We start from the raw sequence: 66,589 nt of genomic DNA, 5'->3' as shown, positions 1-66,589 counted from the left end.
AGAACAGTGCTCAAAACATCTTTTTCACATCACCAGCCACACCACTGCTGCTGCTTTTTGGACAGAGAGCTGCAGGAAGCTAATGGATTACATGGAGCAAACCAGATAATCAACATGAGGAGAATGTATCTTCTGCCAGGAGTGAAAGAGTGTAGTTTGTTTTCCTTGGAAGCCAGGAGGGGAGGAATGAAAGCAGCTGGGTCTGTGGTTATGGTTCTCTCCCGAAGCTCCTCTCAGCGTGGCACAGCTGTGTGCTACTTTATGCACAGGATGGTGCTGGTGGAGACAATCTGTCCATTACTATTTAATTCAATCCTAAACACTGGTGTGTTCCAGCATATTGTCACTATTAATGTGTAGCAATGTTGTCCAGATTTGTTATGCCATTGAAGTTAATTGTCTGCATACTTTTCCTATAAATTATTTCCCTAACCAGTCTGTGCTGCAGTGTTCCATGTTGCAGTCAGGATCCATGCTGGCAAGAGTCTCTGTCAGGAATGAAGGAGAATCTAGAAATGGTTAAACCAGGTTAAATATTGTGAAATTAATAACAAGGATCCCGTGTGTGTTTGGGATTTTTACCACTGAGAATTTCCAAAGAACCTGTAAATGTAGCACCTGATCAGTCAAATTAGAACGGCTGTGACCAAAGTTTCATCCTAAAGATTAAAAGTTTCTGAGGTCAGGCAGAGAAGAGAGTATAATTGAAAGTTATCAAGGAAATCATGAGGCATATCATATAAAACTGGAGAAGTCAGTACTTGAGCCTTGCTGAATTGTCATGAGCATACAAATGAATGAAGAATAAATCCTCTCAGCCAAGATTAGAAGCTGTAAGAGTTAATTCTCCTACAAGCATTTGTATATTTAATTACCACAATATACTATAAAAGTTAAAAAAAAACATGAGCTGTGGACTTCTACTAATTTATTTAGGTAATGTATTTGGAACCATAATACAATAAAGAATGTAATGTTCTTTCTAGACACTATAATTGTCTGTATGACACCTTTGGTTGACTAGGTACCACAAGGTAGTATATTATATAAAATCCTAAGCTGGAACTAATCATGGCCTTTAGGAATTCAAAGAGTATAATTATTCCTTGTAGAAGATAGTATATATGCCAAAAAGCTCATGTATCTTTTGTGAATAAGTATATCTATGCTTTAAAGGCTGTTAAGAAAAAATATCTATTCAAGAATACAGCAAATACTATTTTAATACTGCCAGACTTCTCAAGGACTTTCCTTCTGGACATAGAGCTGGAGCAATAGCTCTTAGACATCTTTGTTTCTGATACCATTTGTGCAGTTTACCACTTAATTTTGCCTTTTCCAATAGATTTTTGCAGGGATTTTTAATTATATAAATCATTCATTTGTAGTCCTGATTGTTTTTATAACATCAGACCTTTAAAACAGCCCTGCTTTATTATTTAGTGTTATTTATATAGCAATATAGATATGCATAGCATCCTCCAGGCTAAAGAGCTGCTCCTAAAATGTAGCAATAATCTTCAGGCACTGCACCTCAATACAGCAAATTCTGGACCCCAGGTTAATTATATTTTCAATGACCACTTCCATTTGCTGAAGCAGTATTAGCTAAAGGTGGACCTGCTGTAATGCTGTAATTCTGTAGAGAAAGCAAGGGTCAATTTTCTTTTAGAGGGTGGAAGATGATACTTTTGACAGGTACTGTCAATTTCAGCTTTTTGCTATAAGATGGGAAGTGTGTGCAGCATTTTACATCTCCTAAATAGATTACCCAACACATCCACACACACGCACTTGTCAAACCTAATGGCATTCTTTCTGCTGAACCTGACAAATTCCAGTCCTCAATCTAAACAAGAATAAATCTTAACCAAATGTTGACATTTTACCCTCCTCCTGGGGCTCCTCTCCAGAGATCATAGAAATTTCTCTTCTCCAGCATCTTCAGTGGTAACAATTAGTTCTATCAACCCTGCAGAAAGCAATCAACCTAATTGTAGAGGAAAGTAGAGTACTCAGCCAGAAAAAACATTGGTAAAGTAAAATGCACCTCTAAAAATTCAATTCTTATTTTGCCATCATGGTATAACAACTAAATAAGCATTTCTAATTATAGATATTCTTCTGGGGATATTTGCCATCATTTGCCATTGCTCTAAAATATAGATATGTTCCCAATTATCAATTACTTAATACACTCTGTAGTATATTCAGCTGTGTGTCTTACCTACTTAGCTAAAATATCCAGGGAAAAAAAGCTTTGTATGTGAACCCTTGAGCATCATATTCAGCTGCAGGACTAAGTGTTTTAATGCTGATGACAAAGAAAGAAACATTTCTCCAGCAATCAAGGCCTTCTGATACCATTTCCTGGCTTCTGAGAAAAATAGAAAGTGGGTGGTATAAAAGCTCACCTGGCTGTCCATTCAAAGGTCTCCCTCATTTTAATGTTTTTCTTCAGGCTTTAGGCTTCTAGTATTCTTGGATTAAATAAAAATCTTAGTTTTTAATGAAATGTGGTTGTGGAAAAAAAACTCTTAAAAATTCAAAACCTTAAAATGCCATGAACCAACAGTAAAATAATGAAGAACAAACAGTTGTCTTCAGGGAAGGAAAGATAGGGAACATTACATTGTTTTAATTTTATGGGGGTTTTAATACTATTTCTTTCATAGAAGAGAGTTTTATCCTATCTAACATTCCCAAAGAAATGATGACTTGGCTGACCCAGATCCCTTATAGTGAGAAAAGGTCTCTGATACCTCTCATTTTTGGTATAGTTCATGATGCTGCAGAGTTGGAAATAAAGGTTCAGTAGAAAATGTTCCTCCAGAGAAGTTATTTTGTTTTATTATTGCAATTTCATGAGAAACACAGGTGAGGGAGGGAATATGACGATTCTTAATATTTCACATGTCCACTGAGGAATTTTCTCAGAGCAAAAGAAAGATCATTTTCTGTCTTTCTGTCTCCCAAAAAATAATTTTTTTTTTTTTTTTTTAACAGCTAGAGGCAACAGAGCTTTACAGACAAAAAAGCTTTATTTTGACGAACGGATTTTCTCACTCCTTCTCCTGTTTTCTCCCCTATCCTACTGGTAGGGAGGGAAGGAGCCGCCAACTGTGTGAGTGCTCACTTGATAGCAAGGGCCAGTGCATCACAGCCTCAGATCCAGTTAGAGATGTGCAGCAACTATAAATATAGCCCCTAGATAGAATTGGCAGTCAGTATTTGGTGGAAATATATAGAAAATATATAGAAAAATATAGGAAATATATAGAAAAATATAATTACTGAATTAAAATCCTCATGTAGGATTTGGGAAGGTTGAGATCTGGTGGTGTTTAAGGAGACTGAATGCATTGGCATTCTGATGTTTTAGCATCTATTTAACATCTATGACACTAAAAAAACCAGGGCTGGAGGCTGATCCTTTTTCCTAAACACAGCTAGTACAGACCCATATGCATGCTGCCCAAGACTAGCCTAGAAGGCTAGAAGTAGCTAAGTGGCTGGGTGGATCCTAGTGGAGGCAATATGCATGTCCTTACCAAACTCCAAACATCCTGAGAGCCTTAGGTGGTACTGCCATGATCCTGGAACTTGATTATTATTTTGGGGATATTTCAGCTCAATGCATCTGAAGCAGTGTAAGAGCTGGGTTGCAGCCTGTGAAATGTTGTGTTTTAGCAGCATGAAACTGAAGGGCTGATGAATGATACACTGGAGTAGCACACACAGGCTGTGGGGTGAGTCCGAGGTTGCTGGGATAGTGATGAAGAGATACTTAGGGTGAACAAGGTAAATCTGGTACACTAGTCAGTATTGACTTGCTGGGGGTCATGTCTGGCATGGACCAGCCTTAGAGCCAGACCTGGATGTTGTCCTGGATAGAGTTAGTTTGGATTGTCCACAACAGAGCTATGAAATAAATGAGCATGGAAGCAACAAAGTGATCAAGCTTCTAGCACTTAGGTTCATTTCACATCCCTCTTTTTTGAGCAATATAGATATAAATATTTAGATTCTACAGTTACTGTTTTCAACCAAAAGTTTCTAAATTTTAAAAGGAAAACGACACTAGATCTGAATTTTACATAACATTATAGGATTGAAGACACAGCAGCAGTGGCCACATTAATTATAATCAATTTTTGTAATTAAATATGGGTTATTAAGACATCAATCTGCGTGGATAAGAACACTCCAGATGTCAAAGCTGGATTTTTACCAGATAGGGTGTCTGTAGGCACAGCTGTTATCCCATAAATCTTTGCAGTCTTCAGACATTATTTTGGCTATAATTTCTGTGCTACTTCTAGTGCTCCTGCATCTCCTGTATCGACCCTCCAGTTCTATGGAAGGGAGTAAGCTTCGTGCTTGCTTTCATTTGCCACCACCTTGTACATTAAACACATATATATGTCTGTAAAGGGAAGTGGTGCAAGGGACTATGTACCAGTTCATCCCTTTACAACACACTGCCCTTGCACTCCAAAGTCTGCAGAATGGTTGGTATACAAATGAAGATCATCTCTGCTGCAGAGCATGTTAGCAGGGACAGGGGGAGGAGAGACCATTGGTGCTGCCTTCTTGGGGCAGCCCTAGGAGATGGGTTCCTGTGGATATGGAAGCTCTGGGAGGTGAGCTGCTGATGGCAGGGTCCCAAGGAGCATTAGGACCACCAGGCAGCCTGTGGCTCTCCATATGGCATTTTACTTTACTCCTTCCCCTGCATGTGTGCAGGGTGCTGTGAGACCTAGGTGGTCCAAGTACCTGGCCAGTGGTGTGTTTCTAGTGTAGCTTGATCAGCTGAGGACAAAGAGGGATGAGATCTGCATGAGTGAAGCTGGATCTCCTTAGTTCTGCTGCATTAACCTGGAGTAGCGTTGCTAGTGCTTTTTTGCTTGGGTTAGAAGTTGACAAACATCTTTTATTCACTAATGATATTAAAACTGTTGCTGGTGATCTCCAGCCCTGCAGATTCCATAGATACACCACCACTGGTTGCATGTGATCACTCAAAGGATCTCCATTTTCAGTAAGTGGATCATGTATTTGTCCTCTATTGAGGTAGAATTAGGAAAGTCAAAGAAGTTTTCTGAATGAGCAGAATTGAAAAGCAAAATTGGAATTTTTCAGGACCATTGCCTTAAGATTTATCAGAAGGTTAGTTTTTAGCTTCATCTTTCCTTGTACACTCATGCAAAACAGAAACCAAAAACCCCCTTGTGAGAGACTGGACTATGACTCAAAGTAATTGCCCATTTGTGAAGGCACCAGGGTGCTTTGCTGAGACCAGGTTTGTCACTCACCAAGAATGAGATGAGTTTTTGGGTGTGTAATGACAAACCTCTGGTCTGCAAAAGACAGAAGAGATGAACTTATAACTGCCAGAGTCTACAAGCTGGGCTTTGAGGCTGATAAGAGGCAGATCTTGCGGAAACAGGGTGGTGCTTTCCACCATGCCAAATTGCCTGCTCTTACACACATCCCCCCCACAGATAGATCAAGACCTTCAATCATCACTTCAACCAACAGCAACACTCAAGTCTCATTGTAAATCAAGGGGTGGTAGTTATGTATCTTCCTACTCTTATCCTTTCTTTCTCTTTCTTCCTTTTTTTCCCCTTGCACATTTTACGTGATACCTTTATGCTTTCATATTGGCATATTGCTATAGATAATAATAACCAAAATGGCTATATAGCTGCTTTCCATTGCAAACAAATTGTTCATATATATACATATATATATACACACATATTTGCAAACACTGATCATTCACTGTTTTTTCACTGTAATCCACCCCAAGGGACCCACACTACTTTCACCTTCATGGGTAGGTAATAACACCCCCAAGAGTTATTCCCTCTGTCATAGGGAAGTGCTGGGTTAAAAAAAAATGTCAGAAATATATGTCAGAAATTATCAGAAAAATGTAAGACCTCCCCAGACTTCTACACAAACTGTTGTCACCTGGTTTATTAGTGCAGATCAGCTTTGCTGTCACCCCGTGACCTCTGTCTGCCTGGGTACTGTGATTGAGATGATGAAACTTGAGCTTCAGCTGGTGGATGCCTCAGAAAGCAGAACATGTATTGGCATGCCTGCCAGCCCGAAGTTCAGGAAGGGGAGGAGTTTACCAGGAATTGAAACTGATTTCTGGCAGCTCCAAAGTTTTGAGTGTTCCCCTAGCTATAGGAGCAATACTGGTTTCTGTCAAGGCAAGGTACTTGCAAAAACCATGTCTGGGGCTGGAGGATGGAGTGAAGGCAGCAGGTACAGGACAGCTACTGCCTGGAATATGCCATCTTCCTCTCAGGATAACCCTCATGGCAACAAGGAAACAGAGAAGCGTGAAAACACCCAGAAGCTGACAGCACCTGAAGAGAAACCAGGAGGCCAAGCATCAGCGCACCAACAACAGCAAAAGCAGTAGTAAGTAACAAGGAGCCTGACTGAGATTACCAATGCAGATTACTACCTGCACTGGGTGCCTGTTCTCCAGCTTACTCGAGGTGCACACTTTTAAAGGTGAAAATACTTTACAGTGAGCCTGAATGTGGCTGAGCATACAAGCAGCATGCTGTCATCTCCTTGGAGATTCCTACATGGGACCCAAGTTGTTCGGGCAGGCTTCTTGACAGCATGGCTTACACCCTGTGCCATAGCAGTGGCCAGTTCTGTACCTTGGATACGTGGTGTCTGGCATCTTTTTTCAAAGTTTCTTGGCATCTTTTTTCAAAGTGAAATTTCAAATCTGGTTCTAGCTCCCTGTTTTCTGTGCCTCCTAATATTTCATCCTGGAAAGTCTAAAAATACTTACTTTGGCTTAAGAGATGGATATAGGCTGCATTCCAACACTGCTCTGAATGCAGTCAAGGACACAGAACAGCTTCCAGGAACTTCATGCTCACAAAACTAAAACCAAAGCTTCAGCATTTGGTGCTTTATTGGAATCTATGCTTAGTCCCTCTCTTGCTTTCCACTGACAATCCTGAGATAATTTATAGAAGCTCTGTCTTGCAGATATAATACAGAATAGAAACTGAAAGCTCTGTGTTTGTGTTTTATGCACGTATGTTTAATGTAAATATACTTAGATGACCATAGCTAAGTGTTTATTCCTTTTCACCATATGTGCTTTTTCTGAGTTCTTATAACAGTGCATGTAATGCTAAGATTATTATTATTATGTGCTGATTTTGCTTAGCTTGCTTCTTTTTCTTCCGTCTTTCAAAGGGCAGCTGGCAAAACTGCAAACTGTTTCAGTTTCCTTTCCCTTCTTTCTGAGTGAAGAAGATGGAGCCACCTCTGAAGGAGGTGGCAGGCAGCTGATGGTGAGCAGAGATCAGCAGATTTCCACTGAAACCCATGAATGCTTGTCTATTGGGTAGCAGTGATACAGGGACTATTAAAAGCTGAGTCCCTTTAAAATCCATCAGCGCTTTAATGATTGACTTTCAGGAGAGCAAACAACAATTCTTTAGTTGCTGTCTCTTTATTTTCTGCCACTTCCAAATATGAAAAATTCTCTGTCTTGCCTGCTCTCACAGTGCCACATATCCACAGTAGAGTAAGGACAGCCCCAGTTTGTTTATGTAGCTGTAATGTGTGTATTTTGTTGCTGTTTGGGTTTTTTTCAGGGGGAGGAGGGGGCAGCAGGGCCAGTGGGAGTTTTCCCATTGGCATGACCATGTTTACCCAGTTTGTCTGGCATACAAACTCCCTGGTAAAGGTTAGGTGAATAATTAATCAATTGGTTTGCCAGAGCTCCCTGCAGAATTTAAGGCCAGAGCACATATAATCACACAGATCCCTGTTCCCTCTTTCATCTTACATGATTCTTGCAGACATAAAGCTGTTGTGCATCCACTGCAAAGACCAAGCACTATTTTCTGCTATGTGAAAATATTCTCTCTGTCTTCATAAAGTACTCACAAAGAATTAGTTCCTAAATCTCAGATGTACAAATTAAACTCTGCATTAGTATTCAGTTAATGAGAAGAGGGATGAAGGAAAGGCAGTTTGGAATAGAAACCATGTAATATGAGTGGGAAACTCATACTCTAATAAAAAAATGAAGTGAATGAGAGGGGGGTTTGCATCCTTCCCTTTAGAAAGGGAATGCTACCTGGCAGTTTGAATGGGATGAAGCCACTTAAACTGCAATTCCCTTAACTAATACAGATTAAAGGAGAAGATTGCATCGGAAATACTGAAACAGAACAGTGGGGATCTTTATTCTTAAAGAAAAAACAAGTTTCATTAATTATTACTTTGTTCATTTTCCAAGCTACATTTCAAGAATGATTTCAGATTAAAATATCATTTTACCACTGATAAAGCTGACTTAGCTTTTTAGCCACCAACATCTTTTAATGTGACCTTTAAAACTAAAATACTGGAACACCCTCAGGTTCAGGTTTTCAGGTTCTGGGATAACAAGAGCAGCTGGAGAGCTGCAGTTACAGGGTGACAGAAAAAGCACAGACTAACATTACTAAAGGATTTCTGGAATATGCATAGCAGAGGGAACATGAGGGGCCCAAACAGGATACCTCTGTGCCAAGTAGTGTCTCTATTCCAGCTTCTGCTTGCTATTTTTTGAAAACAGACAGGGGTATGGTTTTGCTGCCAGCAAAGCAGGAGTTGGAGTCTCTTTTGAAGGTTCTGTGTGAATTGTTTCAATGCAAACTCTCTGTCTCAGGCTGTGAGAAAAATTGGGAGTGGGCAAACATCTCAGGAACATCTTAGGGTCAGATCAGGTGGCCTTTTGTTTAGATGGGACACAGGAAATATGTGTGGGATGTAGCATGTTGCAGTCCTGTTCAGCACTGAATATTCAAACTAGACTATTAAAAATACAAGGTGGGCAGCTGGTATTAGAGTTTAGATAGTTTTGGTTTGGAAAAGCCCTTATATGATATGTCAAGGGCAAGAAGTGACAATAAAATGGTCCTAATTAAGAAAAGTACTTGTTCAAATGCAAAATTGAAGTCACACTTTGTACATCCCCATCCAAGTTATACATAGAATGTGGTTTCAGGCCATGGAGAAAAAAGTCACCAGGATGACAAGAGCTTGAAACTGCTTATAATAACAAGCTCGCATTTAAGTGGCTTCACTTTGTCTGCTAAGTGCCATGAAATTAACTTGTAGAAAGCAAATTCCCAAATTGCCCCTGTTCATACCTATTCAGAAACAAAAGTCTGTACAGAAGAAAGGTGGAGGAAAGTGGGGAAATTAGAGGGTGAACTATAGCTAGTGCCTGAAAAAGAAACTGCTGCCCCCATTCAGCAGTCTGCCTTTAGCGCCTTTAAAGCTGCCAAGAATAATATTGGTTCTGGTAAAATTCATTAAAAACTGAAATTCAAAATAATAAAGCCTGAAGATATACTGCTGCAGAGCTGGTAACAGTTCCTCATAATTTTGTTTGAAAGGAGAGCAGACTTGCTAGAATGCTTGACTCAAGAAATTGTATTCTTTGACACTGGAGCCAAATCTATCAATCTATCAGAGCTTTCTTTCCTTTCTTTTCCAATCTTAATCCTGAATTTAAAAAAACAAAACAAGAAAAACCAAACCAAAATATCTATGGTGTTATAAGATCCCCCTCATCCTATTGCTGACAGGCTGTACTTAGCAGTGCTGATTTTTTTTTTCTTTCATGAACTAAAGTTTCTTTAAAATAAAAAAAAAAAAAAGTTACTCAATGTTCTGGTTTGAAAGCAAACCCAGTGAGAGACTCCAAGTCAGAAATACAACTTATTAGGAAAAGGAAAAAGAAAAAAAGAAACAAAATCAAAATACATGCAATGATACAAAAAGAAAAACCACTGACAGAGTCAGAATACAACCTAACACCCTTTTGGTCAGGGTGTTGGTAGCAGTCCAGTTGGATTGGTGGCTACAGTCCTCCTGGAGTAGCAAATATAGTTCTACTGGAGCAGTGATCCTGTAGAAAGGGTGTAGTCTTCCTCTGAAGATCCAGTAGAAAAGACTTGTCCCATCCCAACCCCAGATTATATCCAGGTGTGAATACTTAGCTCCTCCCCCCTGGGCGGAGCATCTCACCATGGGCCGATGTCATTCTGTGAGTCAGGTGGTGGGTCCATTAAAGAGAAATGGCCCTGGAGGGAGTTTTCTCTGAGTCATGCAGCAAGGCATTGATGGGCCCATTAACAGGAGATAAGGAAAAAGCAATGCCCCTCCTGGTTTCAGCAGCTATTGAGGATGGGAATGGAATGCATCTTTATATTATAGCCTAGGATACTCTTCAAAACTGTAGGCGGATTTTTAGCAAAATACTTGTTTTCCCCACTGCCCAGCCACTGGTGGGAATGCAAGACAGGTAATTTGAATTATGGAAAATCTGTTCAGAGGTTAGCTCTCCACATGCTGCACAGGAGTAGTCTCACAACTCTCTGTTTTTCAGGCTGAGGTACTGATGTTTACAGCCCAGTGGAGTGCTTCAGAGATGCCCAGTTTTGCCATGGTCCATAGCCAGCCTTTTCTCCAGGCACAGGATTGGTGACAGGGTCTCAGTAAGACAATAAGTGTACTCTCAGTCTGGATGGGGGGGTTGCTGTGCCATATAATGTTTGGGGCAGGGAAGGAAGTCTTTCCATATGCTATATTAGAAGGCTTTTTTGGAAGAGCTTGCTTTGCACAAGCTCTGACATGCTCTCTTGATGCATGGCTTGATGAGGAGCTGTGGCAAGGTGATGAATAAGGAATGTATGGGAGGATGCTGCATTTGGTCAGGGGCAATGAAAGGACAAATTCTCTGATGCAGAGACAGTGGAGGAGGAAATACATTGTTGAAAAGAAAAGAAGTGGGGAAGCAGAGATGAACATGGCACTAGCTCAAATCTCAGGCTTCATGTGGTACAGCATCTGACCTGCTGAGCTCTGCAGGCACGCTGGCAAGCCTGACATGCAGCACATGCATGGCCCTGCAGGGGAGAGCTCAGCTCAGCACTCGGTGCTGCCAAGCCTAGTGCCTGGCCTGCCCACGTATGATGCTCCCTGCTCCTCAGGGCCAGTGATTACCAGGTGCTCCAGCTGGCTCTGGCATGCTCCCTACATGCCTACATCCCTCTCCCTACATCCCTGATGCTGTACTGCATTGAGAGAACTGGGCTGCTCTAGCATTTGGGGACGGCACGAGCACAGCCATGTCTGACTTTTCTAGACTTTGCTGGGTGTGCTGCTGATCTACAGCCCTGCTACAGTGAGCCCTGCCCCTTTGGTGTAATCTGACTCATGGCATGTTAGTGTTTCCAGAGGAGAGAAAGCTGTGCTGTGAGCCAAGTTTGGGCTGAGAGCTACCCCTTGGCTCCCTGATTTGATCCCTCAGGGTGCCAGTTTCTTTGGATCTTCAGAAGTTGGTTGAGATTGTCCAAAACAGAGTACGGCTGAAGCACCTGCTCTTCTTTCTGATGTGCTAAGACCACAACAAGCTGCTGAGTCTGAGCCTCATCTGAACTGTTGGAAATTCAGTTCCATGTTTCAGTTTTAGTCTTTTGACCAAATTTTAACTTCAGGAATTTCTCTACAAGCATGTGGGTAAAAGCAGAACCTCAAGTCTGTTTCTTTCCTGTAGATTTCCGACTCTTTCTCTTGGGCTGTTCTCTGCTGCCCTCTCTCTTCTCACTCTTCCCCCTTGCAAGTTCACTTCTTCAGGATTTAACTCTTTGCTTTAATCCTCACAATGCCAAAAATGCTGCCTGATCTTAATGAAAGGGACCAGATACAGAAGTGAATTACCCTGGTTTAATAATCTTCCAGACATTTTTTGAACTGTGTTAATTAAGTGCATTCCTGGCCTGTGGCAAACACAGGACAAAATCTATGGAGGTAGATTTTTGGTGATGAACATTTCCTGCTGATGTAATTAATTTTCTGCCTCTTGTGTTAAAAGCACATGTGCAGTGAGGATAAATCAGACAGTGTGTAATGTTAAGCCCCAGTATATCACTTTTGTCTCTGAGCTGCAAACTGGTAAGATGATGCCACTGATAAAGATGGAAAGCCAGAGCCCCAGGCCTGCATGTAAGGTTTGTACACTCTCCTAGAGATCTGCTTATGGCACTGCTGGGACACAGAGCATATTGCTCAGCTGAGGTCTACAATTGTGGCTGTCAATTATCATTAGCATCTGGCTGTGTGCGCATTACAAAATAGGGATACCTACGGACAGTTATCTGCTTGCTGGGATTTGGCATCTTATAGCCCTTAACTTTGGCAGCTTCTGTGCTGCTCAGCAGCATGTGGCTGCTTCATCAGGCATGGGAGCTTTGGTGAAAACAATACTTTGTGATGGTGTGGACTTGACAGCTCTTAAAACAATTCCTGATAAATGAATGCAAAGTTCAGCTTAGTGTATCTTTGAAAGAAATTCAAGAGTTGGCTTTGGCAGTTTGATCTCTTTTAAATTCAGTCTTAACATACTATCTAATGCAGTATCTTACCCTAGGTCCCTCCTCTGGCTGAATCTGCCTGTGCCTCCTTCCCAAGCTTTAGTCATTTTTGTTGCTCTCCAACTTCATTCTCCTTATTTTCTGTCTGTTATGCAGAGTACTCTGCCCAGCAGGGCAAGATATTTGGCTTTCAGCTCTGTGACATTCATGTACCAATACACCCAGGGTATAAAACACAGGGGAATTGGACACAGTTTATAACACCCATTCCTTTTCTAACTCTTTAAACTATTTCACACTTCATTTGAATATCTCTCCTGTGGTACATGGCTGGAGTGGACCTGAGGAAAAACTGAAGAGCACAGCTCTGCAAAACCTATTACCAGTGAGCAGCAGTCCTCATGGGTTTTTCAATTTTAGAAATAAAATATTTTATACAAACCTGAACGAAAGTAGAACAAAAATTGATATCATCAATGCCTTTAAAGCACTGAAGAGGTATTCTTGAGCTAGTTAGAAAAGTAGACTTACACATATGATTCAAAATTTAAGTTTTTAGACATGGTGTTACTGATCACTCAAAGTGTAAACTATCATTAGAGATTATCTATGACATTATTTCATGTTTCTCCTTACTGAAATGTTTTATATCTCTCTCTGTATGTGCTGGTTTTGCCTAGAGTAGAGCTAATTTTCTTCATAGTAGCTGCTGTGGGGCTATGGTTTGGATTTGTGGCCAAAAGTGTGTTGATATCGCAGAGATGTTTTGTTCCAGCTGAGCAGGGCTGACACTGAGTCAGGGCCTTTTCTGCCTCTCACCCCACCAGAGAGAGGGCTGGGGGTGCACAGGGAGTTGTGAGAGCTGTGGGACAGCTGACCCCAGCTGGCAGAGGTGTATCCCATAACACATGGCATCAGGCTCAGCATACATAGCTGGGGGAAGGAAAAGGAGAAGGAGAGATGTACAAAGGGATGGTGTTTGTCTTCCCAAGTCACCATTACATGTGGTGGAGCCCTGCTTTCCTGGGGATGGCTGAACACCTGCCTGACCATGGGAAGTGGTGAATCCATTCCTGCTTTGCTTGTGTGTTCAGCTTTTGCTTTACCTGTTAAACTGTCTTTATCTCAACCCATGAGTTTTCTCATTTTAACCCTTCCAATTCTCCATCCCATGCCATGGGGGACCGAGTGAGCGAGCAGCCATGTGGTGCCTAGTTACTGACTGGGGTTAAACCACAGTGATATATTGTTGCATAGGCATTTATAATCCCACAAATGTGGTATATTATGTGTATCTGCTTGAAAAATCATAGGAGATTCCTTTTTTATTATTTCAATATAGACAGATACATTCTCATATTGGGTTACAACTTTCTTACTCTCATTAATATCTGTTCAGTCTGTGTAATGAGTCAATACATTCCCATTTTCTGCAGAGAAAATAAAACAAAAAACACTCATCAAGATTAATATGATCCATAAAGGCAGAAGATGATTTGTCTTTTTTGAAGAGCTGTAACTGGGGTAAGATGTTCTTTCTCCCCCTTCCAGTGACTTCTGTATTTGTATTTATAAAACACCCCTACCTCAAAGATAGGCTTAAGTCTTACAACAATTAGAATCATTATTAGGGAAACTCTAAAGTTAAATTCTTTATAATCTTTTCTGTCTGTGGATTTTGAAGCACTTCATATATTGGTATAAAGCACAAAATTCTGCAGACCACTGATAGCTTCAAATCTCCACATTTCCTTAATTGCTCCCCAGGTAAGTAGGATAATTTGCTCCAGACTTATGGCTACTGTGGCAACCCAGAAACTGACTGGAATATTAAATTGACAGGCTGTAGCAGGTATTATAGGCTTAACTGGATCAGAGGTTTTGCCTGAACAAAGAAATGACATAAAATATCCTGCAAACTGGATAACAACACAAGGTGGAAGCTGGTGGTGGGTTTTTGCATTAACTTTCTTTCCTTCAAAAAGAGACTCTCAAGAAAATAAGGAATATTAGGTGCAGATTTTAGAACTGGTAGGGCAGGTGGAGTTTCTCAGGCAACAGCTCATTTGGCTTCCACTCCTGTAGGGTTAAAAAGCAAGGAACCACTTTGGACCCTGACTTTCACTCCTCACATAAGAAATTTACCATGTACTTACTCCTCCTTCCCCCTGATCAGAGAGTCATGGAATGATTCTTTAGGAGACCTTAAAGGTCATCTAGTTCCAACACCCCTGCCATGGGCAGGAATCCTTCCACTAGACGAGGCTGTTCAGAGCCCCATCCAGCCTGCTCTTAAACAACTCAAGGATAGGGAATCCACAACATCTCTGGGCAACTTGTGCCAGTGCTTCACCACCCTCCCAGTAAAGAATTTCTTCCTAGTATCTAACCTAAACCTGTCCTCCTTCAGCTTAAGGCCATTCCTGATCCCAGTACCCAAACCCACACTCTGGCATATCTTTCCAGAGACCAAGGTGAATACTATAAATTTAGATAAACTCAATAATGCTCCCCCCTGCCTTTTTTTTTCTTATTATTTCTAATAATAAGTAAAACAAAGCATTAGATAAAAGACAAAGAAAAGGTGGTGTCCTGTTCTCCCCTTCCCACCCCCACTGAAGACTTGGCTTCCTCACTTTCTTTGCCTTTATTTCAATGAATTTTAAATGAACTTTGCTTTTAAATAAACACTGTTTTAAACACAACAACTCTTAATCTGCTGGAAACAGATGGTAAATGTACTGTCACCTCCACCTCTTTGGTAAACTGATTGATCTTTGCTGTATTTCATGTGCAGTCCTTCTGAGGTGCTGAAGATGAGGCTACCAGAAGAGTGGCCCCCACCTGGCTTCCTGGGGTGTGAGCCTTCCAGCCAAAAAGCGGAAGCAGATAAAGGAAATGATTCATGGCAAAAGGGCTAGATTTGATATTGTGATTTCTCATACATGTTCAGACAAGCCAAGGTCTTTTTTTTTAAAAAAAAAAAAAGATTATAACTTAAAACAAATCAACCAGACAAACGCTTTTTGAAGTCATCAAAGTACATGGTATAAAAACTCTTCTGCCCTCTAGTGCTGTGAAGCAGCGTGATATCTAGATGCATGATCGATTTTTGGGAGAGGAAGATATGTAGCATTGCAACCCATAATTTCAGCCACTTTTATCACTGCCAAAGGGAAAGGAGGGGAGTTTAAAGGTACTTAATAATTTTGGTGTATGAACTTGAGAGAAATATGATCTTAATATCTGAAACAAAAACAAAAGCTGTAAAAAAGTCTTGAAACAGATACATTGTGTAGCAGCTTGTTAAAGGCACTTTGGGATAAATTGGAAGTGCTAACACTCAATCAAATAGAGAAAAATCTGAAACAACATCATTGATTGGGAGTCTTATGCTATCAGCAAGATGTGTTGTCAAAGCTTCTTTTAAGTAATGTTTGCAGTTGTGTGGTGAACACCACTGGGGTGTTGCTGCACTCTTCACTCCAGCCTTGGAGGGTCTGGGGTTCGGTGGAGATGTGCAGAATGGTCTCACTGTCTCGGGGGCACCAGAGTATCCCGGCAGAAAGGGAAAAGATCATATTAAATGGCACCATTAAAGCTCACGGCTCTATCTTCACTAGTTTAATCTCATAAATTAATCCACATCCTCCTAGAATAAGTCTTCAAAGAGAAAGAGGTAATTGGATATAAATACTCTCTTACCAAATCCTGAATTACAGTGATACGGCAGCAGGCAGCTTTGGGCACTTTGATCTCTTTGCATGATTTTCATTCCCCTTTTAAGCCTTAGTCTTGGGCCTTATTGTTTCATTACTTTTCCACTGCCAACTTCTCTCTCTGCTTACTAGTTTGTCCTTTAGCCACTCCCTGTGGCCTTTCCTGAATCAGAGGCTCAGCCTTCACCCCTAATTATTCTTTGCTAGCTGTTCTTCTCCTTGTGCTTTCCCTGCAATGAAGCCAGATGAAATATTTGTGCCCACACATGCATATAAAACCCTGCCAAGACTCTGATGTGTGGGGCCAACTGCTGCTTAGTGCATTTCTGGTAAACCTGCACCCCCATAGCACAACTTCTGATAAGTGGGAGCCGTGTAAACTCCTGCTCATACAATACACCATGGAGATAAAGCCCTTTGTCTTCTCCAAGTGGAACTGACAAGTTTTCATCACTCTTTTGATCACCTCAAGTCTCTTAATACACTCTGAACCCTGGCTTGCCTCTTTGCTGTCACATTAGATTGATAGCTCCTTGAGACAGCAACTGCATTTTGAATTAAGTCTGGCAAAACAGGCCCCTTGTCCTGATTCAGTAAGTCGCACCTTAGGCATGACAGCAAGATGAATATGCCCAAGGAATTCCTGGTGCCTGAAAATGAAAGACTGACAAGGAAACTGAGGCTCAGGCTGAGAGTAAGTCACGTGGGTCCATCACAAACAGTGTGACTTTGCACACTCCTTGGACAACTTTTGGGCAGACTGCTTAAGTCCACAAGGTGCTTGGTGCCCACAGGGTAAGGGGTGGGACTGCCAGCACCAGTGCTCTTCCCAGCATACAGTCGTCTTCCACATGGAACATTGTGATTCAAGGACATGATTTGATTTGAAATGCATGAGATTTGATGTCAGCAGTCTAGAGTAAGACTTGAATAAGAACAGCAAAGGCTATGCTAAAAATTCCTGAAAATATTATCCTTGGTATCTGCTGCCAATTACAAATATAACAAGTACTCCTAGAGTACTTACCAAAAATTCCTAAAGAGCTGAATCAGAATAAATATTACTTTTTCTATGAAGTTGTTTGCTACAACAGCAGAAAACTGACTTTGGTGATGAAGGAACACTTTCTCGTTCTGATTTTGTGTGAACAGGGAAAATAAGAGTGTATTCTTTCATTTTAGTGTTGGCCCATATGTCTTGGTAACTCCAAATGAAACCAGAAGAAAACAGTTGCAGCAAAGTAAGTTGAGTTGTCTAATATAATACACACACTTGAATAACTTTGGGATTTTAGCATTTTATTGCTCTTGCAATTTTTATCCTCATTTTTACAATGCTTTTATATGTATAGATATAACAGTAATGTCAATGCTATGAGCATTCTCCATGATGATGTAGCTTTTCTTAAGAGTGACTCATCATCTGGCTTTACTTCATGCAGAATAAATCTTGTTGGAAGGGTTTTGGTAATTTCAGTGCAGGATTTGTTCAAGATGGCTTCAGCAAAACTATGCTGGAATTAGCTCTATCCAACTTTTACAGGATTGAATTCATATTGGGGAACCTTGAACAGTCTCAAGGTTAAGAGGAGGAAGAACAAAAATATAAATAAGAAATATTTTTGAAAATACTCCCATGTGGAAACAAAAGTGACTGCAGACACTGTTGGTTCTTGAACATGCATTTGAGTGTAGGTGGTTCTTCTACTGAAACTGATAAAAGTAATTTTAGGTGGAAAGTATTTGTGGATATAGGTTCACTTTTGCTTAGCTTTGAGTCTTGCTGGTGAAAGTAGCTAAGCAGGAGCACCCTGCTTAGCTAGAATCTCTACCAGAAAGATCAGGCATATGTTGAAGTCTTTTATTGGCAAAGTTACAGCCAGAGTCAGGTGTGAAATTAATTCTGTATACAGTGGTGACTGACTGGGCACAGCAGTTCTACACACCTGGGCATTGATTTATGCAAGGCATGAAAGCTGAAGGAGTGTGAGTCAGCACTTCTCATGTCTTGAGTCCTCGAGGAAACAGTGCAATCAAATCCTTTCTTCTCAAACATTGTGAATTTGGCTGAAATGCTTTACCAGCAGGCTGGTGTGGATTGGGTTTCCTTTGGATGCAAGAAAGAAAATGGACTTATCATGAACCAAACTATATATTTTTGAAGGAAGAATAGCAGCATATCATCTTAGACCTGACTATGATGTTAACAGCAAAGGTGCTACTGCTCTAATAAAGATCTGTTTGCATTTGCACTTTGTGGCGCCCCTGTGGAAGGTCTGAAGCATGTCAAGTATTTCTGTCCTGGACACTGGCAGAAATAGGACCTCACTGGATGCAGTCTCTACTTAAATGCTTGTTTTAAAGGTGAAATAAAAAGCTGTTCTCTGTCTTTTGGGTCTCTTTAGAGGTTTACCCAAATACTGGCTTTATCCTCTTAGAGGATGGCTGGTGTTAGCCTCCAATAGCCATAGCCAGCCGTTATGATGCACAGTTAGTAAGAGTAAAATAAGCTTCCAGAGCAACTGAAGTGCTAGTGTAAAACACAGCTCCTCTTTCCACAGGCTTTGTTGGCCTTGCTATTTAAAGGAATTGTTGTGCTTTTCTCTCTGTCAGTCAACAAAGAGAGAAGTTAAATCAGCCATCCTGGAGCATATGGCTGCACCCCAGCTGTATTGACTTGCACTGACTACGCTGGGAGCTTGCTACCCATCTCACATGTGGGTGCCTATGTTGAAGTGTCTTAATTTGAAGCTGATTCATGCATTCCTCCTGTTTTTATTTAGGGAGCATGTGGTTGGGAGGGAAAATTACTTTTCTTTTCCCTGCTGGAGGGCATTACACCACAAGGATTTCCCTCTATGCCGTAATAACATCTTCATCGTAAAAACTTCTGTTTTACCTGAAGGAATAAATACTGTGGCACTTACCTATAGGTTCCCAGGGATTAAAAAGCAGTCTATTAGCAGTCTCATAGCTGGTTTTGGCTTTACTTTTGGGGTTCAGTCCTAGGGTTGCTCACCATTACAGTCTCAAGTTAGGAAAAATGTTTGCCTTATTAGCTAATTATTGCAGTGACTGTGTAGCCTCTTGTGAGGGTGTCTGCATCTCTTGAGAAGCAAGCTGGTTCCTGGATGGTCTTCAGGATTACATGCAATTAGCAGTAATGGCTGCTTGTTAGTATTCCTCTAACTTACATATATTTATTTCTTTTTATACCTGCTCAGTTGCTAAGAAAGAGCTTGATGACCTGGAGCAATGGAAGAAAGAACACAGGCCAGGGCCAATTATGTTGGTGCCACAGAGACTGGGTAAGACATTTACATCAGCAATTGAGAATTGCAAAATTTAATTTTCCAAGGCATGAGACATTTTTAACTTTTTCTCTCTACTTAATAAAGAGATTCAGTCTCAATAAGGGCTGACCCTGAGCCTATTGTATGTGCTTTGTGCTTCTTGATGATCATGGCAAGGAAGATGTTTCTGAAACAAAACAGCACAGATTGTCACTCAAGAAATCTGTCAAGGGCAGGGTAGAAAATCTGTACTACCATTTGGGGAAAACAGGTGGATTAACCCTCCTGCTGTTTACACTGTCTGTGGTTGATGTCTCTGAGGGGGCACGCACTTGTCATTAGTGTGCAGATGGACAGCATGTTGGAGACCCTCCAGTTACCCATAAGAAAACTCTGTGTCTGCGTGTGCTTTCCTGGCTGTTGGCTCTTGAAGAGGCAAAAGTGATCCCTGCAGCCTCATCATTTGCAGGCTAAATGTGTGTGAAGCCCTGTATTACCAATTTTTTGAAGATAACAGACAAGTAAATGAAAAACAGGATAAAAAGCTGCAAGAACTTAAGACACCCTGAACATAACTGATGTGGTTGTTAAGATAAGCAAGATGTTTTCTAGATGGGTGAGAGGAAGTGTAGGAGGTATCTTAAATTGTAACCACTATAAGGTATTGAATTTAGTGATATTTCAGACTTAGTTTTAAAAAGTTTTAGAAAAGAAGAGCTGCCCTCCCTTACCTTGGCTTTTGTAGGAGAATTTGGGGTGCACAGTGCAGGATGTGGCTGCTTTGACCTGCAAATTAGGTTCTTTCTCTGCCAGGCTACACCAGATAAGTTTGTGGTGGTGTACAGTGTATAAAAATAGACAGCAGGTGGGAGATAGAGGAATTTGAACTGACTTCAACCCAGAGCTGATTTTTGGCTCAAGGTGATCCTGGTCCCACATGTTCTGCCCTGCAGCTGAGTCGCAGTTGTTTGCAGTGGTGGCAATGCCCTGTATGCAAATCGTGTGCAGTTGTGTGGCCAGACACAGCCTTTGTGAGTTCACGTGTAACATCTGCTTCTTGCTTGTGGGTAGTTTTTAGAAGACATACTTCTATCACAAAAAGACAATAGAGCTTTTTGCTGAAGAAAGTGAAATCTGGAAAAAGAAATTTGGCATATTTGGTGTGTGCAGGCTGACTGAGGGTGTCCTTAAAGCTGCAGGGACTGGGTGTCAGGAGTCTTAACTTCTGGCCCCACTGCATTTAAAATCCTTCTGGGCAAAGAAGAAACTTAAGAGGGAAAAAAAGAAAAGTAAGAAAATATGATATCATTAGTCACTCTCTAGCTGCCACTTAGACTCCTGGAGGCCGAGACACAGGTACTGTGTTCAGCACCTCTGAAAAGAACTGAGGTGCAAAGATTATTAGAACATATCACTCCCACAGGAACAAATTTGGAGCTGAAATGGCATCTCTAATTTCACCCCTGTAGGTACTCATTAGAGGAAAAAAGTATCATGTGTTATTTTCTCAGAGTGGTTTTAAGGGACTGCGCATCTAGTCCAAATCACTAAATAAAATCACTAAATAAGGTTGAAGTTTCTTAAAGTTTTTTAACAATTGTGGTTTCCACAGGGAAATAAGTATTCTGGCTTTCAATTCTGTAATATTTGACTGGCAAACTTTCAGGCATCATGGAGAGATGAGAGCAATGAAGGATGCAAGTTCTACTCTCCTCTGTAAGCAACAAGCGGAGCAAAAAATCATGCCTGATAAATGCAACAGTCTCTTTTCTGGTATTATTATATATGATCACAACACCCTCTGACTTCAGTGAAGCATTTGACACATTACAGCCAAGGCAAATTGAATGAATTAAACCTGGCTGAAAGGCTATAGGCAATTTCTAATAATTATCAGAAAAATGTTTGTTCCAAGGCAACATCCACTAGTACCATCAAAACAACTACAGTGTACAAAAGAAATTTTGCTATTAAAAGGATAAAAAAAGAGAAAAATTAGGCATTTAGTAGGTTTTAAAACCTGTTTAGCGATAGTTTTATTTTCTAGACCTGGGGAAGAAGCACTCTACAATGCCAGCTGTATGCTTATTGCTACTTTGAGCTTATTGCTTGTATACTCTATGGCCATTCTCTCTGGAGAACTTATCTTAGGGATTTATTTGTGTCCATAGAAATGTTGCCATGCTTAGGGTATTGATCTCCCATTCACTGAATGTCACAAAAGCTCCTAAAGATTAGTTACCTTCCATTAGTAAATGGAGAGAGCTACCTTTAGAAAAGAGTGATCCCTCCTAGTATTTCTTACATTTCTGAAAGGTCTTGCAATTCATACAATGGTTTGGGTCTGAAGGCAACTTAAATATCATTCAGTTTTAACTGCCCTGCCATGGGCAGGGATACCTTCCACTAGACCAGGTTGCTCAAGGCACAATCCAACATGGCCTTGAATACTTCCAGAGATGGGACATCCATGGCTTCTCTGGGCAATCTGTGCCAGTGCCTCAGCACCTCACAGTGAAACATGCCTTTATTATATTCAGTCTAAATCTCTCCTCTTTCAGTTTAAAGCCATTCCTCCTTGTCCTATCACTATACGTTCTTGCAAAAATTCCCTCTCCAGCTGTCTTCTAGGCCCTTTCAGGTACTGAAAGGCTGCTAGGAGGTCTCCCTGGAGCCTTTTCCTCTCCTGGGGAAACAATCCTGGCTCTCTCAGTCTTTCTTCACAGAGAGGTGCTCTAGCCCTCTGATCATTTTTGAGGCCTTCCCATGGACTCCATCCAGCAGATCCATGTCCTTCTTCTATTGGGGACTCCAGAGCTGGCTGCAGCACTGCAGGTGGGGTCTCACCAGAGCAGAGGGGCAGAATCACATTCCCTCAACTGGCTGCCCATGCTGCTTTTGATACAGCCCAGGATATCAGGCACCTAAAGTAGCACAGATTGGTCCAGCTGCTTCTATAGAATTAGGAGGCACATAGAGGGGAATTTCTCATGAAAACAGTAAATTGTGGAAATACAGCCCCCATTCTCAGAATGGAGTAAGGGCTGTCGTTATTTTTTGCAGCAACTGAAGGGAATAAATTATTTCCCTTCCTACAGCAAGAAAATACTTTGGAAAATAAAGCAGAATAATAGAATTAAAGTCACTCCCTCAATCCCTTGAGACCTAGTATCACTTTCTTTGTGTGGTTGGCTTCTTTGTTTGTGGGGATTTTGTTTCTTTTTACTGAAGTCTGAACATTATGGCCAGAGCTTTAGATGTTCACAAAAGAGAATCTATGGCTTTGGAAAAGGATGCTTTCTTCTAGCTGGATATAAATGTGAGGTCTGTGGGAAAGGCTTTTACTTCCATTTCAGAAAGGGGGTTCTTCCCTGAGCCCCAAGACATTACTTAGAAAATATTAAAATGATAGCATCCCATTGGAGCTGGCAGAGTCCAAGATCCTAAATTTGATAAAAGATAAACTGTTTAGCAATAGAATTTCTGACTGCATGTGTGTGACAAACTGAGCAAAGGTGGGGATAGCTGAATGTGAAAATGAAAACTCACCTGCAAAGCATGACTGATTTTCTGAAAATTGAATAGTTCCTCAGTAAACTGATCATATATTGTAGGGACATATTTGTTGGTAGAGTGGATGATACAGTGGGTGCTCTGTAAATAATAGACAAGTGCTTTTGATGGATGAAAAAATGATCAAAAAGGTCTCCTATCTGTTCTCTTTAATGTCAGACAGCCACTGTAATTATGAAAAATTTCCTGTATATGCATACATCCAGTCTGTTATATTGTTGTATTTTGAAATGACCGGCATTTGCAGTTAAAATGCTCATACAAAGTGCCATTTATATTTTTGGTTTTTTTAAAGGTGGAAACGAATCAGAGGCTCAAGTACGACAAAACCAACAAATGATTCTCATGCAATCTAGATACCAGAAAAAGGTCAGTAAGAATAAATGTGTTTATTTTTAGAACTCAAAAGAAAGCTTTTTCTGTAGTGTTTTGTATGACTATAAAATGAACTCACAGCTGCTTGACAGGAGAAAGTCATGAAACCTGAAGGAAGCAGCAGAAAATCAGAAACTAATGTTCTGCACCAAAGAAAATGAGAAATCTTTCCATAAATATGTAGCAATATGTATCACAGATGATATCTCAAAAAACAACCAGAACAGTTGTAGAGCCACTTAAATGCCATGCTGTATCTTCCAACATGCTGCTTTATGCTTGGACTAATTGATCAATGTACCACCCTGTCCCGTGCTTATGTGGAAATGTTGTTCCTGTTACAAGAGGTATAAATGCTTGCAAGTTATCAATCAGCTGTGTGAGTCCTTGCATGGATGCCCATTTATCAGTCCTAGATTTTTCAGTCTTCTTAAAGTCAATATTGCAGTAGCTGTTGCAGAGCCTCCATTATTCAGTGTCTTATTTTAAGTGAAAAAAAAATCCAGAAACTTTCCCCTAACACATTTTAGATTTGAAAGATGAGCACGATAGGAGTCAAGTTACCTTATGTGTTCCTTGTATACATAAATATGTAAAATAACTTCCTATGTTTATGTCATGCAGCACAAAAGAGAAGAGTATGTAAAAGCAAAAAAGGCAGCTGAAGAAGCTGAAATCCTGAAAAAGAAAGCAATTCAGAGAGAAAAGGTAAATCTGGTTACTGCAGACTTGAAGCCATATAACAGTTCATGTCTTGATGTTTGATTTTGCTGAGCTACATGGAGCCGGCTAATTAAATTAGTGGTAGCCCTGGATGGTATTGAGGAATTAGGAAATGTAGTTCTTCTCCTCTTCGTTGCTGACCGAAGGATGCCTGCCCAGGGTTTTTGGGGGCTTGAGTGTTCCTTTGGCTCATCAGAAACTCCAGCCTTTCAGTTGCCTCTATCTGGCAGAGTTAGCAGAAAAGGAGGTCAGGAGTAAATTGTGTGCAGGTTGTATGATTCACTTTGGCATGAGCTCCCTCTCTAAGATTGGATTGTAGCAGTTGGCACAAAGACCTTATAGAAATCCATAATTGCCTGTGCACATGGGAAGAATACTCGAAAATCCAGCCTGTCAGGTTGGAAAAGATATCCAAATCATGGAAAGGTCAGTGTAGTCTACCTGCATTGCGATGAGAGCACCCTGAAATTCAACTGCCCCTCCAGCCCTTCTACGGCCAACACACACAAGTGTCTTGCTAATAGGCCAGATCACTCTTCCTTCTAATATTCTCTGTATATTGACACCAATGATAGTTCACTCGAAGATTTTCTTTTATTATTTTTTCCTTTTATTAAATTTTCTTTTTATTATTATAATTGTTTTGCTTTCTCTAGTTATTCTCACAAAGCATCTCCTTCTTTGTGCTGCACAACCCTTTGTAAAAGTTCATTTCTGTCTCCTTGGTGGCAACCAAGTAGTACTTGCTTGAGAATGCAGTGTGGAATTTAAACGAAAAATGAAAGGAGAGGGAGCACGATACTGATATGCTCATTAACAAGGAGAGAAAGAGAGATTTCAGGTTTGCAACTTTTGTCTCCACAACAGTAAAAATGATTTTCAGTGCAGAAACTGAATGTTGAGAGTTAATTAAAAAGTCGTCGATACTGGTTGGCGTGCAAGGGCATGCATAAACAAAAATAACTGTATTTGCTTCTAGGTGAGGGTTAGTCTGTTCCTGGTCTCTCAGTGGATAGTATTATACTTTTGGCATAAGCCTATACACAATAGCTTACAGGGACAATAAATACTATCTCCTGAAATTGTTGTTAGCTGTTACCATCTCATGTACAGCTCCAGACACAGTGATGATAGCAGTGGAAGAGAGTAGATTAATTATTTAATATATGTTATTTGCCTGTGGGCATTGGACAAGAAAAATGTTACAAGACTGCTATAATTTCTAGTTACGCCTGGAAAATATATTGATGTATCAGGTTTGTTTTCATGCTCTTTAATTTCCTTACCTTCACTCCCACAGATTATAAAATCTTTATAGATGTTGTAGATAGTAAAACCATAAGTATCTGTTTTTGCTGAAGGAGGATGCAACATTGCAGCAAACATCTTTGCCAAACAGACTAATTTGACTAAATAAACATATACCCACAAAGCAATCACACAAAACAGAGGTGTGTGAAAGGGAAGTCTTAGTTTAAATTTGTTTATTCAGATTGTCTTCCACAATACTGATTGAGCCGATGGAGATTTCTTCTTGGAATATGATTAGGTATTAAATATTTAAACTTTTAAGAAGGGCATGCTGAAAAGCAACTGGAAAGTGCCAATTTGGCTATCTCACCCTGTCTACAGATTAAAGGCTCCCAAGATCCGAGAATGACACGGATCCTACTGGTGCTGTACAACCAGTGTTGGGCTCTGTTTACCAAAGGAAAGGAGCTTTTTATTTGAAGTGATAGATTTGTATTCAACTGCACCTGTAGGGCATTGGCTGAGAGCATGTCTTTCTGCAAGTTCACAGGCTGTCTTTTCTTGATGGCCAGCCCTTCTTTTGCTCAAGGTTATAATTCTTTCAATAAAAAACAAATTGTGTGACAGTCTGAGAGGAGATAATAGCTAGCCAGCTTTATCAGCAGGAGCCCTGGAACTTTCACAGCTGGAAAGCTTCTTTGCCAACAGACATGAATGGTGAAGCCCTACAGACTAATGTGCAATGACTAGAACGGGTGCTGATACTCAGCTCAGTTCTTTCTTGGTTGTAATGATGATGTACTGTAAGCCAGTGCTGCTTGTGAACTTAGGGTCTGTTTATGTTAGTGTTTTAATGCTGGTTTTGCAGAGAAAAGCAGCATTCATTTTCCCATTATCTTTGTGAACAAGTGAAAACTGTGAGTCTGCCAAAGCAGTACCCAAATACGAAGGTTGGCCTCACTATCTGTACGAGTCCACCTGCCTCTCTCTGTCATTCTTTAATTAACCATGGGGTTATTAGCTGCTGGAAGACCAGCTTGGCATCTACCTTGTCTCTCTCTAGCTTCCAGAGAGAGGAAAGAGTCTTCATTCTGTGCTCCAGAGGGCCACCTTGTGTGAGCAAATACTCAGATCTCCCGTGCACTTCAAGACAAGCGGCTTGTCCTGGGACTGTTGGGGTTTGTTCATGGGGTAACTGGGTTTGGGTATTCAAAGCTAATGATGAGTGCTCAGTGAAATAATTCAGAAAGACTTTGTAACATAAGAAGGGAATTCCCTTTTTCTCTATTTTTCGCAGATGCTGAGATGTGTGTCTCATCCACAGAAAGTGTTTAAGTAAATGAGAGGTAGTTTTTTTATTATTTTCTCCTTAGTAGTAGATGTCCAGAGATGGTATTTTTTGCGCAGCCCTTCACATCACAGCGTTTGACCAGACTGGATCATAATTTCCTTTGTGTCTATTGGGTGAAAGGACTGTCAAAATTACCCAAAAAATAAGTAAGCAGCTTATTTTAAGCAAGCTGATACTTGGCTTCTTGTTTTCTAAACTTTTCTCATTTGTGTTGCATATAAAATTGGATGACTTCAGTGCAATGGATGTTTCCTGTGACTGAATTTCTGTTGCTGTTATCCTGACTTTAACATTTCCTTTTATAGTTTAGGTCTTGACTGATTATTAGAAGATTCAAACGAATTGAAATGAAAAGGCTCACTGTAGTTACGCTGCATGCAACATTTTTTTCTCTTACATTAGGTAGTAAACAGTCCTGCCATCTTCAGAAAGTGTCTTATTTAGGATAAGCTGTAATTTTGTTTTATTCTTTATCAAATCATGTGCTCTTTAATTTGACTGTATTAATCAGCATGAGTGGCCTTTTTTTAGGAATTTGTTAAAACTGGGCACTTTACAGACCTTCTGCTAACATTTTTCAATGTGTTTACCTTCAATAACACAGCTGTTCCACTCTTGGCTTTTTGAACATGGTGCCAAATGTGGAGTGCTTTGGCAATGTCTATTGATAGATTGTCATTAGTTGGAGAATGTGCCCTGTCCTGTCGCCTGTCACTTGCATGCATCCTTAAGCAGGTGTCCTAGGGTAAACTTCCAGAGTAAAAAATAGTCACACCAGCCACAAGTGTGTAATTTCAAGATGCTGGAGTTTTCTTCAGGTACCAGTCTGGTGGTAGAATAGCTGTAGGATATTCCTTTATTTTTTCATCTAGTGGGAGACAGGGTTGGTACTGAAGGTTTGTATTCATCAAAGTTAATATCACTGTTCTCTAGATGTCACTAGCTGGGAGCTAGACCACAAGAAGTCCTCTGAGATTTGGATTTTTTTGGAACTTTTTGAACTTCTCTTTTTGAACTTTCAGGAGTGTTGCAATATGATGGTGGATCCCACATCCAATGCTTTTTGAGAGGTCAAGGCATCAGCTTGTGGTATTGGGCAGTGTTGAGGAAAAGCCTGGGAGCTTTGGCTGGTGTCTCAAGGGTATCAGCATCACCTTTGACAATAACACAAGCCATAGATTTCTTTTCTGCCTCTTTCCTTCTTTCCTGTAAACTGTGAAGCTGCACAAACGAGTGGGAGTTTTTTTGCCTAACATATCATCTGTGTCTAGGTTAGGAGCAAACAATATATCCCCTGAACACTAAAATCATCCATACTGTGTAGTGATGTTCCTTACTACGGTTTGGTTAAATTATTTCAATTGCATCAGTATGTCATACATTCTGTCACTGTCTCTGCATGTCAAATGAGTGAACAGGACATCTTATTCAGAGATTCCCCTTCCTCCTTTTGTTTATTTCTCACTGCCTTTTTCCAAATAACAGCTTCTAAGTCTTTTGCCTTCCAGCAGTTTTTATCATTACACAACATAGTGGCTCTTCTCCTATCTGCAGACATCTGAAAGGATTTTTTTTCTTAATCCTGTGCATGCAAAGGAGGAATTTGCACTTGTTTTGCAAATCTCTTTCAGACAGTCATTCTTTATCCAATTAAAAAATATGCATCCTGAAATTGCCAAAGGCAAAGTGATTGAGTAACTACCAGCAGAATTGTAATTTTTCTGAAATGCTTTTCATTGCAGGACAGGAAGAAGATTATGGAACTGGGGATTTCAGCCCTGTTCTCAACACCCCTTACCCACTTAGATGTTTCCCCTTCCTTGTTCTCCCTGTCCTCGCACAGTACCTGTGCTCAGGCACTGTTCTCTCCCTGATTTGGGGCTCAGGCCACAGGAGCCATTTTCACCTACACCCCCCTTCCCATCTCTGCAAGGTATTGTCTGAAATTTCCAGGGCACTTTGTTCAGAGCAATGCCTGGTTGCTGGGTTACTGAGCAATTACCTTTTTTCCTTTTCAGGGTGGGCAATGAGCAGAGTGACATCCGAGAATGTATTTTTCTCCACATGAGGGTTGTCGTGATCATTTCTTGGGAGCTCTTTCTGGAGCATCCCCCCACCAACTTCAGTGTGGGAGTTCAAAATACAGCAGGCTGAAATCTCAGGCTGGAACTTCAAATTAGAATCAGTTTCATACACTGAACTGCCTTTTAAGTGCTCTTCCTACTGGACCTAACTGCATCCTGTGAGCCAAAACAAAAATTTGGCTGGCCTCCTTTCCATTGGAATTTAGTTTGAATTGCATGTTGCTGCTGTTGCAGCAAGTTCTTTAGTTTTGCTTTATTTTACTGTATTATTCTACTTGAATTTGGGATTTGGGCAGCTTAGATGATACTACCACTGGAAATTATGTGCAATTCTACATTGAGGGACTTAATAATTTGCGCGGCATCCAGATTTACGGACGAGTTTTACGTGTCAAGGATTTGGTTGGCTCTTGCACCAGATATGGTATCTGAGGCAGAAGAATGCTGGTTAAGTACAAATGTCTCCCACTTTCATTCATCTTAGCATGTATTCAGCTGGCCAGTACCTAACTCTCCTGCAGGTCAGCTCTGTGAGCTACATGCGTTCACATCGCTGCACTGTCAGTGCCACAGGACTATCATCTGCTTTGGTGCAGTGGCTTGAGTTTTCTGCCTTCTTGCAAGGACCAAGGTTGCATCAGCTGCACCCTGAGATGTCCCCCAGCAGGGCTGTGACATGATGGCTGTGAAGGCTCATAAGGCCTTTTGGGTAGATGGGTACTAGGAGCACCATGTCATTTTCTGATTTAAACAGGTCTCTTGACTAGGAGATGTTTGTTCATGAGTGAATACCTTTAAATTTAAGATTGGGTCACTTCTGTACCCAACTGCTATAGATCTTTTAAAAACAAAAATATTGAAATATTGGAATTGAAATAATTGATGTTTGGTTTTGGTTTTTTGGAAACCTCGAGTATTTTTTCCTGGTTTTAATGCTCTAGGCAGAGAGACTTGAAGTTAAAAAAAGACAAGAAGAAATGCAAAGAAGAGAGATGTTTCTTGAAGATCAAAAGTAGTAAGTAAAATTTGAAACCTATTACCTAAAATTCCTTATCTACTTGTCCTTTTGTTTTGTTTGTTTGGGTTTTTAATTATTATTTAATATTATCTTATTTGTTTGCATTTTTTCCCTGGTTTGGGGCTTAGGAAGGATTTCGCTTCTGTTGCTATTTTTTTCAATTTTTGACTTGAAACTTTTTTCAATTTTTGACTTGAAACTTGCCATTTCAAGAAAATGGGCACAAACTGGACCACGGGAGGTTCCTACTGAACACTTCTTTTACTCTGAGAGTGGCTGAACATGAGCACAGGTTACCCAGGCAGGTCGTGGATTCTCCATCTTTGAACATATTCAGAAGTTCTGGGCAGCTGTCTCAAGATGGCCCCATTTGAGCAGAGAGTAAGACAAGATGACATCCAGCAACCTCAATGATTTTAGGATTCTGTGAAATAATCAAGCCTCCTCTACACCTTATTCTATCAGAAATTTTGTCCTGTACACCTCTCTTAGCTTCTAAAACATATACTTTGAAATGAAAGTTGAGAATTATAAAATGACTTTGTGCTTTTGTTCTCTAACTGAATCAATATGCAATTATTCAATCCAAGACTAATTATAAAAAAAAAAAATCCAAATTACATCTCCACCCATTTATTTTGTTGATTAGTAAAGAAGTTTAATCCACATGTAAATAATGAGGGCTTCCTCTATTTAGCATAGTCCTACTTAAATGTGGAGATATGTTGTAAAGACCTATTTCCCAAGAATACCTCCTTAATATCAGATTTAGATACTGCCTAAGTCCTGATATAATTAATTCCACTGGCAGTGAAGTTCCTGCCTTGCCCATTCACTCCACCCCATTTATTTAACTGATCCAAACTGATTCTATCACATAATTAACACACAATGCTGTTTAGTCACCTTTACCTTTTTTATCTTTGGCTTCTGAAATTACTCACCTGTGTTCTTAGCCTGATTGATTGCTTTTTCCTCCTCTGTGACCTTTAAAGAAGTCACTTCTGTCCCATGCTAGTGGCTCCAGTTCCTTCATCATTTGCCCAGACTCTGTTCTCTGAGGTAGAGACATTTTAGTGCTTTGTCACTGGCTCCAGCTTTTCTTGTATTTTTCCTTTTGTTTCTTCCCATTTGGCTTTAGGCATAGCTCTTTGCCTTAATATGTTGCCTGTATTTGTCTCTAGATATTGGTGTTTGGCTTGCTGTTTATTCTGTTGTGGATGCCTACTCACAGATACTTTGATTCCTAAGGAATTCCGAAGACTGCACAACTTTAGATCTCTGCCTGTTTCTGACAGACTAGACCCTTTGATTCTCTTTGAGCCTAAAGCAACAGCAGACACATCAGATCTTTGCAGTGCAAGGTCCTCAGTTATGGGTCTTGCTTTTCCTCAGGGGATTGTCAGGGTTCTTGTCTTCTCATTTAATCTGATTTTTTATCTTAAGGCATATGCTGTTATGAATGACACATGTCTCTTCCCTTCTTCCCCCTTCCCTGCCTGTTCCTTTTTTTTTTTGCTTAAGGTGAAATGAATTCTGCTGTTGAGTGCTCTTTTCCATTAAAAGTAAATTTGGTTTTGCAAAAGCAGGCCCAACATGCCCAACCTTCTGAAACATAGGAAAACAGGAAAAAGCCACAAGTGAAAAATTCCTTTACCAAAAGGGTGGCCAAGCATCGAAACAGGCAGCCCAGGGAAGTGGTTGAGTGACCATCCCTGGTGGTATTTAAAAACACCTACTCAGGGAATGGTTGCTTAGGGAAATGGTTGAGTGCTGGACTTGGCAGTGCTGCGTTAGTGGCTGGTTCTGATGATCCTAGAGATCTTTTCAGCACAAATGATTCCATGTGGGCAGCCAGGCAATCCCAGGTGGTGCAGGAGCTCTGGCTGCCTGGGCACTTCCTGGCAGCCATCCTGCCCACTGATTAAGGAAAACCTTGTGAGCATTCAGCTGGCATCATCTCTGATGCCACTGAAAGTGGAGACGGACTCATCACTACAGTGTCTCAAGCACCATTGCTTGAATTTAACTGTCAGAACATTATTTGTATGTACTTTATATTGAACATACACTAGGAGGGCCCTGTAGATCCTTCACCTGGAGGAAGTGAGCTGAAAACCTACCTCCAGTGAATGCAATTTTGGTAAAGCAAAGCCCTTGCATGTTGCAGTGTTAAGGAAATTTTCCTGTCAGACATTTCAGGAGCCACTCTGTCAGTCACTCCACCTGAGCTGGGACTGAGGCCCCTTTGCAGCCATACACCCCACACTCACACCCCCACACCATGTTCAAACCAGGTTTCTCTCCCAGTTCAACCCCAGGTTTCCCACTGCAGACTCTCAGACACCAAGATACTGAAAATAATTTAGTCATGGTGCAATAACTAAATAATAAAATAGCAGCTTGAGCTGGTGCTTCCAAGGAGGCACCCTAAACAAAGGAACACCTGGGCTTTTGTCCCTTCCCAGTCTAAGCACAGTGGAGCTTGGGGGTTGTTGTTCCTGTAGTTTTTCCCACTGTCCATTCCCCTGGCCAAGTGGCTGGTCCCCAGTCCCTCTGTTATGCAAAGGGTTGGCAGTTCATGGCCCTTTGCCTGGGACTCAGGCTCCAGCCCCCCAGGGCTCAGCCTGCAGCTGGACACAGAGCTAGCTGTGCAGAATGCATTCCTCTGCAGACACAGTGACACTACTGCCTTCCCTGGCCTGAAGGAATTCTCTGGTGGGCACAGGAAGAGGAGGGTGTACCACTGGAGGTTGTTGAGCATGCATTGCTAAGAGATGTTGGCATTAAGGAGCCCAGCATCCAAGAGTAATCAAAAGCAGTGTGACATTTCAGATTCTGTGAAGTAACTCCATTGAAGTACTGCTGGTTATTAGTGACATGTTCACATAGAAGTGCTTGGTATTTAGAGATGTGCTTTTGCCTGCCATGCAAAAATGAGTGACTCATTACTTCCCTCCTTTAAGGCCCTTAGTCTAGAGGCAAAGAGAACAAATACGAGGTTGTGCCCCTTTCCTCACTGTCTCTGCTAGGGTATTTTGATCTCCTCTGCTTGCTGGGAATGGAGGAAAGGAAGGTCATGTGCTGCATATAAAGCAGTGACCTGTGCAAAGTCATGGCCTATAGAGCCATTTCAAAAGATAAGCTCCCTTGTTAGTCTGTCCTCTGTAAGATCTGTAGCTGCAACATCACAATTTTCCTGAGGAGATCAATGCCTACCAGCAGTCTCATTAACTGGGAAACCTTTTAAAATTGATCACCACCTCCAGCTGTATCAGCCTCCAAGGGGTACAGCCCAATCAGTACCTCTCCTGCATGAAGTGCCGCTTCTATTTGATAAGGAAAAGCACTTAAGATTCTCATGTCATTAACATGCTCTGACAATAAAGTATGATGCTGCCCAGAATTTTGTTTTTCTGATTAAATTCCTGTCAATAAACAAGAACTTCCCACTGAAATCCCCTTTCAAAGCATATAACACGAAGTGAGTGCTAAAAAGAAAGATTGTCTGTAACCTTTTGTGCTGTCTACAGAATATAGTTATTTCCCATCCCTTGAAGGCCTTGATAGCTTCTTTGTGTGCAACAGGTCCTTGAAAGTCAGCTGTATCTGTTACCACAGTTGCTTAAATATGTGTTTGTGTCTTGTGAGAATGTAGTCTAGACAGGCATGTAGACTGCCATGGAAAAGTCTGCAAGCCTCACAATTTTGGGATCAGCCCCTCCTCTGACCCTAGTGGACTCAGGCTTTGTTCAGCGACTAAAACAGAAAAAACTTACAAGGTGTCTCCTGAAATAGCTGTGTATTAAAAATCTTAAGAGCACACAGGAGCAGACTTTGGGGTGGAGAAGTTGCTGCATAGCATGATTACTGTAGGTTGTACTAACAGAAGAGAAGCACATGAGAGATTTGTTTGTGACAGTGTTGCTGTGGTTCTGTCCCTGCAGATACCAGATTTAAAAAATGGGGAGTTGACTTTTTACCAGAAACTACTTATACATGAAATTGACTCCTTCCTTCTGAGTCAGGGTAACCTGGATGTGTTTTGTATTATTGGCCTGATTGTCTTTCTGTCAGAGTGCATTAGAAGGTAATGGAGGCTCGTGTAGTCTGTACTTTGCAATTGCTAATCCATGGGAGGGAACAACTAAGTGCACATCTTTCCTAAAGGACACAAGGAACAGAACTTTTCAGGACATTCCCTCTTTAGTTAGCAGACCACATTTGTCATTTAAACCATAATGAGGATGGATATGTAATGACTGGCTGTTTCAGAGGCTTGCTGTGCAGGCTGTGTGGATCTGTGTCTGAGCAGTAGGATGTCTTACCATGCTGTTTTGGCCCAGATCTCTAGTTAGATGCTTTTATTAAATTTGTATTCGACTTCCCAGAAATTGTAGTGTTGGATGGGGTCCACTGTTTTTCTAATAGTCATCTACACTGTTTTTCTAACAGCTGTCTACCTATTTATTTAATGGAAAAAGTAGTCTAAAAAATAGGGTTACTTTCTAATACTACTTTGCTACATATTCATGCCTCTGTTTTTGTGAAGGTTGTATTCCTGTAAAAATTCCTGGCACGGCTGTACTCGGGTACATGTGCTCACTCAATATATTCTGCTCAGAATTTGGAGCTGGAAACAGATTTTGCCAGAGTGTCTCTCAGTGCATATTCCAAACACAATGCAGGAGGTTCACCAAACCAAGCTGATATACACTTGCCTGCCAAAGCAGCTTTCTCAAAAGTCATAAAATGCAGGAGAATAAAACCTGAATCAAAACAGAATTTTTATTTATTTATCAATTTTTACAGGATAAATGCTAGTGTTCTTGCCAGTTTTCAGTCCCCTATGATGTGTGGTTCAAACAGCAGGCTGGCAACAAATTTTCCCCACAGAAGTGCAAGTGTAAACCTGACCAGACTTTTAATACAGGTTGCTAAAGAGAATGAAAGAGGGCTCACACAAAAAGCATTTGCAGCCTTGAGAATCCTTTGTTTGCTTCTTTTTGCCACAATTGTCTTCATTTTGTTCGTTTGCTCCTGATTATTTTAAGCGTTGTCAATTATTTAGCTAACAGGCAGAAAACTAGGCTTTTATAGACATCCAAAGGGGCTCTCTTGAGTGTAATAATGAAAGCAGTTTATTGAACGCCTGTGAGGTTGCCTTCTAATTGTGCGCATTAATCTGCCCATGCAAGCTGGCTGAAAATATAGAAGCAGATTGCACATGCAGATGGAGCACACGGAATGGAATGCAATAGACTTATACGAAACTGCATTTTCCTTAAAACTGGATTTATGCTTATTACTTCAGATAATAAATGAAGCTTACATCTAAAATAACATCCAGGGATACTGGATGACTTGATGGGAGGAACGAATAGCCAAGCTGTGTTATTTCATCCAGTCAGGGAAACAAAAAAAGCAGGTGGGTTGTGAGGATAGATTAGTTTTGAGTGTGGGTAGAAAATGATGAAAATAATTCTGCTGAGAAAGTTGCTTTTTATTTTTCTTTGAACACCCTATTTTTATACTTTCTTGAATTCTTATACCTAAGATGAACTAGTGCCACTTTTTTTGTTCTTATCCTCAAACTCAGGAACAGATGCTCAAGAGCTTGCAGACAAGAAGTCCTCCTAGCCAAAGACAGCAGTGTTTGATAACTATCATTAGGTTTGTCCAAGTCATCTGTGCTATGATCTTGCATTAGTGCCAGTGAAGTCTGTGAATACTGTATTAAGCTTGGTATGTGGCTACTGAGAGGATTTCTGTTGGAGAACAGGTGGACTAAATATCTAGAGAATGGCCTTTCTTCATAGTAAGGGGCATTGCAGAAGAGCCATCAATATCATACATGAATTTGATGTGTTAACAATTTCATGTAATTTTTTTACCATATAGCCTCTGACAAAAGGTGAGTCCCCCACCTCACACACCATACACACCTCCAGTGTGTGTGGAGTGAGCACACACTCCAGAAATGAGCATTAATTCACACTGGTAATTTTGGACATGGCTGATGTTTGTTTATTATTCTTACCCAAAAAGTGGACTCTGTCCAGCAGCTCAGGATAAGAATTGAGGTACAGGAGAACCATCATCCCCGTGGAGTTGAAGGCATGTTTGTTGCTGAAAAAGAGAAATGCTTTTACTACCTTGTCCCTTATCATGGGACAGCTGTGGGAAACAGGGCAGTTATTTATAACCTTCTAAATTTATTTAAACTGAGTAAACTGGCTGTGGTACACCTCTGCAAAGAGGAGGGAATGTGAGAGGAAGCAAGTGTAACTGTGTACTAGCAAAAGCCGTGTAGCTTTGGTGGGATTATTTTCACAAACAGTGTTATTGGCCCCCCAGCTTCATTCCCACTTTACCAAATTATTTTCAGAACAAAAGTCCCAACTACACCTCCCTTTGGAGTCTCTTTCTCCATCTTCCAACCAAGAAAGTGTTGGAGAGCCTCTCTTTTAACATTTGGTTTTGTCAGGCCAGTGGCCTCAGTACCAGCCAGCCTGCCTTGTGGGTCACAGCAAATGCCTGACCAAGATGCACATGGCAATGCACAAGGCAAAGCTCTCACTGGGGACGGAGCAAGGGCATCAGTGAAAACACACCCACCATGGACCTTACTGAAATGGAGGGCAGCATTTCTTCTGGGTAAGCCTTTGCAGGGTTATGCAACTGATCCTAATTTCTGCAAAAGTTGAGGAAGTTGTTATGCTTAGACAATTAAGTATGTTGGAGTGAGAAGAAGTTGTAGATATAATTGCTGGTGCTGCAAAAAGATGTCTTGAATTAAATTTGGGGTTGAGTTTTTGTTGTTGGATTGTTTTTCTTTTCAGAGAGGGCGAGTCCTGCTATTTTTAAAAAATTATCATGAAAATTCTGGGTAGATGTGTGAAACTAGCATTATATATGCAGTATGCCTGCTTCTTAGTTTTCTAGATGAATTGGAAGAAAATGGTGAAGAGTCACTTCAGCATTGCTTACAGACAATTAATTTGGAAGCTTATGAGTCCAAGTGATTCAGCATTAAATGCTTCTTCTGTGATCTTAGTGGCTACTCAGTTGTCTACTTTTTGCAATGACTATGATGATTTACCTGCTTTAGAGTTCTTTATTTTGATTTTTTTATTACTATTTTGAATGCTCTTAGCATTCTTGAGGATGTTCATTAGAGCAGAATTGTAGTGGTGGAGATCCTGCAGCTGGAGAAAACAAGAAGTTCATGAGCTGTCTTGTTTTCAGTAGTAGTAAGAATTGGCCATTATATTTTGCAAATTGTCAAGAGAAATAAATAGATTTATGATACATACAAAAGTATTGTGATGCCTTTTTTTTTTCCAAATATACTGGCATAAAAGCCAGTATATTTTTTGGTATACTGGCATTTCAATATCCATCAATTAAAGCAAAATAATTAACTGCCACTGGTTCCATTGGGGAGAACTAATGAAGATTACAAGAACCATTTTAATTAATGCATTTTTAATGTTAGTCTGTAAAACAGACTTAAAGCTGAGAACTTTATTTGTAGGCAGAAAAATTATTTTCTTTCTGTCTTTGTTCTGAGAGGAATACAGTCTCAAATGAAAAGCTTAGCAAGTGGTGCTGTGTGACGCCTGGATAGAGGAAAATTCTGGGTCCTGAGTCCATGTCCTCATTCATGTGCCTAAGGATGAATCCTTTTCAAGACTTTTGTTACCCTTGTGGATGTGACAGTAGTTAAAAGCAATAGACACACAAAACTGAAGACCTTATTCTGCAGAGGAATTTAGACCTTAGATCTTGCAACAAGATCATTGGGGGTCTTCAGATCTTTCACATTTGCATTCTGGAGTCAATTGTGGAGTTGTCTGCTTCTCAGCTGTCAGGGCTGGTGATCCTGTTGGATCATGTGAACTCCTACACAGGCCAGAGGAACCTTAGCCCACTCTGGCTTTTATAATCATTCCCTCATCTCACCCTGGTAGGAATGTGGGCAGCATTTAGTCCCAAAGAGGAAGAAATGCCTGTGGGCTCACAAAGAGCTGGTGAGTGCAGGCTGCCTGAATTACACCTTTCTCAGTGGAGCACCTAGCAAATTCATGGTTCTGCACTTTACACGTACTTGTTGAGCTTCAAATAAAGGGTTTTGCATAGCAGCTTTTTTTTTTTTTTTTTTAAGGCCTCTGCCTGAAGAGTAGCTGTGGGATGTAAAGCTGTATATCCAAGGACCCACAGAGAGCGTCTGCAACATGGACTGATTTCCACTGGTCCTCACCAGCCCCTTCTAGCACGTTACTCAATGTCCCTGGCAACAGAGTTAGTATTTTCCCCTGACAGCTCTTTAGAGTTATTCAGACGTCAAATCCAGTATTGTGCTTCATTCCCCCACTTCTGTATCTGTACTGATAAATTTAACACTGTCAGTCACTGTCATTTCTGAGGTCAACAGGCCTGAGAGTGCCTGCTTCCATTGCTAGAAAACTTCTTTACCTCCCCAAATGGTGTGGTAGCATCTAAAATGCCTGTTGGGAGCTGCAGTTGATATTCATTCCTGGACAGAACCCAGGAGTTATTTGCAAAAGTGCTGTTTGGGACAGGTCAAAACTATTTCAGGAATAGTTACCACACTGTAGATGCTGAGTTGCCATGCTAAGAGTAGTTCTTGGTGCTATTAAGCACACCAGTATGGGAAGAAACTGTTTTAATTAGCAGAGAAAAAGGTTTTTTTCCCCAGTGTTGTAATGGAAGACAGGGCTACCAAGACAAAGTACCCTCGTAAGATCACTCCAGCTTGACCAGAGAGTCAGTGGTTCTCTTCAGACTGTTGCTTAGGGGTAGTCAGAACTCAGCTAGCAGCCTATTAGGAGGGTGCCTTCTGGGTTAGTCTAAATCTTGTATCTCCTTTTGCCTGGCTGTGTTTGGAGGGTATCAAGATTCTCCTGTATTCAATTAAATTTCTTCATCTCATGCTCTTCTTTTCTTAATGTTACTAAGTTTAGAGCATTTTTGATTCGCCCTTGAAGTTTTAGTGAGTGAATGAGATGTTGCTCCAGCTGTCTGACTGTGTACTGATATGCTGGTTTCCTTATGGAGATACTACTTTCCTTTCCAGAACATGAATTGAACAGTCCTCTCCCTGAATTCTCTCATTTCATGCAGCCTGGTTTAAGCTATACTCTGCATTGTTATGACTCCAGGTTTAGTATTATGAAAAATACCATTCAGACTTTGTCTGGCAACCCTAGGTGCATTGCTAGGCTTCCACAGAGATGACACACAACAGCTTAACATATATAAGACCTGGCTTGTCTTCCATCAGAAAATTCAGAAATCTGAGTCCCTTTCTTGTGATAGGAACACTTTATTAATGTATTACTTAATTTGGTGAAGTCAGGTGTTTCTCTATTCAAAGGCAATTCACAGTCTTGTTGAGGAACTTTATTTGCTTCCACTCTTGTAATCATCTTTTCTGATACTAAAACTGAGTAAGCTTTTCACCTATCAGTCTGCTGATCTGTGAAATTCAATGGCCTCCACCACATTTTTATGCAAATAATGAGAAATTCCACATACTCCATTTAATTCTCTTGTCATCAATAAGGAATTAGAGCAACTAGGTATAGAACCAAGTTGCCCCATATTTTTTCGCAGAGCTTCAGCCTTCTCAAATAACTCCATATTTTTTGTAGGAGTTCTTAGTCTTCCTGGTATAGAAATAAATTGTTATTTGATCAGTTTTAGCAGAGGTAGAGAAACACAAAGTCTGCAATTTAAATCTTCGCGTTCCCAAAATTATTCTGTGCAATCTTACCATTTAATAACTCATCTTTCGTGGAAAAAAATTGAGTGCTTAACACTTGTATAAGAAGACTATTAATTTGTTCAACCTTTATGTGTAAGTACTTTGTAGATCAGGGAAAACAATGTTTCATCTGGTCCTTTTTTTTATTGTGCATTGTCTGAGGTCTGTTAACTACTCAGGTAATGGAGGAAAGGGAGTGAACTGGGAATGGTGAGATTCTAAAAGCCTGAATTGCTAGAATTTGAGCAAGTACTTTGTACCGCAAGTGGTAACATGTTTTTGTATTGTGTAGAGTAGCAGAGAAGAACTTGTGGTTTCTTGGTTTCTTGTTCCTTTTCCCAACTTCTTAATATATCACTCCTCACTGACCAGCAGGACATTTTACCAATAAAGTATTTACTCACAGTTTTAGATCATGGAGTGAAATATAAAACCCACTTGGTAGTCTGTTTTAGCTGTTAATCAAAATCAGTCTTCAGCAGCCAATGCTTTTTCTCTAAGTCTCTGGTAGTGGCATCTTCCCCTACACAGAGCTAGCTGGGTGCCCTGTGAGAAGAGTAAATCATTGCGTTCAATATCTCTTGAAGCACTTTTTCTGCTCTCACTTCAGTGCTTTCATGTTTTCCAAAGCTGTACACAGAAATAAAATTGCCTCTTTACTCTAACTCTGTTCCTTTGAGTGAGAAAAGACTTCAATATACGTGCCTGGGAGTGCAGGTTAAGAAACTGATTCCTCACCACAGCACACAAACTCCCATCCTTTGTTTTTGTTTGTGACCTAGTTTAATTGTACTTGGTAGAAACTGTGAGCAAAGTGATGCTACTTTGAAACTCTGGGTTCATTAGGCATGCAGCTGGAAAAAGAAAATTGCCCTTGCCAGAATAAGAAATGAAAATGTTGTGCATTAACTAAAGACAAGCATTTTTTTCTTGTTACAAAATGCTTGAAAGCCTTTCTGCTTGATAAAGTAATCTGTTGTAAGGCTGCATTGTATTAACTGTGAAGGAAAATTCCTGAAAATAATCTTTTAAAGTACTTAGCTGAGATTCATAGATCTCGTAGAAGGATTTGCAACAATTCCGTGAAGCAGTTGGCATCCTCATGAAGTCCAGTGATATGTGAGTCTGTTGTACAGGAGCTTTACAATGAGGAAAGCATAGCCCTTGTACACCCCTAATATGCAAATGACCATAATTGTTTGCTTAAAAAATCATCCCAGCAAATGTCTTATTCACAGTGTGTGTTCTGTATCCTCTGTCCCATTTGTCTGTTTCCATAACCTTTTTTTTTCTACCTGTGATGTTTTTCAGCAGACACATGATAAAATGTCTAGGCTAGATTCCAAGGGTGGAATAAAAAGCTGTGTTTATTTTTATGGAAGCACTAACAATTCTATTTGGATTGAATTTCTTCATAGCAAAACCAATGAATTACTGAACAGATTGGACGTGGGTTTGCCAAAGAGTGATTCCTGTCAGATTGCTAATCCTGGCCCAGAATCTACAGCATGGGTAAGCAAAACCATAGTGTGTGCTGTATTTTCTATCAGCTTTCCAGGTGCTGTCAATAGTGTAATGTTAGAATATCCTAACTGAACTTAATTGCTGAGACCTAACTCAGTCAGTGCCAAGGAGACTTTTTGGGTGAATGAGTCTGCCTACCTTGTCTCTTCCACACTGGCAGGGTATTCCACATAGTAGAGGACTACTCACAGATCTCTTTCTGATAAATGAGAACCAGATTTATATTCTAAAGTTAGATGGGAATCTTAAGTATGCCCTGTACCCATCCACTGGTGGTAAGCTTTTATGAAATCTCAATAAATTAATGTCAGCAGATGCTTTACTGCATTAAAAATTCAGTCAAAAGAGAAGCTTGTTTCTTTCTGAATCCTAAAAGTGATTCCATACACTGCTTGGGGTCTTTGTCCCAGTTTGAAGTAGTCTGCTAAGTATCAGTGTGATTGGGAAATAGATAAAGTATTGCTTCAATTTCATTATTCTTATTGACTCTAAGAAGCTTTTCCACATACTATTAATCTCTTCATGTCTAAATCAAGCTTTCCTACTAATGTAGAAAGTTTCAGTGAGGAGTATTAACCCTGAAAGAGAAGTATTTCTCCTGTAGGGAGGTTTGTAATTGGGGAAGGACAGAGAACAGGGAGCCGAGCAGACGGAAATTAACATTGGAAGCAACTGAGCAGAAGTATGGAAGTATCTGATCTGGGCAGCCCTCTGCTGTATACAGCCTTGAGCACCAACTGTTGGGTAACAGGAAGGGAAGATTGGCCTCCATATTTCTTCAGATGACTTAGAAATGGAAAAAAAAAATCCTCCCTTTATAGAAATTGATGCCAACAGGATATATGACACATCTGTCTTGCCTCTAGTATCTCTTCCTGGTTTTCATTTCAGGAAAAGGAAGCTGATATTGAAAATAGGTCCCATTCCCCTTTGATTCTTCAGGATATCTTGTATCTCTGAAAACCCTAAAGACATTTTAGCAAGTGTGGGCAGATATGTAGCTAGAAAGTGCCAATTTCTGCCCAGCACTGTTGGACAGAAGGTCAATCATAGGAGAGTGGCTTTCAGAATGTATTTGGTAGTCCTGGGTGAGCAACCAAGAGGATATGGAAAGGGACAAAAGATGTCTTGAAACCACTTCTACCTCCCTCTTGAAGCTTCCAACACTTCAAACGGTGGGAGTTTGCTCTTTGGTAGGGGAGGCCTAACTCTGCAGCTTTCGTACGATGTGAGCATTGAACTGTAAAGACGAGTGAGCTCATGTCCTCATGACTGACTTGGATTTCAGCATTTTGGTGTGCTGTCTTCACATCCATACCAATGTGGGTGGATGGCTGAAGGAGCACTGAACTACTTCAGTTGTACAGGTCCTACTTTTAGCCTTGGCCTTCTGCTTTGCCTACCTATGTGCAGCTTTCTCATTCCATGTTTTGACAGTTGTGCCAAATTACATTCCATAGTTCATCTTTCACTCTGCTCAATGTCCAAGCAGATAAAATACATCATTTATCTGTACTGTTCTTTAGTACTAGCTGACATGATACTTCTCTTTTGTGTCGCTGCATATCTGTAGCTTTGTGAATCAAATAATCACTTGTTCATAATGCAGCAATGCCGTTAGCAAAGTCTTCCCAACCAGCTTGGATGAGGTCCAGTCTATAGGCATACAGCCTCTGAGCCAGGAATCCAAAGGACGTAACCTGTGTGTTCTTACCTAAATAAACTTGGCATAGCACCAAATGTTAAACCAGTAGGAAAATTAGGACTAATTTGGATGTTACCTTGAACATATCCTTTGTCTGAAGTAATTAAAAGATTCAGGAACAATGTATTTGAAATAGCGAAGTGTGATAAGCTTAGGACATGCCTAACATGCATGCTAAAAGGGGGAATATACATACATACATGTGATTTTTTTAAATTTGAAAAACTTGTTCTGAAAACAGTCTGGGACAATGTGATGCAGATCAAAGTTTTTTCCCCTCACATCATTTCTTGGATAGTGTTATTAATTTAGCACACCAAGCTCAACTATCCTTGCCAAATGTTACTTCACTTCCATGAACAAATTTGACTTCTTTTGAATGTCTCTGTCATTAATGACTTTTTGGGCCTGCTTATTTACTCAAGCTCATAATTAATTTTAATCCTGTCTTTCAAAGTGTGACCAATCCTGTGTAGATTTTTATTGTCTTCCAACTTGATTAACATATTCTCCACACAATTCTCCAAGCCATTATGGAGAGTAATGAATAATATTGGACCCAGAATGAGTCTCCCTGGACACATGTAGCAACTTCTCCCAGCTCAAAATTGAGCTATTAATAAGTGCTTTCTCTATTCAGTCTTTTTAGCAAATTATGTGCCTGTTGTTTTAATGGTGTTGTTCTGCATGCATATATCAAATTTTGGAAATAGTCTGTAGACCTGTAACAAATCCCTCACTTAAGTCAAACTGCACAATTCTTGTATTAAATTATACTGGCTCATTTTTTAGTGTGCTACCCTACATCTCTGCTCAAAGACTTTACAGTAGAAGTTCCAGTGTACAATATCTTAAGGATCCTCTAAGACCCTAATTGTAGGTTGGCTTTTTACAAACAATTGCAACTTGTGAAAGACCAGGGCTAGTTATTGTAATGAAAACCTATTGCACAATTATTACATTATTCATGATGTGTAGTTCACATTTTCAATTTTCTTGATGCCTCACAAATAATCGCAGGTTTGATCTCTCCTGTTGCCCTACTTCCACAAAAACAATCCCGTGTTCCCTCTGTTACAAGGCCTTCATTCTGCTTTTTAGTCTTGTAATATTTTCATTACTTTTCTTTCTTCCCAGAATACCCCATCTCACTAGCATATATGCTGACTGTGTTTTCTGACTGCTCAGGATATCTTTATGGTTGGCAGTGGGACACAGAATAGCACTTGCTGTGACTACCAGGGGGTGATGCACAGGTGGACATTCAACCAAACTGAATGACTGAGAGGCTCTAGGCCGCTTCTTGTTTATATTCTAGTCTTGAGACTAATCTGTTTCTTAAGTAACTGGAATCATTCGACCATTTGTGTTTGTTAATTACCCATATAACAATTTGAGAATAAGGTTTGGGAGTTTGGCCCTGCTCTCACCACACTAATATATTTTTATTTTCTGCTGAACAATAGAAAAGAAGCCATGCTTATAAGCAAGCTCTTCGAGAGGATGAAAACAGAAGATTAGAGGAAATGAGGCAAGAACAACAGAGGAAGGTAATTATACATTAGCAGTTTACATATTGTATCATTTTTGCATGCTGTGAAACCAATTAAATACACTGATTACTTGTAGCCTACGCACAGAGCTTCTCTTTAGCAAAAGTGATTCAGTCACTGTTTTCAAATATTGTGAGAGAGATGAGTCAAGCTGTAAAATTTGAACAGGGACAGAACAATTATCTTCTGAGTTCAAGGCTGTTTGCATCTGGAAAATGAGCTCCTTTTCACCTCTTCACTTGAATAATTGTGCAGAGGGCTTTTTGACCATGGCAACCGATTTCATAGGCTAAGGAAACCAGCTTGCTCTCTTGCAGGCAGAAGTCATCTTACTGAGGAATTAAGGATGATCTTTCTGAATTGTCTCTTACTAGAGAATTGAGGGCCACGGGCCCTGCTTTTTCAAATGGGGACGTGGAAATGCTCAGATTTCCTGTTAATTACAGTATGCCTCTCTGTGCCCTTGCTGACTACCTAACTAAAGAGTTTTGAATTGTCTGAAAAGCAGGCATACCATAAATGCAACGTTGAACTCCATATTCTGAATATGCATCATGCATTTCCTGACCAGTAGTCCCTCCGGTATAGATTTGGGTACCATATCCACATAAAGTCCATCTACCAAAGGTGATGACACTCTGCAAAGTTACCTGTCTTGGCTGCAGGTTTGACTGTGAAAGTACAGGGAGGGCAGAACTTGAAAATCTAGCAAATAATTTGAAAATATGTGAGCAAGTGCTGAGCCACTTGCTGTGCCTCTGCTGTTACTAGCATCCAAATTAATGTTAAGCTATTTCCCCAGTGGGAGAATTTAGCACAGCAAATTCCATACACTGAGTTTCTTCTAGAACTGGAGAAGTTACTCATTCCCTGTCACTGATATCTTTCTTTACATGTTGGGGATGTGTCCTTATTTCACAGTATTCTAATAAGTGTAATACTGGGCAAAAAAGGTGGGGCACAAGGGAGTCTCTTCATTGCTATTCCATCAGGTGTATGCTTATTCCCAGAACGCATACAGAAGAAAAATTTTTGAAAGCCAGCCTGGATGGGTGTAAGGCTGGTTCCTGTTCTAGTCTGTATATGGATCCTTCCAAAGAGAAAACAATTATAGATGTAAATTAGCAAGCCCCTAATTCATGGGTTTGGTTTAAGGGACTTGTGTAGACCTGTAGACTCTTCAGCAATTTCCATGGGTTGCTAAGGAGGTGTTGGCTGCTTCTAAGGCTGCTCTTGTTTGCTATGTGGTTCCAAGGTCTCCTTGCCTTCACAGTTGCTGCTACCTATTGTGCAGAGTAATGCACTACTTACAAACCCACTGTAAATAATATGGATTTTAAGGGCTTTAATAATTGTCCCTCAGATATATGTTGGCTCGTTTCTACTTCAAACTAATATTTATTAAAGTAATTGTGAATTCTGTCTTGTGTGTACCTCCTAGCACAGTGTAGCTATAAAATGTGTAGGTATTGTCAGTTCCCTTTTTTTCTTCAGAACAGGTTTTAGTATGTATTGCTTGATTTAGAAATTTTCAGCACACTTTGAACACTGCATCATATACACACAATATATTTCAGAACATTACTCCAAGAGAGGAGTCGGCATATTGGAAAGTCAGATACTGAGTTTTAATTTTCAGGTTGAATAGTTATTTAAAATAGTGAAAATTGAGGTTGGCTTTTTTATTTCTTAATCCTGTTTCTTCTTTTAGGGCTAGACAAATATTGATACACAACACATTCTCAGTTATTGATTTTCTCTATACATTTATTGCATAGTTTTTACTTAATGTTCCACTTAAATTGATTTTTAAAAAAAACTAGTCACGTGGTTCCATTCAGTTATAAAAGAAGCTTTTATCTAAGTACATAATTTTATTTTAGTTTCTATTCCTACTGCTGTGCAGTTGCTATGGAAAATATCAAAGATGGGTCTGTTCCTATGCCTTCCCTCTTGCCCTGCAAGCCCAAATCTCCTTTGCAGAAAGATCTGCAACCTCTTGGGTGCGTTGCAGGCAGAAGGAGCTGGACAAACAAGCACACATACAAACCAGAGTAATACTAGCTGTGTTTTCTTCACAGTTTTAGCTAAAATTGCATGAGAAAACTCTCCTCTAAAAAGAATTCCCTTTGACACTGTTTATACACCTTAAAACTACGTAAGGCTGCAATGCTGGGGCTTGTGTATGTTCCCAGCGTACCATTTTCAGCAAGCACCATTTTCCCTCCTCGCCCTGAAGGGAGCCCCAGGGAGCTGGAGGTGACACACCACATCACATGGCCCAGATCTCATCTTCTGCTTGCACTCTGTAGAGGCAGGAGGTGAAGGACATGGCTCCTTCCTACTCTGTGGGCATGACAGCTGTGTCTGCTCCTCACTTTGGCTTTCATCCCCCTTTGACCCACTGGGAAATTCAAATCTGTGTTTTGGGACAAGGGGAAGCAGACTGGTGTCTGGCATACCCCCTTAAATGTAGGACTGTAAATGTCTGAATCCTGTAACTTCCCACTTTTCAAGGCACAAACAAAAAATTATCCACGTGCTGAACAGAAAAACCAGCTCAGTTTTTAACATAGTGCTGTCACATAAGGAAGATGCAGCTGAGAGAAGTTTTGACTTTAACTGAGTTTAACATCATGTAGAATTAATAAGGTTTGCAGCATGAGTATGTTAATTAAAAGTAAGTTAGTTTATTTATTTGTTTGTTTGTTTTTCACTTTTATCATTGCCAGGCTGAATTATTGGAATTTAAACAAAAGCAGGAAGAGGAAACCAGGACAAGAACACTAAAAAATGAACAGAGGAGGTAAGATGCAAAAAAAATGCAAAATACACTGGAATTGAATTTCCACGTGGAAAGGGTCTCAAAATTGCAGGCACTCATGTTTCAGAAGACTATTGCAATGAGGATCCCTGACCTCATCTCTGGTTTAGCTTTGCTTTCAAATGAGCCACTAACGTCCATGATTACAGCTGCTCACTGCATGCAGAATGACCCAGAGTGCCTTCCTCACTTTTTTTGTCCTATCAGCATAGGACACAGCATAGAGTAGAAGCAATTAATAGTTTTATGGGTGACTACTAGTACAGTAGCTGCAGCTGGGACACACTTTATCTGTGAATCTTTATATGAACCTAGATATCTATTTATTTTTACATCTATATTTTTTATTTATTTTACAACGGTCTACTTTGTCCATGCTGCATCTTGTGGCTGACTGTCTCTGAGGTTAGCAGGCAGAGCTAACCCTGGGACTTGGTATTGATTCAGATGGAACCTGCAGTGCAGCAAGGCCTTCTGCAGCTGCATTTCTTTGTGCCCCAGGCTCTGCCCCACTGCTGTGACCTCTCTGTGCTCCACACTTCTCATCTTCCACTTCTGTCACTTAACTGACTTTTCATTATCCTGAAGCACAGCTTTATTCTCAGCTTTGTGTTCTGCTGGTAAAAAGAAACAATGCCCAGGCTCAAAAGTAAAAACAATATTTGTTTCTTTTTTTTAAATCATTATGTAAATATTTTAAAAAATGCCTGCTTCTGTAGGCAACCACTCTTCAGACTGCTTTCATTTCTTTTTTTTCTCTAGGAAAGACATTGAAATAATTACCCATAGAAGTTAATGAAGGATTTTTGATTCAGTCCATCTCATATGCATAGAGAGAAATAACCCAGTATTATCCTTTTTATCTCATTCTTACCAACACCATTGTAAAACATTAAAACAGTCATGTCTAAGCATGTGTGCCAGTCCTAAGCAGTAATCAAGAGAAAAATACACAGTTTTCCAGAGAATCATAGAATGATTTGGGTTGGAAGGGACCTTAAAGGTCATCTAGCTCCAACCCCCCTGCCATGGGCAGGGACACCTTCCACTCCACCAGGTTGTTCAGAGCCCCATCCAGCCTGGCCTGGAACACTGCCAGGGATGGGGCATGCACAGCTTCTCTGGGCAACTTGTTCCAGTGCCTCAGCACCCTCATAGTGAAGAATTTCTTCCTAATATCCAATCTAAATCTATCCCCTTTCAGTCTAAAGCCATTCTCCCTTGCCCTTTATCACATGCCCTTGTAAAAAGTCCCACTCCATCTCTTGTAGCCCACTTTAAATACTGAAAGGCTGCTGTAAGGTCATCCCACAGGCTTCTCCTCTGCATGCTGAACAATCCCAATGTGAGAATATTTAAAACAGATTGAGGAAAACTGTGTATTTGTCCATGCTAGAGTAGTGCAAGAAAATGCTAGAATTTCACAGCTGGATGGAAGAGAAAGTTGTCAGCTGCATAAATTGTCTCTCTTAGTAACAAGCTTAAGTGTGTTCTTCCATTTTTTATTAGGAAATCAGTACTTCTAGAAACTTTCCTCGTGCATTGAAAGCTGAAAGATTACCTAAGGTGACTTGTCAAAATATGTAATATCCCTAAAAAGGTGGGTGGTGGTACACAGGTCATCTTTCTATGGAGAATTTTGGTGCATTATGAACAGCAGCCAAGGTATGCCTCTTAATCCCAACAGGCTGATCCCAGGATAAGAATGCATCTGGTGAATTGAAAATTAAGTCCACCTGATCTCATGCCCATCCATGGTTATGCAGCACAGGCTTGAAAAATACAGGAAGATGGGCACGGAACAGACGGGAAGGGAGAGCCACTCCCAGAATGTTTAATATCAGTAGTTTGTGAACTTCTCAGCTGCCTTCCATCATTATTCATGTTTTATTATACTTTAAGGGTAAATAACGCTTTCCTGGACCGACTCCAGAACAGAACACAGCCCAATAACATCTACCACCCTGGATATACTGGACTACCTCAATAATGGGACCTTGGTAAGTTTTTTGGTACAGAATGGAGAAGAAATGAGATGGTTTAAACGTTGAATTTTTCTCCAGACACTGTTGTGTGTCTGTGTGTCTTTAGTCTGCCTGACAGAACTTACAGCCCTGGCTGGCTGTCCTTAATACCTTTCAAGAAGAAATTCTGTCTAAAATATAAGCTTTTCAAATGGGAGGAGAGAGGAACAGCTGCTCTTGCAGCAGAACTCAGTGGCCTTGTGTGTGAGGTACTCACTGCAAGGAGCCACATCCAAGATACTTCCTTAAGTTCAGAACAAGGATAGTGAAATCATTAGGGAATTTTTTAAAGTCTTTAAATGAAAGATGCTTGGATATGATATAAATATTTTAATATGGTATTGAAGTTGGAGGGAAAAAAATCCCATCTCTATATCTGTATCTATCTATTTACCTATATCTTTCCAGGTACAGCTGTTCATTTTTTACCTATATAAAATTATGACAAAGAAGGCTCAACTACATTTCATTTAAAGTCAGTATTTGTAAGGATTTTTGAAGAAAATATATCTTGGCTGTAATCTATTAAATATCCATTAATTTTTTCAACTGTCCTAATGAGACATTAATGTGACTTTGTACAAATGTGAAGTTTGTACATTGTTTAGAATTGCACTTTTCAGTATTAAAAAAAAAGTAATTATATGTATTCCCCATCATGGAATTTTTCATTAGGCTGAAATTCTATTGAGGAAAGGACCCTTGTATGAGAATTGAAGAGTTAGGAAGACTGAGAAGCAAAATGATGAGTCTAAGAGAATTTAGTGTGTGTGACAGTGTAGAGGAAGGTGTTTAGTTGATAAAATTTAAAAGCTTGAATTGGATTTGTTGGTGAGGATGTGTATGTTAGCCAGTGAATACCAGGAAGAGTTCAGTTCAAGCATCTCCAAAGTCAAGGCATGGTTAAAAAGCAGTTATTCTTGCTACTGGAATCTTCCATGTACTGGAAGTGGGAAAAGGTGTCTTCATCACTACAAGCTTTGAGCAAGCCCTGGGCTCAGGAGCCTTGTACTGGTTCTTGGTTTGGGTGAGAGGAGACAGGACATGCCGGCTCAAGCTCCCATCAGGTCTATGAGCAGACATTAGCAGCTCTACTGGTCTGAAACACCAAGCATGTCAGGCAGTCCAGAAGCTGGACTGCCAAGTTACAGTCAAGTTACAGATGGAAGCCAAGTTACAGATGTCCAGGCTAGTTAAAGAGTGTGAGTAAGAGAGCACAGTGTATGGCAGGTCTGAGCCACCTCCTGAAGGACAGCATGTCTGCAGATAGCAGAATTAGAGACTGCAGGTGGGACACAGCCACCTGGTACAGGGAAAGGGCAAAAGATAAAGTCTGATGGAGGGTGTCTGGTTAACAAAGGCAACAAGGGCACTTTGTGTCTTTTATCCCCATTAGTGTACTGTTTCCTGATAAGTTTAAAGGAAAATGTGTGACACAGCCAAGATCCCCAACATCTTACTCGAGCATCTCCATCAGAGCACCTGCCTTCACCCCTGGAAACCTTGCCATTGTCTGCAGAGGTGGCAGGGCTTTGCCTTTAGCCAGATGCACACACCCTCTTTCACAGGGTGAGTGTTGGTAGCACCAAATGAGTGTGCTCAGCCTAGGCACAGTTTTAACAACAGATGACTATGTGAGGGGGTTTTTTAATATATAAATTCAATTAATGCATCAATACAAATGGAATAAAACCCCATGTATGGAAGTGATAATGTCCTACTCTATTATTTACTTAATGACTCCCAAAGAGCCTGCCTTCTATTGGGTAATGCTAGATCTATTTTTCCTTTATGTTATGACGTGAGATTTGAAGCCAAAACAGAGAAGGAAAAGATTAAAATATGAAAGAATATGTCATAATGGACAGGAATTAAAAATGGGTATTGCTAACAAGTACAAGAAAGAAAAATAATCTCTCAAAAGATAGGCTGGAGGCAGCAATCTTAGTGTCTTTGATTATACCAAGATTCTTCTCCTTTCCTTTGGGATTTAAAAAAAAAGAGCTGAACTCCAGGCAGGGCTTACAAGTCATGTAGTCTGCAGCCAGGCATTTTACATTACAAGGAAGCTAACTGAAACAGGTCCGACTATATACTAAGATTAAAAGAAGGTAAAAAAGTTCCCAAAGTAAAGACCTGAAGGTAATTTTTGAGCCTCTTCCATCTGTGCAATGGCACCAAAGAGGAAATATTTGTTCTCTTTCCCGCTTGTATTTTTTTCCCTGTTTGAACTCTTTACAGTCACAAAAACTTCACACTTAACAGAAACTGAATGTTGTACTCTATTGTTGATGTATCTACTCTATTTTTCACTGTTGGTTCTATTAGCCTGGTTTCCTAAATAAATGAAGTTTGTATGATCACGCTGTCTGTGTGCATGTAATAAGATTTCCCAGCTGCTGGCCAATCTTAGCCAAATTTAAAAGGGATTATAAGTCTCAGAGATAATTAAATTTCTGTGTGTTTTGTGAAAAGCAGTGACTAGCATAGGAGACAGCCTAAAACAGTGCCCATTCTGAGGGGTGATGCATTCTCTGCATTGTTTGACTGCAGCTCTCTGGCAGGTCAGCGTGGGCATAGCTCCAGAGCAGCTGCAGCTCTGCCCTGCTTTCCTGGGGACTAGGGGATTCAGAAAGGAACATGATATCACCAATGACATGGAGAAAAGGGGAGGAGCCTGAATATATTGTGTATGTCTGGGAAGAGGGCAGGAGAGCAGTTACATTGTCCAATTGTCCCCTAAGCAATAGGAAATGAGTTTTCATTAATTCAAATCCCCTCCAGACATTTTGTGTTTTATTAGGAATATTTATAAGCTGTTATATCAAGAAGGATCTTCATGACTGTAATTTCTCCTGCCTTTTGGATTATAAATGCCAGGGCACTCTCTGGGTGGCTTTTTAGTTTCCATTTTTAATGGGAAAACAACATAATGAAGTTCCACTTCTATCTATGACCTACTGCACCCTTGAGAAAGCCCTGAGTCTTGCTGTATGCTATCAAGAAAGTTTTAATGCCCTTTGTACTGCCTTTGGAATAAGGATAAACCTTTCAAGATAGGAGGATAAGAAAATTACCATTGTCCTTTCAATATCCAAGTTTAATAAATAAGATCATATAATGGAATCACAGAATGGTTTGGGTTGGAAGGGACCTTAAAGATCATCAAGTTCCAACCCGCCTGCTACAGGCAAGGACACCTTCCACGAGATCAGGTTGCTCAAAGCCCCAGACAACTTGGCCTTCAGCACTTCCAGGGATGGGGCATCCACAGCTTCTCTGGGCAACCTGCTGCAGTATTTCACCACCCTCACAGTAAAGATTTTCTTCCTAATTTAATCATGATTCATCTGGGACTTAGAACTGAGACAGTATTAGTTCACTGTTTTGGCACAAATGATCAGTAAAGCATTTTTGTTGTTACAAAAGAATAACTTTTAAACAGTTGCACATTTTGTTATTCAATGCCTCATGAGATTTGCCCATATCCAAATATGTTGGGATTTGCAGAGACCAAAAGCTAATGCATGGCAAGCCTGTAACAGAGACCTTGTTAATTTTTTGAATGAAAATGGGGCACTGTCAAGTACCCTTTTGTTTATTCTGTAAATGGGGAGAGGTCACATTGTGAACATATGAAATTTATAGGTCTACTCTTCTTCAATTAAATACTAGTTGTCTTGCTGAAACTCTCTGAGCCATAGCAAACCCAGAATCTAGAAGGCAAGGTGACATATTACATCCTCCTGTCTCATGTCTCCATTATAGCCAGTGTGATGCATAAGAATGAGAAATGCTCCCTCGAGCGCTGACTCTGCTCTTTCAGTGGATGCATAATTCTAGATATTTGCTGTGCAAAGCAACTATGCCCTGAATACACAGGTGTAGTGGGACAGGAAACCCCATTCTCTTCCTTTCCCATGTGCAGAACAGGAACTCAATGAGATGCTGGATAAATTTGTCTTGAGGAAATATGATTTACGGATAAAACTATTTTGAATAAACATGGTTTGTGGGTTTGCACTTTGTTTAGTTCTTGCAGCATGACCCATGGGAAAGTTTCTTTGGAGTCTCAACCAGCACTTGATTTATGCTGTTTGTGACCAGTTGAAGAGGGAACAAGTCATGAAGTTTACTGTTGCACAGCAAAAAGAGCCCCAGCTCAAAGGCCCCTGAAGTCACAAGGCCAGCATGCATGTCACAGGTTTTTGTAAACAATCTGTCTTTAATATACTTTCAGAAGGATCAAGTTGCATTAAAAATGCTGCTTTCCCAGAACAAAGAAAATGCTTTTACTTAACATGGGAATATTGAGAAAAGAATATTTTTATAAGAAGGTTGCAGAATGCAATCCGCAATGGTTACATTTGTTTAAATGAATAATGTGATTTGCTAACTTAGCTTTAATCTGGTTAGTCTATGTACAATCTGAGTTAAAAAGGTTATTAATTTGTTTCCTAAAACTGGTTGTTTTCTTGTTTGTTAGGTTTTTTCTTTTTACTGAAAGTAACATGCTTGTCTTTCCTGGCAGAAAATATAGAAAATACATAGCAGAAGTATCAGCATCAATAAAGGGACATCAGATGAGTAGGTCCAGGCAGGCTATAGCTCAGTTTAGTGACTTAGCTCTGGCAAGGCTGTCAGACATCATATGCAGATGTGTTTCCCCTGCCTTGATCTTGAGCCAATCATTCTTTGCTTTGAGAATCCTAAATGAGAATAGTGGCAGTCTAGGCAGAAACAGAAGAAACTTCTCACTCTTTCCAATTGTTTGAGGTTAAGGATTGAAGAATCTGAAGATATTTGAAATACTTCTAGATTTTTTTTTCCCAGCAGAAGCAAGATATGTTTATCTCTTGAGTCAATACATCCTGCTATTTATTTAGAATTCAAATCAAAGATGTTTCTTTCTAGGACTGGAATCTTGGAGAAGAGTTTGCTTGTTATTTTAAGTGGAGTTTCAAAACAACTTCAAATAATCAAGAAAGCACCACACAGATAACTATAATTCCTTGCATGAATATGTGATTGTATTGCACATTGTACATTGTACTGTACTAATGCACTTTTTATTTTTATCCAGGAGTCAAACTACTTGGAATAAAGGAGGAGCAAGGTAGGAATAATGGATTTGTTCTTTTTAGGACCAATGTCAGTATTAATTTAGTTTTGAATTTGACATTTCATTATGACAATTTTTGTAGTTTAATTTTGAAACAATACAAGAAGGGATCTTAAAAGAAATGCATTCCAACTCTGTGTTTGGAGGCCATGCAATGGCACATATCTAATCTGAAACAGGATTTCATAAAGAATTGCAGAGCATGTATTGCAGTAAGAAGAGCTGATGATGGCATTGAAGGCATCTTCTGGGAGTGCCTTGATATTTAGGCTAAAACTTCATTACAGCCATGTTCCTGCATCATAGACTGTGCCTAGATAAAGCTGAATGTGGCTAGGAGTGCAGGAGTGACTTAGTAAACTTTCAGTGTTCTTAAGTGAAATTGGGCCCTCTGCATTAAAATGTTCTTTTCTTAAGACTCACTGCATCTGTGCTCCTTTCTGAAAGGGGTTCCCTACTCTAATTCTCAATTCTGATACAACTATGTCTGCAGAGCCTTTACTTCCAGGGTTGGAAACTTTTGAAGCAAATTCAGGAACTGGCAAAGATTATTTGTTCCTTAGGAGATGGGTTTGACATAACTTTTTTTTTTTTGAGACCTTGCATTTTATGAAAAGGAATTTAAAATAATCAAACTTTTAAAAGCCCCTTGCTTCCAACCCTTCTCCCACAGATCTAGATATGAGACTTCATCATTTGCTACTCCAATGTTATGTTAGTACTTCTACAGCAGGGCTTTATTCTGAAGACAGTATCTAAATAATATTGTTGGTTTCCCATGACTTGTATTTTCAGTTTTATAAGAAGTAAAATTTTTATTAAAAATTTACTCAAATTCACTCAAGAAATGATAATGTGTAGATAAAGGCAATTCCCTGGAGGGGCATAAATGGCTATTTTTTGCAGTCCACAGTTCTACTACGTTTTATAAGCTGTGGACAGCTGAAGGACTTCAACACATTGGATCCTTTGGTATTGGTATAATACCAATAATGTATTTACATATGAACTGTACAAGAAATATGGATGGGTGTATTTTTAAGCCTTGTTTTTCTGTTGTTCTTAAAACACATTTCAGCCTGCTATGTCAATATATTGTTCAAAGAGTTACTAATATGTCTGCAGATAATTAGGACATTTTGTGAATTAAATTTACAAAAAGATAGAAATCCCTTCATGAAGGCTTTGCATAATTAAAAGCTAAAACCTGTTGGAAGAAAGGGAAGACTTTATTTTCCAGTGGAATTAATTCTTAAGAAGTTGACTTTGAATTTTGTTTTTGTTGTAAAAGATAAATTTTAATTCTTTTTTTCTCGCTCTTGTTACAGGTTATTGCAGAAATATTCACTTTTATCTGGCCTAGGCCAAATTACTTCATAAAAGCTCCAAGAAACTGCTCTTTATTGTGAATCTGTTCTTACCCTGACTTCAGCTGCACACCCTCTTCATGAGCATCTGCAGAGACTGGTTTCTAGCTGTCATTATTCATGCATACATATTTGAAACAGCTGATTATGAAAGTTCTATTTAATTTTTAATAAGAATATGTGTAATTTTTTTTTCTAAATTGTTTTGCCTCATGGAGAATGTAATTATCCCAGTCTTCACAATCTCTGGAAAAGAAGTCATAAGTGACTGTAGAAACTGCAGTATATCTGTGTTTACTTGCTGCTCTTTATCCAGAAAAAAAAAACATTTCAGAGACAATCTAAAAAAGCAGGTAGAGAGGGTTTTTTTGGGAAGAGAAGGAGAAATGTTGCTGGGGTTTTGTTTGTTTGTTTGTTTTCTGTTTGTTCTTGTGGAAGTTTTGTGAAATTATTTTACTCTTGTACTCAATAGCAGACACTCAAGAAGAAAAATGTGCATTGTAGACAGTATCTTTTAAATAAGTTCTTAGAAAAATACATAACATGAAAGAAAGAAATAAAGCTTGAAATAAAACTGAAATGTGTTTGATCTCTTCACACCTTTTGTGATATGATGTAGTGTCTTTTCTCTTTGTTTTACCATGGTAACTTCTGTTACAGGAGTGGGGAGCACTACTCCAACATTAGCTTTAGTTTTCTGCTTTTCTTTGTCCCTCTAGTCCAGTGGAATTTAATTTGTGTCTCCCTGTCTCTGAGACAGATGCCAACCTTTTAATGCTTTCTAAAAATCATCATATATGACCAAGGTACTTCTAATGTAAAAGAAGGTTTCACAGTGCATATTACGTAAACCATGCAGAAAAGAAAAAGTATCTGTGGCATTTGCAATTATGTCTTAGGCTGAGTTAAAGGTCTCCAGGGTAATTTTGTTCAGCATGCAGGCATGATATTTTTCTATCACCCTTGCAATATGGAAACTTCATAATGAGTCACCTGAAGGTTTTTTTGAACCACGGATGTTGCGATGTTTGCTGTCCCTTGTGGGACACTCTGTAGCAGTCTTTGGCTCAAACAATTACTCAAATCTCTCATGTTGCTAGCTAGCTGATGTTCATAGGGAATGCTGGAGATTTGGCAATATTTTCTGGTTTAGCCTTTTTTAGGTAAAAATTCCTGGGAAGATTCCTTGGGAAGACTTTTCCATACCTACACAGTGGTACTGTATAGGAAGTGGTATTTGGCTGTGTCATTGGACTTATTCTTTGGAAATTAAATTTACCTCTCTCTCCAAGAAATCCCTCACCTGGCCTCCTTTGGTAGATATTAGTGCTGGGGCTAAACATCTGCAGAGTGGGCAATATATACATGCGTATACATATATTTAAATGGAAATGTCTTTGCTGTGGTCAGACCCTGGTATTGTACTCTAATGGGACTCACACTTGTAGGTGGTCTTTTTGAAGCAGTGAACCCAAAGGCTGAGTGGGAGGGGAAGTTACCATTGTTCCCAACAAGCTGAAATTCAGTCTGTGTTGCTATGTTTCTATATACGAAAAAGAACTTTTTATTAACCTGCTACTTTCACATTCAGGAGCAGTGATGGCAGGTCACCTTGAATAACCTCTTCCATTAAGCTTTTTTGCTTTCTTTTGGCTGTCTTCAAAGTGCTTCCCCTTATCCAGCCTTTCAATCTCTTTTTTGAAATGCTGTCTACAAACTATTTCTGACATTAACTATTCCAGCCCTTTTAATGGACAAATATCAGAATTTTCCCTCCCCGATCTTTCTGACAGAACAAACAAATCTTTATGAACAGTGGCCCAGGAAGTGTCTTTGACAGCCATGCCCTGCAATGGAGATGATAAGAAGTTACATCCATCCACAAATTTGTGTTAGCAGGATGTCTGGAAAAAAGCAGTTCTTATCCTGTTGGAAAGCTTCCAGTAGTTCAGAATTACCACCTCCATACACACATACCCTGCCCAAACTGTAAGGCTGAGAGGAAAGGGATGTTATGACATCTCTTTGCAGGCATTATAATGAAATAAAGTGGTGGTAGAGGGGGAAAACAGCTTCAGGTTTGTCAAGAGTTAGGAACTGATAGCTGGACATCTTTTCTATCTACTTGTTAAACATTTGATAAAGGTTTTCAAACTCAAGTAGTTTCTCTAGTTACAACTTACACAAACCAAACTAATTATCTTTGTACTGTTGCATAAAACCAGATTTTATTTCTGCATAACAGTAAATAGAGAGTTTTGGGGTTTTGTTTTGTTTTCAAATTGTTGTTGATAACAATATAATTTGCACTGATGATCTCCTTGTTTATTTTAGAAAAAAACTTTCCAGCAGGGAATTGCGTGTCTGGAAGCTGCAGGAGGAAATCCCCTTGCTTTTTCATTGCTGAGTCAAATTCATTTTAACAAACTGACTGAACCATTATGATCAGCTATTCTGAATTCCAATATAACTTGACAGCAAGAGTCCTATGTTTAGATTTTATGGTCTGCCTAAATCAGAAACTACCTTCCTATGAAGAAATGTAGCATTTATTTAAGGACTTACAAGCCTGATTCTCTGTTATGTACCCAAGAGTTGTTCCAATGGTTTATCTATTCCTACTTTTAAAAATATCTCCCTGACTTTATGAAACTTACCAAATTTCATAAGCCTGTTAATGAATTTTCTTAAGCATTTACTTGGTAAATTATAGTTTTCTGCTCCTGAGACTCTTCTTTTTCTTAATGTGCAGAATTTGGACTGCTTCATTCAATTTACAGGTTTTGTTCAGCTTTTATTTTAAAAATAATCCATTTTTGAAGAAAGCCTTTGATGCAATGGGATTTGGTGTAACTGTATCTTCTTTTTGGTATGTGCCCCACTACTCAGACACTAAGGCAGAATATTATAAGCTACTAGAAAGGGAGTTAATCCATAGCTTATATTTTATGGTATTCATCCATGTTCAGGTCACGCCTCTGCATCAAGAAATTCAAATCCCCGTCTCCTGTCTTGGAGAACATTTTAACCACCAGGTTCTTTAGAGCAGTTCTCAGCACCCAGGCTATGCTGACTCTTCTGCTTTATGCAAAAGAATAGAAATTCATGTGAAATGAGAATGCAACGTGGCTTTATCCGTTCCAGGAGCTGGATGTTACTGCTGTGTCCCAGGCCATGGCTCTGCTCCCCATCACAGTCTTTGGAGCTCTGAGCAACCTGGTCTAATGCAAGGTGTCCCTGCTCATGGCATGTGTTTGGAACTGATGATCTTTAGGACCCCTTCCAACCCAAACCATTCCATGGCTCTATGATTCTAGTGGCTCACTCACATTGACTCTCTTTGATAAGAGAGCAGACTGAGAGAGCTGTGACTGTTCAGCCTGCAGTATATAAGGCTCAGAGGGCTCTCATACGTGTGAGTAAATATTGGGAAGGGGGGGAGTGGTGAAGGACATTCATTCAGGTGCCCAACAACAGGACAATGGGCACAAGTTAAAAAACAGAAAATTCTACTTAAATACACAAGCTTTTTTTTTCTTTCTTTTTTTTTTTTTTTGATAGCTTATCAGGCAGTGTCACAGGTTGCGCGGAGAGGCTGCTGAGTTCCCATCCCTGGACTGTCCTGAGCAACCTGCCATCAGTGACCCTGCTCTGAGCAGGACTGGATGCTGTAGCAGCCATGGGCAGGCACTCAGCTTAAGCTGACATCGTTAGTAGAGGTGAGAGCTTTCACTGTGACTGTCACTGGGTAGAAATGGAAGCTTGAAATGAGAAAATTCACCTGAGGTTCTTCAGTCTCTCATTAAAGACTTTCCAAATTTCAAACCATTCTAGGGGTTTCATCTGAACTCTCTCTGATCTGCTCTCATTAAAAAGAGTGGGTTTATTTCTTGCCAACATTAATTCATTTTTTTTATTTCACTTTGAGTCCCCATTCCCTGTTCCTAGCTGTTTGATCTTTGCACTTAGCTCCTTAATTAAAAGAAGGCAAGCCAGCTTTTCCTGCTGCCTGGACCTCTCTCTAGGAGCTATCTTTATCTCTCATTCGGTTAGCGCCAATCACAGTCTTTACCACCAATTTCTCTTTCCTTCCCTCCCAATCCATGAACTCCCTTGAACTATATTTGGGTAAGAAACCCTAACAGAAATGTTATTTTTGAAAGATGATTTCCATTTAGTATTTTATTTTAAAGTCTCTCTAGCAAATTCTCAATTTTCTTATCTAGACTTTGAAGTTTGAGTTGTTCTTTATTTTTATATAAGAAAGTCGTATGGCCTTGTATAACTCTTCTCTTTTAACAAATGCACATTTTGTCAGACTGGAAATCCCACCATAAATGCGACTCCTACCTATTCAAACTTAAATCTTTCATTAAGCCATGTTGTCTGGTATTAATTATGCTGTTCACCCTTGATTCTTTATTGAGCACATCCTCATTTGCTTTCCTAAGATTTTGCCCTGGGTAAGCATTAAATTGACAGACCTAAAGTTAGTTTTTCAGCACATTATCCTTCGGAAACATTGAAAAATTTATTTCCTTTAGTTCAATCTTTTGGACAGTCACCATATCTCAGAGGATTTATCCAGTATCCTGCTTTGAAAACAGTGTTTTTACAATCTCATCAGTTTATACACCTACAGCCAGCGGTCCAAGTTCTCTTTGTTGATATTTAGTAACTCACTCCTCTACTAAAGGAATAAAAAAATATATATTTCCCTATTCCCATCTGAAATAGTCATCTGTCTGTTTCTCAGAAATAAATATATGTGTACGTTACTATCAGAAATGAGGATTTTGCATTTTTGCCTCTTCCCTGGCACAGTGATGGCTGTGGAGCTAATCTGTGGGGGTGGCAGAGTTTCTGTGCTGGTGTTCCTTTGATCTCTGCCTGGAGTGGGGTGTTTTCACAGCCGTGGTACATGACTGGTGGCCACTGGAGAAGCAGGGTATTTCATTATTGTAAAATTTCATCCTCACAGAAGATAAGCTTTCAATAGCCACCTTCCATATTTACTCCCCCAAGGAAAAAGTTAAGTCTTGGGTTACAAAGGCAAAAACTAAAGTTATGAAAAGAAAAAAAATAACAAATGCAGTCTCAGCATAGCTCTGATAACAAAGGTCTTATCCAACTAACTTCAAAGGTGTGAGTAATACCACAGCTCAGCAGCCAAGAGCAGAACAGCCAGGTTGAATCTTTACAACCAATTTCTTAGCTGGTTGGTTCAATTGAATATAATCAATAAAAAAGCTAGGGAAAAAAAGCATTTATCACCTTAAGAATCTACAATTTCCTCCCTAATGTAAACTATCCTATACTATTTCTTGCTCTGCTTTTGTGGAGAGACTCCACTGCTATTGACACTCTCTCCCTTCTATTATTTTTTCGGTTTTTTTTTTTTTTTTTTTAACGTACAGAAAACTTGTTGGCATGCTTGATTTGTATTTAGTTTGTTTCACCACTGAAATGCTTCCTCCATCTTCATGGAGCCTGGTAAACAGATGTTGTGCTGTTTTAGCACATCTTGAAGGTCAGCAATTGCTAGCACAGCAGAGACCAGAGCCTTCAATCCTAGAACTGGCCTGCTTGCCTTTATTCACATACCTGATCCAACCATATTTGAGTAAAACAAAGACACTTGTTACAATGAACTAATCTGGACCTTTTACTGGACGTTAATATAAGTGCAAACTTTGCAAAGGTAAAACCTGTAATACACAAGGAACTTTCTCAGATTAATTTCATCCAGTGTGCCCAAATTCTTTTTAACCTGAATAAAATGGAAAACAAATAAACAGGAAAAAAATCAGGAAAAAAAACCCAAAAAACCCAGGCTACAAAACCAAATCAATAAAAAAAACCCAACCAAATTCCAGAGGCAGGAACTGGTTTAGTTTGGCAGGCTAAATTTTTTTTTGATTAACCTTTATTTTACATGGCTTTTCAGAAGTTCTGCTGTACCTTTTCACTCTGGATCAATTCTGATTAATATTCTGTTCTCTTGAACTTTTTTCCCTGTATGTGAGATCAAAACTCCAAGTGCCAATTACTTAACTCTTTAAATCAATGACTCTCTTGGCTCTCCTTAAAAAAAAAAAAAAAAAAGACTGTTTGAAGCAGTGATTCGTTCTGCTTTCTCTGTTTAATCTGAAAAAATGCATTACTTGCTCTTTGCCCACTGATAATTGTCTCCAGCAGAAGGAAATAAAAAATATTTTAACTGGAATAGCTTAAAGTGATAATAAAAAACCACAGCCATAAAGATAAAATAATTTAATATAGAGATTCAATGTGATTACTCTCTTACAAGTTTCAGCTCCTTTTGACTTCAAGTAGGATGGCCAGCACTTGGGTATCCTGCAGGTTACCACAAAATGGACCTGCAGAAAGGACAACTTTGAAGACTTGAGAGTGGGTCTGTGGGCTAATGATCAAGTACTGAAAACAAATGCTACTGTGTTAGCATTTTTCAAAATCTATGATTCATAGAAGATGTCTCTCTTACTGGTTTTATTTCAGTTCTAACAGAGGTAGCAGTAATCTTTACAGCAGTCTTCTAATGGTGTGAGACAGAATAAAGTGCAAAGGAATGTGGAACACAGATATGGAGGTGGTACAAGTAGACCTCATATAGGTTCGTAGGAGAAGAAAACACAAGTTGTTCCTGAAAGAGTAGTTTATTTTCTCTTCCAAGGAGTGTTTTTACTGAGGAAAGGATTCAGTTTTCTGAACTGTCTGGAGAGCAGATCTGTGGAGCCATCTGTTAGGGGATCTTTGACACCTAAGATGAATCAGCCTCTGAGAATGTCTGTCTGTCTTTTCTTTCTATGGAGAGAATACCAATGATCTCTACAGACTATGTTCCTAAATTTTTGATTATGTGAATCCTAACTAGAATATCTAAGAAAAGTTATTTACTTGCAGCATATTCCGATAGTTGCAACCATGTGTGTAGTCCTGGACCCTTTCTAAAAAATTGCTTTCACAAATAAACACAAGGGTTTTCCAGGAGGTTACAGCACTCCACAAATTGTTATCACAAATTGGTCTTTCAGGCAAGTAAAGGGTTCAGAGTTAAAAATTGAGGCCTTGGCACTAATTGATATCTATTAGCTGAAATCATATGTTGATACTTGTGGCAGTTTAAGCTTAAGGGCCATCTGAGATTAGAAATCTATTGTGTGAGTACACAGCATGTACATGGCTGTTTGCTGAGAGCCCTGGACCCAACAAGGCTGTGTTTAAACAGACAAGACTGTGGGCAGGGGAATGGAAAACAGAATACAGTGACACTCATGTGTGTGTGTGTATCTATCTATCTATCTATCTATCTATCTATCTATATATATATATATATGTACACATTAAATAAATTCTGTGATCCTACATTTAGCACCACTGAGAAGCCCTGGAGTGGGATTTAGAGGAAGAAGTACTGACTATGGCTAACTGGAATCTTCCCCTTTCCTGCCTTTCTATAGCCTGCAGAGGGGCCTCTGCCATTGATAGGCTTTGATTCACATCCCAACTTGAAGACACCTAGGCAGGGTGAGGCCTTGAGAAGATGATGTGTTACGATTTTATGGTTGCTAAAAAACTTTTCCATCCCTGAGACACCTTGCTTCACTTGCCAGGCATCCATTTGAGGGAGACAACACCCCACATAAATTGCATGTACCAGTACTGAGGTACTGTCACTCGATACACTATTTCATCCTAAAGGCAATATAGGCCACACAGGCATATAAGATACCTTGAATCTGACATATTTTAAATAAATATGTATGGTCAGATCATAAAGAGGGATTAATCGGTATAACCTTGCTGAAATTGGGTCCCTTAAGCTGCACCAGTTACATATCTCAATGCCAGTAACTCTGAGCAGCTGAGTTTCATGAGTGCAAGGAGTCACACAATTGCTTGCAGGCTGGGGGGAATCGCAGACACCCCCAATGCCAGATTGGGCTGGCAACAGATTTAATAGGGGGAATCCTTTCAGCAACCTACAGCCTACTGCTACCACACCTGCTCACACCTCCTAAACACATCAACTGTGACACACTGTGGGTGCCAAAGCAGTGGGATCATGCAGAACAGTAAAGGAGATACTGGAGATTCCCACGAGGTCAGTGAAATGCCAAGGCACGGCCTGATCTCTGTTGCAACTAAAGCCCACAAACAATGGCAGAATCAGCCCTTGTGTTTAATTGCAAAAAAACATTGACTGCAGAGCTGTGAGGCCAAAGATTTGGCTGTTAATGTTCAACCCTTCCACATGTCAGAGGAAAAGGCCAGTAGTGTTATGTGCTAATAGCTCCCAGAAGTGAGGAGTTAGTCTTTTCTGTGAACACCTCCTTGCTAATGGATCTATGAAGTGTTTTCCTACTATAATAAGGTACAGTTAGCCAGCCAGAGATGGTCCTCTGTGCCAAAGCCTACTCATGCAGGTTCTACAAATAATTTGTTCAATTTCCCCAAGCTCCCAGCAAATGGTTAATCTTTCATTGAATAAAGGTTGCATTTCTCAAGTGTTAAGGGGCCATTAAAAGTCTATCATAAGCTTTTGCAATGAGCTTTTTCACTCAGCACCCAGCAGTGCCACTTTCTCTATTATCTGGTCTTGTGTATGTATTGATCAGATACAGCTGGTTCTGGAGAGACCATGTCTGTTGCTAGGAATAGATCATGCTGGAATTTATTAACCCACTTTGCTGAGCTCTGCCACCCCAGTAAGCACTGCAGCATAAGCTGTGCTCACTCAGGACTTCCACTCCTTATTGAATGAGGATTACATCTGAGCAGCAGGGACTGGTGAGTCATCAAAGGGTATAAATTCTAGGCTCTGTTTAAATGTTAAAAAGGTGGTAAATGGATGATATATGAACCGTTAAAGTCTTCTACAGTTGGGAAAGCAGTGTGCTATAAACACGATTTATTTTCAATATATTAAAAATTTCTTGAGAATTCTGCTGATAAATATCACAGGCGCTTCATTCTTATTGTGCTGTAATTAAAATGAATGTTTCAAAAATGCCTGCCCCAAGGCTGACAGTAATGACAGGGAAAACAGGTGAAGAAAATAAAAGTTAATGAAACTGGACCAGAGTTAAGAGATGTCACAAAATTGACTTTGTTCCATATGTGCACATTCCATTTAGAAATATTTAATAGTAAGCATATAACTATTATTACACTTATAAATTAATCTTTGGTGACAGCAAATAGTTCATTATTGGTTAGTCAGAGTCAGAGTTTAACACTGAGCACACAGCTTGCCAAAACCTTTCAGCTTAAGGACAAAAATCTACAAAAGATGACAGCAACAAATATGCCACACATTCAATCTTCTGGACACCTCTCTGCGATCTTCTGAGGGACTCCTCAAGACAGCTTTTTGTTGGAAGTGTTGACCTGGGTAACCCACAGGGCTCCCCCCATGACAGAGGGGAGTCTGTGCATTCAAGTGTGCCTATGGCATTGGCACTAAGTCTGTTCCCAGCCCACTCTGCCACTGGGGTGGCTGGAAGGCATCCATATGTCTGGGGACTGAGCAAATCAGGGAGCACCATATGTTCCCCCTGCTCTTTAAAAAAAACCAACCAAAATCACCTTCCACAACAACAACAAAATGTTGACCCAGTCTTCGGACATGGATTAGGCTCTACTTCCTAGTTTGATCATCAGCAAAAGAAAAGGAACAAATTGTCTTTGTTGTAGGACTCCACAAAAAACGCAAGAATGCAGCAGAATGCAGAATACAGAATGCTTCACCTAAGCTGGCACAAGGAGCAATTCTGTCTTAAAACTATGAGGGGGAGTCACTGGATGCATGGCCAAAGAAGCCTATCTCAAACCATAGTCTTCTTGAAATAAAATGCCAGCTTGGAACAATATCAGATGGGATATGAAAAATAATTTTTAAAAACTCGTAACCAAGCACTGCATTGAAAATGAAAAAAATTGAAAATTGAAAAATTTTCTCATTGAAAATGAGAAAAACTCATTTTCTTAATTGCAGTAATCAGAATGTAAAAACACCTGAAACAATGAAATAAGAAGATTTTTATGTTCTATGGTCTAAATAAAATGCTTATAAGAAAGAAATGCGCTTCTAACCTGATAATATCATGAGAAGTAGGTCAGGAAGAAAGATATTGAATTTAGGAAGGAAGTCCTAAAAGGAAACAAAGGACTGAAAGTCGTAAGAAATAAAGGAAAGAGAAAGGAGCCAAGGGGAACAGCTAGATAGAGATGGAAATTAAGTGTCAGTCAAGCCTTTAATAGCAAGATGTATGAGCAGGATTTAGGTGTGATGCACAGCTCAGAGCTATTACAAGCCTTTCTTCCACATGCCCGGGAGATAAACTTCATTCTGAGGCCCATCTTTGGAAGAAGTCTTGTAAAAACAATTGCATTAAAAAGAGGTTGGTCAAAAAGCCTATATACTTTCTATCACAAGGCCTTTATCCATCTTGTTTTAGTGATCCATCGCACCAACCAGCAAAAGCACAGTTGTTTGCTAAGTGCAGTGGTACAGTTTTAAAGTGCCATGAGCAGCTGTACAAACTCTACTGATTTCTATATGACTTACAGGAGGACAAAAGTCAAAGAATCAAGGAAGAAGGAAATATGTGGAAGAGAGAGACCTAGAATTTATACTGGTTGCAAAGGACTGATATCTAAGTACAGTATGGAAAGCATATCACCAAGCTGGGACAGTAAAGCAGAGAGATGTTCCTCTATGGAGAAAACTTAAATGTTCTCATCTAACTTTGGTAGTGTGTCAATTCATATAGCAACTGTATTGCAGAATAATGGGGAGCAAGTGACAGGACTTAGCAATTTTAATGAATTGTGATGACATC

At 39.8% G+C, this 66,589-nt stretch overlaps 1 protein-coding gene across 1 annotated transcript; it reads left to right on the top strand.

Annotated features, from left to right (window-relative positions):
* Positions 1-6,218: 6,218 nt before the first annotated feature.
* On the top strand, positions 6,219-56,321 carry EPSTI1 (epithelial stromal interaction 1). Its single transcript, XM_036378957.1, has 12 exons — positions 6,219-6,441; positions 17,330-17,388; positions 19,372-19,455; positions 23,309-23,382; positions 24,013-24,096; positions 29,739-29,812; positions 41,024-41,117; positions 44,301-44,384; positions 47,120-47,193; positions 49,114-49,211; positions 54,319-54,351; positions 55,686-56,321. The coding sequence occupies exons 1-10, from the start codon at positions 6,248-6,250 to the stop codon at positions 49,199-49,201; spliced, it is 909 nt and encodes a 302-aa protein (XP_036234850.1). The 5' UTR covers positions 6,219-6,247; the 3' UTR covers positions 49,202-49,211; positions 54,319-54,351; positions 55,686-56,321.
* Positions 56,322-66,589: the final 10,268 nt, after the last annotated feature.

This window comes from Molothrus ater, chromosome 2 (assembly GCF_012460135.2).
Source record: "Molothrus ater isolate BHLD 08-10-18 breed brown headed cowbird chromosome 2, BPBGC_Mater_1.1, whole genome shotgun sequence".
In the NCBI taxonomy this organism is placed as follows: domain Eukaryota; kingdom Metazoa; phylum Chordata; class Aves; order Passeriformes; family Icteridae; genus Molothrus; species Molothrus ater.
Note: the sequence above shows the minus strand (reverse complement) of the source record. Positions and strands in the feature narration are given on the sequence as shown.

Bases quoted from the DNA above. Each gene is read 5' to 3' on its own strand.
- EPSTI1 (XM_036378957.1), top strand. From the start codon at position 6,248: ATGTCTGGGGCTGGAGGATGGAGTGAAGGCAGCAGGTACAGGACAGCT. The intron at 19,456-23,308 runs GTAAGACATTTA...GTTTTTTTAAAG, and splicing joins GTTGGTGCCACAGAGACTGG to GTGGAAACGAATCAGAGGCT. The intron at 29,813-41,023 runs GTAAGTAAAATT...ATTTCTTCATAG, and splicing joins TTTCTTGAAGATCAAAAGTA to CAAAACCAATGAATTACTGA.